Here is a 70,944-nt window from a genome sequence, read left to right on the forward strand (position 1 = left end):
ACATATCACTTTAGATGGTCTAGTATGATCATATACTTTGTCTATATATATTTCGTCCGGTCATATACACCTTAAATCTAGAGATACATAGATGAGAGTAACTACACGCGCGTGTAAAAGAAACGCGTCATATATATATATATATATATATATATAATGATGTCAGAGCATTAGATATACACCCTTCATATCAAATTATAAGGCATTCTAAGAATTTTGGAGAGTCAGCATTTAAGTTTGACCAAAATTACAGAAAGATATGAGATCAAGTGGATATGTTATGAAAATATAATCAATGAAGAACCTAATGATACTTAGTTGGTATCATAAATATTAATATTTTATTATATAAATTTGGTCAAACTTGAGATGCTTTGACTATTCAATATTCTTGGAATGACTTATAGTTGGGATGGAGGGAGTACATTATATCACGCTGAAGTTGGTTGTTTTTGTCCTTCAGTCATGGTTGCCTATGGAGATGGAGATCACTAATTTTGCTGCAACATCTTTGCTTTTGATGCATTTCTGATTTTAACACTGAACATGCTATTCCCTTCAGTCATGGTTGCCTATGGAGATGAAGATCACTAATTTTGCTGCAACATCTTTGCTTTTGATGCATTTCTGATTTTAACACTGAACATGCTATTCCCGAGTCAGCTAGACGATCTGGACGGAACAGAGGACAGTGCGAGCCTGATCGGCGTGGCCCATCTTTCGGTCCGAATAATACAAACTGGGCTGCTCTTATGTAAATCGGCCTAGAAAAAAAGAGCCCAACAGGCAACAGCAGCGGTAGGAAGCAAGTCAAGCCGGCGACGACCCATCGCCTCCTTCGCCGTCCGGTCTTCCCCTTTCCGCGCCGCCGGTTCGTGCCAAACCCTACTCCCTCCACAATGCAGTGGCGCCTAAGCTGAAATCAGTGAATCGTGCGCCGCGGCGAAGAGAGAACTCAACAGGATTTGTGGGGAAGGAGGGGAGCAGGGTCAGAGACCGATAGAGATCATCAGGTTTGACGTGTCCTCCATGGCTGGCGGCGGCGAGCCGTCGCGGTCTGCCTCCACCATAGTCGCCAACACCGCGAGTGGGTACCACATCCTCAGGATCGATGGATACTCCCGCACCTTGGCGACTCCCACAGGAGAGTACATCGCGTCCCTCCCGTTCACCGTGGGCGGCCTTCGCTGGCACATTCGCTACTACCCCAACGGTAACAAGTCAGAGGACAAAGATGGCATCTCGCTTTTTCTTTATCTCCACGACAGCGTCGCCAAGCCAGTGAAAGCGCAGTTCGGCTTCCGTTTCGTCGGCGACGTGGCGGAGCAGCCGTTGACACTGGGAGGAATGCATATCTACGATAACCAGAGTGCTTGGGGACGCCCCCAGTTCATCAAAAGGGAAGTTTTTGAAGCGTCGAAGCATCTGCTTGATGATTCTTTTGCCATTCGGTGCGATGTGGTCGTCACCACGGAATTCCGGACGGAGGAGGCGCCGGAAGCCACCACTCCGGCCGATAGTATCTCCGTGCCCCCATCTGACCTGCACCAGCATCTTGGCGGCCTCCTGTTGAACGAAAAGGGCGCTGATGTGGTGTTCGACGTCGCCGGTGAGATGTTCGCTGCACACCGGTGCGTGCTCGCAGCCCGTTCGCCTGTCTTCAGTGCAGAGCTCTTTGGTGCGATGAAAGAGAGCAACACCGGAGGTGGTGTGGTGCACATAGAGGACATGGAACCTCGGGTGTTCAAGGCTCTGCTCTACTTCGTTTACACAGACTTATTCCCAATGGCAAAGAAAAACAAAAAGCCAAAGACAACGATAAAGACAAAGAAGATGAAACAGATGGAAGAGGGAGACGTAGGCGACGACGAGGAAGACGTTTTGTCTCAGCACCTACTGGTTGCTGCGGACAAATACAACTTGGAGAGGCTGAAATTGTTATGTGAAAAGAAGCTGTGTGACTATATCAATGCAGACAATGTGGCAACCATCCTGGCGCTAGCCGAGCAACACCACTGCCATGGACTCAAGAAGGTGTGCTTCCATTTTCTCAGCTCTCCTGCAAATTTGAGGGCAGCCGTGGCCAGTGACGGCTTTAAGCATCTGAGCAAAAGCTGCCCCTCTGTTATGCATGAGTTGGTTGCCATGCTCGCAACTTAGTTCCATGATGCCTGGTTTCCTTCTTAGCAACTGCAGTTGATGATTTTTTTGGGTCGACTTCTGTTGTCAAGCGACAAGCGGCTATGAAAAATGCTAGTTGATGTTTCCCATTTTCAGTAGATGTGAATCCCATCTCCTAAGTGCCAAGGAGATCCTAAACTAGTTTAATCTGTTAGTGCTTTTGTTAGTTGACTGCGTTTGTGCAACTCTACCAATTTGCAACGGATGATTTTGTTATCTGCTAGCTTTGAATCTCCATTAAGTTATGCTATCTAGAACTTGTTTACTTCTCTGCTCATAATCCAGATGCTTATGTACATTGTAATCAGAGCATCATACAGTATCACGTTGAAGTTGGTTTTGCTGCGACATCTTTCTTTTTTTTTTCTTTTTTTTTAGGAAAACAGGAGGGGTGTGCCCTACTGGAATTAAATTAAAAGCTGCAAAGCGCAGACCAAAGTCCAGTTACAAAGAAGAGGTAGAGCAGAGCATTGCAGTTCAGCAAGCAAAGAAAGGAAGAAAGAAAAGCAACTACAAGCCGGATCCAGGTTAAGATTTGCTATCCATTGATTAATCCTAGGAGAGTAGCTTTTCTTGGCTCTCAGAAGCTGAAACTGGAGCTCTTGACTGAAATGGTCTTTGGACTGCTGAATAGTTGGATTAACCTGGCGAAAGATGAAGTCATTTCTTGCCTTCCAAATTGTCCAGCTCATCAAAATATTATTTCCATGAAGAAGGGGACTTGGAGCTGATACTTGAAACTCTGGAGGCTTTGGAAAGTATCCAGATTCGGATCAACCTGAATGCTCAGCCAAGCCCAGCATTGCACAGCAAAAGGGCAGGTGAGGAACAGGTGTGTCAAGGACTCTTCTATGTTACCTTGGCACAAGATGCAATTATCCTGCAGTGTCATGTTCTTTCACTTCAGTAACTCTCTAGTGCTTAACCTATCCTTGACCAGTAACCACAAGAACACTTTGGCAAGAACTCCTCCAAATCCATTTATAAACTGGGTGCAAAGCTTCATGCCCACTCAATTGTTTGTAGGCCTTGCTCACTGAAAATTGACTTGAATTCTAGATGTATGTACATTTATATCTGGTAAATCATTCAGAGCAACTCTTTCCAGTTCACCCTGAAGCTGCAACAGCTGCGAATGAGCTTGATGAGATAAAGGTAAATGAAACAAGCCATGAGGGGGGGGGGGGGGGGGGGGTTTGTTCTCTGCAAAGGTAATATGTTTCTTCTTTGCAAATGAACAAAGTCCTGGCATTTTATTGACCAGGAGCTCCCCTCCCCAAATATCTTCCCAAAGGAAACAAGATTTCCCAGCAATATCTTCGCTTTTGATGTACTCTCTCTGTCCATAAATAAATGCATGTCTTGCTTCCCAAGAAGTCAAACTGTTTTAAGTTTGACTAGAAATATATCAAATAGTATCAATATTTGTATATGCAAATAAAGCCTTGTTTAGTGCACCTCAAAATCCAAAAACTTTCCACATCACATCGAATCGAGCGGCACATGCATGGAGCATTAAATATAAATTAGAAAATAACTAATTGCATAATTTGCCTGTAATTTACAAGACGAATCTTTTGAGCCTAGTTAGTCTATGATTGGACAATAATTTTCAAATACAAACGAAAGTGCTATAGTAGCCAAACCAAAAATTTTTCACCAACTAAACAAGGCCTTAATATATAATAAAAATATATTTCATGCTTAATCTAATGATACATATTTCATATGATAAATATTAATATATTTTTGTATATATTTGGTCAAACTTAAAAAGGTTTGATTTCTTGGAAAACGAGACATGCATTTTATTTATGGACGGAGGGAGTATTTCTGATTGTAACACTGAACATGCTTGCTGCAGTAAAATTGAAATATACATTCAATCGAAACAGAGTCCAATCATATGCACCATCGATCTTGTTTAAAAGATATTTTTATGTGGAGAATGATAATCCCAATCAATCTCAAATCAGATTTCCATATCAAACGATGTGATCTCTGAAGACCTGAGTATCTTTTTTTTTTACCTATAGATATTATCATATTGGTCAAGATTGTCTACTCTGTCTTACCATAACTCTTGTAGTAAATTTAGGAAGATTTTAAGAGTTGAAGGTCATTCAGCGGTAACGTGCTCACATGACACCTCTTTTTGTTTCTGATTTGATCTTACCCTTCTACCTAAACATAGGCTTTGATTCTATTCTAGCTAGTTTTACTGGAAAAGTCTAGAGCTCGTCTGGAGCTGGTACTACAACCAAAATGCCTGTGTACAAGCGCTTGCCTCCACTATTTCACGATCACAGCACTAATCGACGCAGACTGCACTAGATGGCTGCGCAAGCTCTGTTCCTCCACCTGCAGGTTTTTATCAAACAATGAGACTTGGTAGGAGTCCCTGTGCTACCATAATAAACCCAAGGCAATTTGGCCAATGAAAAGAAATACCAATGCTATTACCTGCAGAGCAGAGACCTGGCTAAGCAGCTCAACACACTCCTGCAACAGAACTTGCTCTTCTCTCGCCACACGCACCAGCTTCGAGATCAGTAACGCTGTTTCCTGAGCCTAATAAGAGAAAGATAAAACTCCACCAATCAGAGAACAATCCATACAAGTCAGCACAAGTGAGATTATGAACTTGTTTTTTTTTCATATATTTAGTCTGTTATTACCATTGGACTGAATGATCTCGTCATTGCCTTGGCTTTCGACGTGAGCTCGAGAGCTTGGTGCAGAATGGTCGCCAATGGCGCCGCTAGGGATACCTGCGTCGAATTGCATGTTTCATGTTTTTGTCTGATGATGAAATTATTTTCGGAGGAATACACTTGAGGCAAATGTTCACCAGCAAGTACATATGTATTGAAGAAAAGAAATTCATTGCTGAAATGCATCCAAATACCTTGGCACCATTGGTGAGAGGAAGCCTGCAGACGGCTGCCCGTGTGCAGCTCACTGTTGAGGCCAGGGCAGAGTCATGTCCGTTTTGCAGCTGCCCCCACCTCTCCAAATCTTTCATCTGCAGGTTTATCCACCATCTCATCATCACCAGAAATAAAAATACCAAGGCAAGGAAGTCTTTTTAAATTCTACACAAAATTGCAAACTTAAAAATTTTAAGTAACTGAACCTGAAAAGAGAGCACGCTGTTTAGTTTAATCTTCTGCTTCTCTTTCTCAAGCTGCACTCGCTTCCTGGCCACCTTCCCTCTCATCTCCGACACCCTTGCCCATGTACCCATCAAGTCCAGCTCGGCGCTGGCCATCTTCCTCTTGCGGACGGCGTCCGCCTTAGCGTTGGCGAAGCGCCACTGCAGGAGCCGGCAATGCGCCATCCTCATGTGGTGGCCGGCCTCCCCGCCGCCTGCGCTGCTGCGCGACGGCACCACCGGCGAGGACAGCAAGGTGGCCGTGACAGCGGCGATGGACGCGTCCTCGGCCGCGTGCTTCCGCCGGTGGAAGATGTGGCCCCACCCGAGGCTGATCAGGCTCTTCTTGCCTTTGCTCTCCGGCACCGTGGGCAGCGTCGTCGTCGTCGTCGTCGCCTTGACCGGCGAGCCGCTGCGCCGCCCGGGCGAGAGCGCCCACTGCGTGTTGCTGGACCCGAGCAGGCGCACGGAGCCCGTGCGCGGGAGCAGCGGAGAGTGCGGCTTGGTGGAGACCTTCCTCGGCGTGGCGGTGGCGGAGCCCCTGGACGCGTCGCTGCACTCCGAGCCGGAGCTGGCGACGTCGGCGGCGGCGTCCAGGGACGCGAGCCTGCGGAGGTCCGACGGCGCCACGCGGCCCGGCGTGAGCGTCACGCCCGCGGGCCTCGTGGACGGGAGGAAGCGCATGGAGCGGCCGAACGCGTGGCTGACGGCGCCGCCCTTCCCTGACGTCTTCCCGATCTTCCGGGCCTCGGCGTCCGCGTCGGCGAAGCGCGGGAGCTCGGTGCAGCTGCGCTGCCGGGAGAGAGCCCGTGGCGCGTCATCTCTGACGAGGTGGTCTGCGAGTGTGGCCACGGACGACGACGGCGGCGGCGGCGCGGGGGACAAGGGAGACGGCGCAGGCGGGGCCTTGCTCTTGCCGCTCTTGTTGCCGGTGGAGGAGGAAGGCCAGAGCGCGCGAGCGATCGAGACGGCGACGGGGGAGGGGGATGTTGTCGTGGTGGGTTCCGATCGGGAGACTGAGCGCCGGCCGGCGCTCTGGCGGACTGGCGAGAGTGCGGAGGCGGGGAGGGGCAACGACCGGCCCGCCAGCTCCGTGCCGGAGGCGGACGTCCACCGCTTCGAGGACGACATGGCCGGGCCAGCTAGAGCTCGGCACGCCAGGTATGCTTTATTGGATAAGCTCAAACGCCATATATGATGGATGCTCTTTCACGTTGGACGTAGGCATCGGCACTTTGGCCGGCCGGCCGGCCGGCCGGCCGCTAGCGGTCGAGAGGGAGAGCGAGGGCGGCCGGCGGCGTCCGAGGCGAACGAGTCAGCTGCGTTTTCCGCCGTGGGCCGTGCAGGACAGCGGACGACGCCGTCGCCGCGTGATGAGAGACAAATGGAAGAGCTCCGGCGACGTAATATAATTAGAATTGTAATTATAATCTGGGTTAAGGTCTGGATGGAAGATGGCGTATGCGGCGGCGGCCGCGTTTACAAATGCAAGGCGCTATCCAGGAACACGAAGAAGAAGTGGCATCCTTGATGGCTCGACGAGACGACGACGCTTGGAGCTCAGTAGGCGGACGCGGAGACGTCGACACCAGAATCGGGGGCAACGAAGTGAACAGGAGATCTGACGACGACTGACGGAAAGGGAAACAAATCATATTTCATTCGACATGCTCTGATATATGATATCTGTAATCTGTAATTTGATATACGTATACGTGTGTATCTTAATTTGCTTCAGCACAAATATATAGAAACTACATCTCCATCTTGATCATCAAAATTAGAGATATTGCATATTGTAGGAACACATGGCAAATAAGTAGTATTATTATTATAAGCTTTTTTAATGCACAATATATTAATATTTCAAACTGTCAGTATATTATACATGTGCTACTTTGTGTATTGTAATAGATAGATGCATCAAACTTAATTGTTACGACATGACGGCCGCCGTCGAGGCGCCGAGCCCAGAGGAGCACAGCAGTAGCACTGAGACACTGTGTATATGTATAGATTAATTGCAACTTGTTTGACCTACCCAGTAGAAACTAAACAAGATTTTGTGGACGAATATGTACTCTTTCTTGTCTTATTCGTTAATTTATAACCTTATCAAATAATAAAGCAATCTGTTTTTTTTTTTGTATATTCAGCCATCCCACCCAATGAAATGTTAGGGTTCTTTTAAATGAAAATCGTCGTTATAGATTTTGTCCTCCCCACAGCTTTTCCTTTAGTTCTTGTTCGTTTCTTATCAAAATCAAAGGGATTTAATTCCCCCTCAATAAGCACCGCCACCAATGGCATAATATTGGGTTGTGGTTGCTTCCTTGCTTCTCTTGTTTAATTTCTTCTTTTTCGGCTATCACCAAGAGGATCATGGAGGGTTCGCCATCACTTCTATTATTTGTAACTATATATGCTAATTGGTTCGTAAGTATACGTACTAATTGGCTATATATCGCCATGCAAGATCACTAACGAAGCCTCGAGCAATGTTATTCTTTTTTTGAAGAATCTGGAGGGGTTTTACCCCCTACAATATAATAATTATTATTATTAAAGAAAAACAAGAGTTCTGGAACAAGGAGAAGAGGAAGAAGTACAAGTACATGAATCAAGAAACAAAAAAAGAAAGGAAAAAAATTGCTCTAGGCAGCTAGCAGTTCTAGGTGATGAAACCATGAGTCAAACTGAGGTTGTTGATCTTGCTTTATTCTGAACCGAATAAGCTTGAGTTCCTTGAAAAAGGTTCTGATGTATTCGTCCCTGCAAGTTCCATTTCCTCTGAAAATCAGCTCATTTCGTGCAGTCCATATTGCCCAACATAATTATTGTCTCCATGAAGAACTAGGAGTTTATCTGATGTTTTACTGCCAGGATTATGTCTAGAAATCTACTCATTAGCGGGATGTCCACCCCAATTATGTCCCAACACATTCTGACATAGTCGCAATTTAGAAATAAGTGTTGCGAGTTTTCTTCCACTAAAAAACTACATAAAGCACAGTGATAGGAGTTGAGGTCCATTTTCTTTCTTCTCAAGATGTTTTTGGTGTTGAGTCTGTCCTTGAGCAGCAACCAAAAGAATACTCTATGCTTGGGCTGTGCTTTGCATTTCTAGAGCCATTTGTATACCGGGTGTGTATTAGAATGCCCTATCAATGATCTGTAAACTGCTCTGGTGGAATATGTGGTAGAGAGTCCATTTCCTGCCCACTTGTCCGGCTCTTCATTGACTTCTCTAGCTTGCAATAGGTGTTGAATGTGCTGAAACTGCCCAAATGCTTGTTTCTGAAAGGGGGAGATGTACAAGCTGAGTTATATCAGACATATTGAGTACCTTAAGGGCAGAGATCTGCAAGTTCCTTGCAAAGGAACAGAGTTCAGGGCAACTCTGTTCCAAGGGAGTGCCATTCCAAGAGTCCAACCAGAAGAGGACGGTGGATCCGTTATTCATTTGCGGCTTTGCTATCTGTTTGAACTCGGGGAGTAATTTTAGTACATCTCTCCACCAGAAGGAGCCTTTTCTGTTGTGCTTTGGCAGCCTGTCATTTGAATAGTGCTTTTCCTAGATCAAGTTAACCCAGGGTAAATCATGTCTGTTGAAAAATTTATACAAATATTTCATGACCAGCGCTTTATTTTGCTTCGCTAGATCAACGACTCCCATGCCTCCTTGGTCTTTGGGTGTACTTACCATTCCCCAAGCTGCTTTTGGGCTGCCTTTCTCATTGATTGAGGATCCTCTCCAAAGACAGTGTTTTCTATACATGTCAATTTGTTTGATGATTGACTTCGGTAACATGATGGAGCCCATAAAGAAAGTTGGCAAGGCAGAGAAAACCGCATTGACCAGCTGTAGTCTACCGGCCTAGTTTAAGAAAGGTGATACATAGGTTAACCTTTTTTCACACTTATTCACCATTGGCATAAAGTCTTGTGCTCTTGGTCTGGTAATGCTCAGGGGCAGCCCAAGGTAAGTAAAGGGCAGGTTTCCAATCGAGCATCCAAAAGTCCTAGCTAAGATTTGTATTTTTTCCTCTGAGATGTTGATTGGAGTCATCATTGACTTATTGAAGTTGATCTTTAAACCAGTTGAGAGGGAAAAAGTGTTGAGGATGGATTTGAGGAAGAAAAGTTTCTTAGCATCACCTTCTGCCACAATAAGAGTGTCATCTGCATACTGAATTACTGGAAAATCATCTGAGCTCCCAGTCGGGATTGGGAGCTTGAGTAGGCCCATGGCCTTTCCTTTGTTGATCATGGATTGAAGAAGATCTGCTGCCATTACAAAAAGCAAGGGAGAGAGTGGGTCACCCTGTCTAACCCCTCGTCTGCAATGGAAAGTTTTGCCAGGACTACCATTCAGCAGGACAGCAAAGGTGCCAGAATAAAAAATGTCTTGCATCCATTTGAGCCATCTGTCACTGAAACCTTTGGCCTTCATCAAGGTGATCATCACATGATGTTCTATTTTATCAAAAGCTTTCTCAAAGTCGAGCCTGAGGATAACAATTTCTTTCTTTGAATGCTGACAAAGGTGGATGTATTCATAAGCCCATTCCACGTAGTCCTGTATTGTTCTCTTTTTGATGAAACCATATTGTTTTTTATGAACTAGAGAAGTGATTAGAGGTTGAAGTCTGTTGGCAAGGAGTTTTGTAAGCAGCTTCACTGACAAGTTCAAAAGTGAGATTGGTTTGAAGTCCTTGACCTTTCTTGCACCATCGATCTTTGGGATTAGAGTTTTGTAAGAAGAGTTGATGCTTCTAAGATAGACCGGGTGGTTGTAGAAGTCATTACAGAGGTCATAGAAGTCACACTTGATTGTTGGCCAACTCTTCTTTAAGAACTCATTATTAAAACCATCGGGCCTGGGGGATTTGTTGTTGGGTAGACTTCTGACAATGGCGTCTATTTCTTCATGCAGAAAGGGAAGATCAAGACTTTGCAGCTGAATGCTTGGTTGGATAAACTGAGCAGGATCAAGCTGGAAACCCAAGAATTCCAAAGTGCCAAGCCTATCTTTGAAGTCCTCCCAGACATTTTTTTCTTTTTCTCCATGCTCATTAGCTATTGACCCATCACTAGCTTCTAAAACGTTATCAAGTTTTTCCTGTATTTGATTGTGGCATTGTTGTGAAAGAACTTTGTGCCTACGTCTCCCATTTGTACCCATTTGATGCTTCCTCTCTGTTTCCAGTAGATTCTTTGTTGTTCAAGCAAAGAAACCAGATGCTCTCTCAAAGAGTCCCTAAAATTCCATTCCTCTAGGCTTAGATCTCTAAAATCTTCGAGTGCTTCCAAAAACTGTATGACGATCTTGGTGTTTGAAATGGTTGTGTGTAGGCCCATTCTAGAAGCTTGCCCATCCCTCAGTTTTTTCCTCAGAATTTTGAACTTAGCTGTGATGATTTTTGCCCTGTCTGTATGATATACCGGAGCTGACCAGGCTGAGTTGAGGATGGTATTAATGTGTTCACTAATCATCCAAAAGTTTTCAAACCTAAAGATTCTGGCTTTAGGTATTTTAGTTGAAATATTGATCACTAGAGGAGTGTGGTCAGAGGGGGTCATGTCTAGAGCTTTGACTGAGGTGTTTGGGTAAGTTAGAGTCCAGCTTGCTGAGGAGAAAACCCAATCCAGCTTCTCTAGAAGGGGTGAAGGCTGCATATTGGACCAGGTGAATTTCCTCCCTTGAAGAGGAATTTCCTGTACACCTAGATGACTTATGGCAGCATTGAACATCAATATTTCTGAAACATCTCCCCTGGTTTGTTCCTGTCCTCCAAATTTCTAAGGAGATTGAAGTCACCCATAACTATCCAATCTTCTGATGCAGGAACTTGAAAACTTCTAAACCAGTGAACGAAGTGTGCCTTCCCTTTCGATGTGCATGGCCTATAAACACAAGTAAGCAACCAAGTAGCATTATCGAAGAGGGAGCAGAAATGGATAGAAATACCAAATTCGTTGGAGAATAATATGTTTTCTAAGAACATGCCACTTTTCCAGGCAACAAGGATTCCCCCTGAAGCTCCCACCGAGGGCAGAAATTCGAAAGCATCAAAGTCGTTTGGGCATATGTTTTTGAGGAATTGTCGATCAAAGTCTTCTTTTTTTTGTTTCCTGTAAACAAACAATATCACAATTTGCAGAGGCAATCTTGTTTTTCACAGCTCCCCATTTCCAGCTCGAGTTGATTCCTCTAACATTCCAACATAGTACCTGCTAAACTCTGGTAGAAGATTGATTCATTGCAAACTTAAAATGAGATTGTGGCTTGGCTGACCAGCCCCAGGCTGTCACCAGAATTATTACAGACAAAGGTCTCATAATAGAGTAGGTTAAAAGTCCGATTAGAGTGATCCTAGACAATGACGAAGTTTTTGGCCGTGCATATGGCGATACAACTAGTTGCCAATCTAGCACTAGAACAACTATTACAGCGACCCAAAATAAGTCAAAAGGTGGTACTATCCACCCTAGAGCTCTTCCTTCTCTTGTGGTATTCATTCTAACTCATTGTTGTTCCTGTCTGCCTCCTCCCTTGCTACAGAAGCCTGCTCCTCTCCCTCAACTTCCTCAGCTCCCTAGGATGAAGCTTCGGCTTCCTCCTGCATGATGCGAGCTCTGGCCACCGGGTGCTTCCTTTTCTTTCTCGCTTGTAACATAGAGCTTTCTAGATTAGGCTCATCCATGCCACATAAGTTTATTGCTATTTTTTGATAGCCGATCCTTTTAAAGTGGGGGGTTTCACTTTGCATGCATAACAGTTTTTTGCCTTACACCCTTCAGGTCTGAATCCATGACTAGAGTTTTGGATTCTAGGACTTCTTCTTACCTCTGTTTCAACATGTGCCACAGCCCTTTTGATGTTTCTTTTCTTTGGAGGGACCTCCTTGGATGGACCCTGCTCTCCTTCCTGCCTTCTTTCCAAAGATTCTGCCATGCAAGAATGAGAGTAAGATTGGTTTGGGCAGTTAGGAGGTATAGAGAGCTAAATTGTTTCAAAGTTGGGATTCTCGAGAGAGCAGGCAATTCCTATCATTAGCAAGGATTTAATCCAATCAAAGCTGTCTGGGTTGATTAGCTGAGCTATGAAGAAATTCGCCCAACTTAGGGGTATGGAGACAGTGGTATGACTTATGTTACCTGATGAGAAGAATTTGGTGTGCAGCCTTGTGGTTTCATCATTCAAGGTCTGGAACCAGGCAGAGGCACTATCTTCCATTCTCATCAGAGACAACCCAATCTGATTTGTCTGGGTGTGTAGAAAGTTGTCACCTACCATGGCTTGCATGAGCTTATTTTCCTCTAGGAATAGACCACCCAAAGTCTGGTTAATTGGGCGCCCATTGACCTGATTGTTGTCAGTACTCTTAGGGTCAAGCACCCTTTTACTAACAGATTGGGCCCCTAGCTCCTGTAGGTTGAGGTTCTCTTGTTGGGCCCTGATCTCTTCTTCAAATGCAGTAGGCCTTAGGCTACTGGTATTCACTGCATTCCTTTGGGTGGAGGCCCAGGTATCCAATTCTTGCTGGGCTGGCAGCTCACCAGTTTGAATTTCGTGGGCAATATTTGCAGTCCCTATGGCAGACTCCAAGATCTGTTCCTAATCAATTCCTGGACCTAGAGCATTGCTAGTGTTCTTCTCTGAAGAGCTGTCATCAGTAGACATGAGCTGGTTTGGTGAGAATTCCTCAACTAAGAAATTCTCGGGTGAGATCTGCTGGGTGTGAGAGTTGTGAGTTTGCTCCCCCGGTAATTCATTCAGATTAAACTGCTGATTCAGACCAAGTTGCTGTGCCTGAGGTGCCTCAATCGCAATAGCCAAGTCAGTATTGTTTGGTTCTGGCAGTGGCGCTGAGTTCATATGAAAAACCTCACCGTGTTCCTGAAGCAGGTATCTAGTCTGCTCCCCAAAACCCTGTGGGTCATGCTCCACCGGGTTGATGATTACGGGAACGAGGTCAATGTTAACTGGTGGTTGATTCAGGTCTAGGGTCTCCATGTTCCCAGGGTTCTGCTCAACCAGCTCCTGCTCTCCCTGCTGTCCTTCCTACTGTCCCTGTACAATACCGTCAGCCTCCAGGTCCGCTACTTCCACATTCCCTTGTGGCTTTGGTTGTTCCATTACCATATTCAGATTAGCAAGAATATTGTCATCCTAGACAGGTTCTGGCCAGGCATCCCAGCCCTCATAGTCATTTCCTAAAACTTGATTTGCATTCCCAAATAAGGCTGGCTGCCCCAGGCCAATGAAGTCAAAAGGCATTGGGTGTTCAAGAACATTGCCTTCGGGGATTGGGTCCTGCAGGGGAGGTACGTCATTGGGCTGCTTGTTTCTTAGAAGCTCACACTAGATTGTGAAGCTTTCCCCTCCAATGGTATCCGGGTCCTCATATATCACAAACCAAGGGATTTAATCCAGATCCTTAACCCTGGCCCTGACTAATAAAGCTGCGTCGATTCATGCACCAACTGAGAGAAGAGAACCCGAGCGAAATCTGCAACTGACTGCTGAATGTGTCTCTCAGACAGATAGTCCTGGGGAAATCTAGAAGTAACAACCAACACTCTTGGTTGAAAACAGCACTTCGCCAGTTCCTACCGCGATCATACTTGGTGGAAGATACAAGAACATTGTCATACTCATGGGGACTGTCCTGCAACAGTGCATCGCGAGCATGCGCATCCCTGAGCCTAACCATAGCCTGTCCTAAACTCGTCGGCTGAATGTCGGTGAAAGGGATTCCAACTTCCTCATTAAGAAAGTCCCTAATGACCCCTCTAACAGCAGGAAAGATCTTGGGATTACCCGGAAGTGGCGCGATGGTGACGATTGCCAGGTTTTCATTCCTCGCAAGCGGCTTGACAGGAGCCACCGCTCTTGACATGAGCCTTCTCACAGGCACCTCTTGCACCTCCAAGTAGTCGGGGATGAATGGAGCAGGGTCTGCCCGCTAGAACGCCATGGATGGTGCGTCAGGAGTGGAGTTAAGGTCAAACGAGGCTTGAGCTTGGTGGCAGAGAGGGCGATTGGGGCTTTCCTGAGAGCTATTGGGGTTTTCTTGCGGCAAAGCACCAGAGGCACTGTTGTTCGGGGAAGGCGAAGAGGTCGAGGGCAGTAATGACCAAGCCGAAGGGTCTGGAGCGGCGGCACAGTCTCCCTCCCCTGGTCGACCGCGTTCCCCAGCCCATTGAGTGTTAATGGGCCGAAGCATAATCTCTGGGCCAACTCCTCCCTGGGTCCGGCGCCTACTCGCCTAAACGGCCGATTAAACGGTCATTAAACGGTAAACAGTGGCAAACTGTTTTGTTTAGGGGGTAAACGGGGAATTAAACGGTTGACCGTTTAAACGGTCAAAAAATGGAGAAAACGGTCTAAACGGCCTACACGGAACGGTTGTAAACGGTATTAAACGTGCTAAACGGCTGTTTAAACGACCGTTTAGGCAAACACCAGGTAAATGTAGTTGAATTTTATATCAACAATTTGTATACTTAAATTTATTATATTTATAAATATATAAAATTGATTTATTAGATGCATAAATATGTATATTTAATTCTTCTAACATGCATAAACATATATACATAATAAAATAAATGGTTTTTAGTTGCATAAATATGTATAAATGATAGAATGATTGATTTTACATTAAAAAATATGCACATTTTTGTAATATTGTGTAAAACTGTTTAGACCGTTTTAATCCGTTTAAACACCGTCTAAACAGTTTAAACGCTAAACGAAGGGTGACCGACTGTTTACCGTTTAACGTTTAGGATAACATTGGCGCCTAGGGCTATTGACCTGGGGAGCAGGGGCGCTAGATTTAACGCGAAACCGTTGGGTCGGGGGCTGCTGGGCGACAGTGGCTCCTATCCTTTGCCATTGGCCTTGAGTAATAGAATCATTGCCTATGGGCCTTCGAAGATTTTGTTGTCCCCTGGGCGATTCAAATCCAACACCAGCATAGGCCGCGACAACATGGCCAGAAAAGGCACACTCGACACTGGATTGGTTGGCGGCAGCTATTTCGCCAATGCAGAAGAGAGAGGCAACGGGAGCAGAACCGAGACCTGCGTGTGTCATCAGGGTGCAGCAGCCGAGACCGGGCAGGGGGCCTTGGGAAGACACAAGCCTGGCCTTGCCTAGGAATGGAAGGTTGCCAAGGGAATAGTGTTGGCACCGGAGAGGATCGCCGGCCCCACGGAAGGAGAAGGCAAAGAGACAGTGGCGCCAGATCGCACGGCTTGAGGAGCGGCCAAAGAGGATGATCTCATCGGCAAGTGACCCGGCCGGAGACCCAGATGCACCGCCGGCAAAGAAGAACGAGCATTGCCAATGGGAACGGCATTGGCACCATAAAGAACGTTAAGAGAGGCGGCCAAAGCGGATGAACCCGCCCGTCGATGGCCCGACCAGGGAGCAGAAGCGAGCACAGGGGAAGACTGCTTCTTAGACCAGGAGGGAATTCCCTTGGGCAGCTGCAAAGGTGCCGATCTAACCATGTCGGTGAAAGAACAACGAGGTGGCCTCGGAGAAGACCAAGAGTCTTCCTCTTCTTGGATGAAAAGCTTGAGTTCATGCCGCCAGTTTGGACCACCATTGCCCCATAGATGAAAGAAAACCTTGAACGCATCACAAGAGAAGAAGCGAAGAGAGGCAATGAAGCATCCCACCTGCTTGGAGGAGACAACAAAGCGAAAGACACGATCGGCAAGGGGTTCGACGAAGAAATGCAAGGCCGAACCCCCCAGGGCAGCCTGGAGAAGAGAGCCTACAGACTCAGAAGAGAGGCGAAGCTTGCAGCGGCCGAAGGCCACCACTAGGAAGAAGGAGTATTTGTCAAGGGCGTAATGAGTAACAGAAGCCGCAAAACGTTGCCGAATGCGCTCCTGCATGGCAACGCCATGGGAGAACGAGATTCCATGCAACTCCATCAACGACGAAAAAAGAGGGGGGGGGGGGGGGGGGCGAGGTGGAGGCCAGGCAACTTACCCGGGAAGGAATCGGCAATGACCGCCTCAACTACCGACGATCAGCATGCCTGGTGCCGACAACATCGTCGGCACCAGAGCCGAAGGGAGGTCTGGCGCCAGAGAGCCACCTGCTTCGCCGTCGTCTTTGGAGCGTGGAGGCTGGTAGCCGGTAGTGCCTCCGCTTCAGCGCCAGGACAGGGGACCCAGCGTCTCGGCGAGCCCGAGCGGCGCCAGCGACTCCCGCACGCAGTCGATGGGGAAGTTGAGGATGACGGCGGCGCCGCGAAGGCGGCCTAGTCGTAGGCAAGCGCGGCGGCCTCGGCGGTGTCTACTATGTGGCCATTTTAGGTATCTTCACAAGAAATGAGCAATGATATTGTGCTTTAATTAAACTGGTTTGACACAAGAGAAGCAACGGAGCATGCAATTTTTTGAATGAGTAAAGTATTCGGGAAAATAATTTGAACTTCGTGATCTTGCTTCAGCTTGATAAATATTTATCCAATGATTTTTTTTTTGATTTTGGAAAGCTTGATCCATTTCTGTTGAATGAATGCTAACAAATTTGCAATGGCTTTCAGGAATCCAAAGCTAAGATTGATAGGTCGCCATCAAACAAAGAGGTTTTGTACATGCTAGCTTATTGTCGTGATCGCAGAATATGCTGATAGGCTGCAGCCATGCTCCCACTAGAGCAACTTAATCACCAAGAAGTTGGGTTACTGCACGAAAATTCTTAGCTTTTTTCTTGTTCTCCTTAGCATATTGACTAACCTTTATTGGTCATTCCACATCACTAAGACATTCAGAGCACTATGGGTTTTTACCGAGTGTCAAGGTTTGACACTAGGCAAACTTAATTTGTATTTTCAATTTTGAGTTCCAAACTTTTTCTGTAGTTCTCCTACGATACTTGGTGCTCTATGTTCAAACTTGGCATATTTCTTGATCATTTTGCTATAATTTTTTTTTTGCAAAAAGATCAAGAAATGTGTGAAATTTGAACATGTGTAGACTCTTATAGTGTAGGAAAGCAGAAAAGAAGTTTGGGGGCAAAAAGAAAAAAAAACACTCGGCAAAGTATGTCTTTGCCTATTGTCACCACCGAGACACTTGATAAAGATTAAATTCTAGATTTTTTTTTTAAAAAAGTACGGCAAAGTATGTCTTTGCCTATTGTCACCACCGAGACACTCGATAAAGACTAAATTCTAGAGTTTTTTTAAAAAAAGTATGATCTTTGCCGAATGCATGTTCCACGGCTCTCGGCAAATAGCGGTTCTTTTTCCTAGATTTTGTATTTTTTCTACATATTTTTTAATAAACTATTTAATCTTTGTCGAGTGCCAGATCATGGACACTCGACAAAGCCTGTTTCTAGGACTTAACCACTCTAGTGCGCGCCAATAAACGCGCGCGCACACAGACGCACACTCCGCCGCTATGCCGCCGTGCCCTGCACCTCCGCCCCACCCCGCTTGAGCGCCCACGTCGGCCCCTTGCCACCTCCACCATCGCGCCCCCACCGCCAGGCCGCGCACCCCAGTCGCCTGGCTGCACGCCCCCACTGCCAAGGCTGCACGAGGAGGAGGAGGTCCCCGGCGACCGCGGCTGTCCTCGGCGCCGCCGTCGTGTCTCCGGCGTTCCTGTCATGTCCCCGGCGTTCTCGCGACCATCGCTGCCCCCTCACCGGTGCGTCCACGCCACTGGCATATATGCCCTTTCCTTCCTTTCCCCTTCTTTTGTTGCTGCTAGTAGTAGTAATAGTAGTGATCCTTTGTGCAGCCTCAATTGACGGGTTCCAATAATCCAATTCATGGCACTCCGAATGAGCAGGTTTTTTCTTTACCGCAGTTAGGAGGATGGAGGCATTGGCCTCCTCAGTGAGTCACACTTGTATGCCCATGTCTTGTTCACTTAATGATGCACTTGGATTTGAGATGAACTTGTTGTGATACACTTGTGTTATTTGAACCTTAGCAGCCGGGGTACGGGAACATGGGCACGTTCCCCGTTCCGGGAACTTCGTCTCGAAACGTGGAACGGGAACATCATGGAACATCGTTCCCAAATGCGGTGGAACACGGATCATATATAGGAGCAATCATAGGAACGTCAGTCCCAAGCGACTATGGAACTTCGTGGTGTGTGTGCATACTGCGCCGTGCCCGTCCGTGAGCGGTCGGTGAAAAATCTAGATGGTGATTGACTCATTGGCCTAGACCTACAATGAGCCTTAAGGTTGGAGTTGGACAGCCTTAAATGAAACAAAAATACAATAGTAAACTATATCACGCTAGGAATCAAATTCATTTGATTCAAAACAATATGTAAAACTACCTGAGTCAACCACTATGTCCCAAACACGTTCCTTTAGAAAGTGGAACGCGTTCCGCAACTTAAAGAAACGAGACGAAGCTATATACCCTCTACGTTCCATAGTTTATGAGAATGTCGTACCGCGTACCACGGTCCCGTACCACGTACCCTATGTTCCGGAAACTTGGTTGCTAAGATTTGAACAACTAAGATGGACTTGTTCTGAGTAATGGATGGAAATATTGTGATATATATGGTGATGGATGTGACAAATATGTGATATATGTTTCGATGGATGTGATATATATGTGACATCTCATGTTTGTCGTGGTGTAATATAAAAATACACAATTTTAGGTCGATTTGCCGAGTGCAACACTCGGCAAATAGGGCTTTGCTGAGTGTCTTGACCATGGTACTCGACAAAGCTAGGAATTTAGACAACATATGGTCACTTTACCGAGTGCTTGTGCCATGACACTCACTAAAACTTGGAACATGGGCACCATATTTCTTAGCTTTGTCGAGTGCCAGGGTCCAAGCACTCGGCAAAGACTTTTTTATTTATTTTTAAATATTTGCCAAGTGCTCTTTTAGACGACATTCAACAAAGATTTTTTAAAAAAGTAATAATATATAAAGCCATCTAAAGTGCAAGTACCGTAACAGTATCTTTAATTTTCTTTGCCGAGTGCTCGACAAATGACACTCGGTAATGGAGCCTTCGCCGATCCTTTTTTACTGAGTGCTATTTACCGAGTGTGGTACTCGACAAAACCTTTGTGTAAGCACTCGACAAAGAGCTCGTCTCCAGTAGTGCACAAGACCCGAATTTCTACATATATCTAATTAAATGTATATGTACTCAGTCGAATGTTCCAGTGTTGTATGTTGGGCAGGCAATCCATGTGGCCACTCAAACTTTTGGCCGGAATATATTTGTCAGTTGATAACTATGGCCTTGTTTAGATTTAATTTTTTTTAATTTTGATATTATAGCACTTTCGTTTTTATTTAATAAATATTGTTTAATTATAGAGTAACTAAGTTTAAAAATTTTGTCTCAGAATTTACAGGTAAAGTGTGCAGTTAATTTTTGTTTTTATTTATATTTAATGCTCTATGCATATATGCCGTAAGATTCGATGTAACGTGAAATCTTAAAAAGTTTTTGGTTTTTGGGTGAACTAAACATGGCCATATATCTAGTATTTGGCAAGATCATTATTCTTTTATTACTTTTATGTTCCCGAGAGATATGAGGATCGATCACCATGCTCCAACAGGTTCTAGAGTTGACTCAGGGCACTCATAATGCAAGACTCTATCACAGAGTCCAAGACACTTAATTACATATTATTTATGGTATTTTTCTGATGTGACAGCATATTTATTGAAGAAAGAGGTAGAAAAAATAAGACTCCTCCAAGTCCACATTGTTCGAGGTAATAAATAACTTTAGACTCTATGATAGAGTCTGCATTGTGAGTGCCCTCACAAAGCAGATGACGTGCTATATATGCTACGTTCCAATGAGAACGCGTAGTATGTCGCGTCGATATGCTGCACAGAATAAAGTTGGAAAGAGGAAGCTAAGGCCGTTGCACGACGCGCATGAGGGCACTCACAATGCAAGACTCTATCACAGAGTCCAAGACACTTAATTACATATTATTTATGGTATTTTGCTGATGTGGCAACATATTTATTGAAGAAAGAAGTAGAAAAAATAAGACTCCAAGTCTTATTTAGACTCCAAGTCCACATTGTTCGAGGTAATAAATAACTTTAGACTCTATGATAGAGTCTGCATTGTGAGTGCCCTGACTACCATTAATCATGTTTCTTTAATGTAAGGTAGTTCATACTAGCTGGAAACTAATACGTATGTGTTGTCTCCAGATTATCGCCCGAAGAAGGAAGGGGTGCAAAATTTTGGAGAAGATTGAGACGATGTTTTACCAGAGCAGCATGGAATATTATTATATAGAGTAAAGTCCACCGCCGGTCCCTTAACTTGTACCGTCGTGTCATCCCGGTCTCTAAACTTACAAATCGATCGTTTAGGTCTTCGAACTTGTTCGTCTGTGTCATCTCGGTCCTTAAACTTGTTCAGTTGTGTTATTCCGGTCCCTAAACTTAGAAATCACCCATTTAGGTCCTTAAATTTGTTCAGCTGTGTCATCCCAGCCCCTAAACTTGGTTTTGAATCTCATCTGGGTCAAAACAAAGTAATTTAAAAACTCTATATCAAAAAATAATTCATAACTTTTTCATATAAACTCGAATAAAGACAAACTTTATACCAAAGTTGTAGTCCTCAGCACAATCTACAACTTTGTAGTTGAAAAGTTTTTTATTTGATGTTGTTTAGTGTTATAAAATTTAATTTTAAATTTTAAATTTCAAAATCTATAAACTTATAAAAAATATTTTAGGACCCTAAATGATTTTAATTTTAAAACTTTTCAACTGCAAAGTTGTAGATCACGTCGATGCCTACAATTTTGATATAAAGTTTATCTTTATTCGAGTTCATATGAAAAAGTTATGAGTTATTTTTCAATATAAAGTTTTTAGATTCGTCCTGTTTTGATTTAGATGAGACTTAAAAACAAGTTTAGGGACCGGGATGACACAATTGAACAAGTTTGAGGATCTATATGAGAGATTTTTAAGTTTAGGGACCAGAATGATACAATCGAACAAGTTTAGGTACCTAAACAGTCATTTTGCGAGTTTAAGGACCGGAATGACACACCCAAACAAGTTTAGGGACCGCTGATGGACTTTACTCTATTATATATATCTTTGGTTGCTATAAGCAATATCGTTTCTTCTTTTATTTATTTATCCTACAAATTCAAGGCATGAAGTTCGTTCTTAAGTTTACTTGAATATATATATTTACATTGCCTCTTGCTAAGTTTGGCCGGTATATTAAAAAAATCACTCACAGATGGCACTGCAGCAGGCGCGCGCCTGGAGTGTACGTCCGGATCAAATTATAAACCTTACAACAGTCATGCATCCTTTTTCTATATATATATATATATATGGAAATTCCTTTGTACACGTACATGTAGTTACTCTCATCTTCAATAAACTACATTGTGTATGTATTCATACTTGTTTATCAGTTTGAGTATGTTTATATACTCATATTAAAAGACTCTAGATCTTACCACGCGAAAAAATTTCAAAAAAAAATTATATTTTAAATATATTACTAAAATGCCACTACTATATTATATACAATAAGTATAACCATATACTCTATGTATATATGCATACTTAACAGACATATCACTCTAGATGGTTTAGTATGATCATATACTTTGTCTATATACATTTCGTCCGGTTATATACACCTTAAATCTAGAGATACATAGACGAGAGTAACTACACGCGTGTAAAGAAACACGTCCAGCCATGCATACTTTACGGGTAACATGCTTGAGCGTAGAAAGGGTAGATATATACAAAACTATGAAGTCAACCAGTCGCGCCCGCAGGCAAGATATTCTGGATTTGCTACCACCGTCCTGCCTCTCTTATATATTCACAAAGCGCTTTCTCCGTTGCCTGAAATTCTGAACCAGCTGCGAAATGGGTCGTCTCTCTTCTTGTAAGAGCACCGCCAGCCTTCTTCTCTGCGTCGCCGTTAGTTTCTTGGCCGAGCTCGTCCTCGTCCATGGCGGGCTGGTTCCGGCGCTGTACGTGCTGGGCGACTCGCAGGCAGACGTCGGGAACAACAACCACCTGCAGCTGTCGCCGCTCAGGGCAAACTTCCCGCGCAACGGCATCGACTACCCGGGGCAGCAGGCCACCGGCAGGTTCAGCAATGGCCACAACTTCGTCGACTTTCTTGGTATGTTCTTATTGATTCGTGGCCATTTGACTCCAAGCTTAGATTTTGGTACTTCTTGATGGCATTAGTCATTAGCAGGAGGATATACTAATGAGATCTGATCATTTGTGCACGAATTCGACCGTGTTCTTGAGGAGTTGAGTGTGTATCAGTTGAGCTGCTGAAACTGATGCGCTGCATAATTTGTACCAATTTCAGCTGGCAGCCTTGGGCTAGCCAGCCCTCCTGCCTACCACTCCATCCGCGACACTGCAGGCAGCAACTCCACATATCTGGACGGCATCAACTTTGCTTCCGGTGGTGCAGGAGTTTGTGACCTCACAAACAAGGTTATTCACAACGGAAACTGTGCTGTTTTGCCTCTACTCTACCTCTATCGACTACCATTACCATCTGGTCACAGACTGACAAAGATGAGCATGCCTTCATGCTGAATTCTGGATCTGCAGGGCCAGTGCTTCAGCTTCGATCACCAAATCGAGTGCGACTACTCGAGCGTCCATTCAGAACTGGTGCGGCAGCTCGGGCAGCCTCAGGCCACGGACCATCTGTCCAAATCCATCTTCGTCGTGGCTATCGGCGGCAACGACATAATCTTCCGCGCCCTGCCCCGGCCCGCCGTCGATTTGACGGCGGAAGTACTGGCAGTAATCTCCCTCCCTCCCCAGGAGTTCATCGACTCGCTGGCGCAGACCTTGAGACGCCAGCTGCAGGTGTGTACTGTAGCACTGTAGTGAAGCTGCTGAGGCTCGATCTGACGACTGACGACTGACGACTGCCTGAACAAAACTGCATGCGGATGGATCGATTTTCAGAGGCTCTACGACCTCGGGATGCGCAGGCTCTTCTTCGTCGGCGCGGCTCCCATCGGGTGCGTGCCGCTGATGCGGGAGCTGAGCCTGAGCCGCCGCCTCACCACCGCCGGCGGATGCCACGACGGCGCCAACGACATGTCCGCCCGGTACAACGCGGCGGTGAGGTCCCTCCTCGGCGACATGAGCACGCAGCACCAGGATTTGCAGTACGCCTTCTTCGACACCTACACCACGTTGATGCAGCACATCAAGGAACCAGAAGCAAACGGTACGTACGTACGGGGTGGACAAAATTAATTAGCAGATGCATGCTGCTGCTTGATGGTCAGCTGATGAGCGGAATATATATATATATACTCCTTGCATGACAATTGACAGGCTATGCCGAGGTGAAAGCAGCGTGCTGCGGTCTCGGGGATAACAATGCCATGTATCGGTGCGGGCGGGTGAGCACGGTGTGCCCCAACAGGACCAACCACATGTTCTGGGACCTCGTCCACCCGACGGAGACCACGTCGCGGAGGCTCACCGGCATTGCCTTCGACGGTTCCTCGCCATTGGTTTCGCCCATAAATGTGAGGACGCTTGTAAGCCAGGAGCGTTGACGTTACGTTGTGATAGACAGTACCAGTTTGGGCCAATACTATATATATATATATATATATATATATATATATATATATATGTCCAACGGGTCATGTCGGCACGGCCCGACATCGTGCCATGCCGTACCGTAGTTCGTCGTGCTGTTGCGGGTCGTCATGCCTCTATGGGCTTCATACCTGGCCTTCAGCCTAAGGCACAGCTGGTGGCCTCGTTTTCGTGCCGTGCTGGTACACGACATATTTTCATCAATTTTTTCACCAAATGCTGAAACATTTCATTTTTTTCACCAATTGTTCATCATTTTCACTAATATAACAATTAATAACACATATATACAAGTCACAACTACACTAAAAGTTTATTTTCACCGGGCCGACCGGTGAAACGGGTCGTGCCCGTGGCGTGCCGCGTGCTTGAGTGGCGGCCTAGGAACGGCATGGTCCCTTGGACAGGGACGACCCGGGCCTAGTGGCCACCGGGCCAGGCTTTGCTCGAGCCGAGCCAAATCGTCGGGCCATGGGCCGGGCGACTAGGCCGCGGGCTACAGGGCCATGCATAGCCTATACTATACGTTGTATATGCGACTTAGGGGCGGAGCTATGATTTTGGTATAGGGGGGACCGACGATAAGTTGTGACAAACTACAACAGTAATGACAAGAACAAAAGAACAAGAAAAAACATAAACATTAATGTAGATCATATAAATATTATTAAAGATCACACAAAGAACACACACATAGTCTAATAATTCAATATATTTTTAATTATTTAATAAGAGTGTAGTGGAGTTTTGTTGAGGTTAGGGGTGTCAGGTGTGTGGCCCTCCTCTCCCTAGGGACACAATGATCCAACTTAACATCCAAGCATCTGATGGCTACATGTTCTTCATGACTTTGCTTCGTCTCGACACAAGCTTCACAATGACGCCACGTGGCTACTCCCATTCTTGTCGGAACTCCAATCAAGTTTTGAGGTCCAAACCCAAAAACCGTCTAGCCAGTGGTTTCAGTCCTAAACCACCAAACCGCTTGGAAAAGCGTATGTGCGCCTCTCCTTCACGATTTCAACACCTGTCACTATCGGTCTCGACCACCTGATCACCGAGTCCTCAAGCACCTTGGCTTGACTTGGTCAATCGTTGTCTTAACTTCATCAACACGATCTACACCTCCTCATGAACTCTTGTTTTGTTGATATTCCCACCATGGTTAGTCTTGTAGCCATCTTGCTCCTTCTCGATCTAAGCCTTATATTTGTCCTTCGACGCTCCCAGTCCATCGACACAACCCTTCTCTACTTGACCTTCACCGTGCCTGTCGACCGTCTTTGTGCTCCATACTTGCACATCAACATGTCTTTGTGCTCCACACCTGCACACCAACACTATCAAAAGACATGTTGCACATGTACTCACACAATGATTAATCTCCAAACTCAATCAAAACCTTGATCATCTCTGTCAATCAGTCATCACAAACTCAATACACAAGGGCACACATTAACCTTGTGTTCACACACACACACACACACACACACACACACACACACACACACACACACACACACACACACACACACACACACACACACACACACACACACACACACACATATATATATATATATATATATATATATATACAATATGAATTTTTTTTGAGGGGAAACAGGAGGGGGGCTTGAACCCCTACTGTGCTTTTATTTCCAAAACAAAAACAAAGTGTTCCAAAGTACAAAGATCAAGATACAAAGAAAGAAACAAAGAAAATGGAAAGAACTACACATAAGCTTCTAGCCATGAAACTAAAACAGGTTGTACATCTTCTTTTGGCTGTAGGATAACTAGAGCAAACTCTGCTTTGATGATGGTTTTGCATCTGTGCACCGAAGCTGGCAATCCTCTGAAGATGACATCATTTCTTACTGACCAAATAGACCAGCACATGGTGATCAGGGTTTCTAGAAAAAAGGTACATGAAGTTGAACCTTGAAAGCTTCGAAAACCTGAAGGATTTCCACGGTACACTAGTACACAGAACTACTACACAGGCGGTTCCCAACCCCTTTCCACAGACGGATTGGAAAACTACCTGCGCAGGGTGCCTATGGAAATAATTATTTTCACAGGCAGGTAATATGGAACCGCCTGTAGAAATTCATTTCTACAGGCGTTTCAATTACGTCACCCGCCTGTAGAAATGTATTTTCTATAGACGGTTGTCATTACAAAACCGCCTGTGTTAAAATTTTTAAATCTCCCGCCAATTTTCAAATTTTCCCTAACAACTAAATCAAATTGACAAGGTAGAAAAACACCGTTGATGGAATCAGCTAAATATATATCTTGATTTCATTAAAATAAATTTGAGAAGGAAACATGGAAATGGTGAGAGGAGAGGCATCATCTCACCATCTTAAGCAACCTCATACATGAAAAATGCATATTGCATAATTAAATCAAATTTACATAAAAAATAACATCCTAAACAATATAATTTAAAAAAACTAAAAAAGAAAATCTATCTTTCTCTCTTCCCAAGCATGAAAACACCATTCATGTAAACCACTACATATATATTTCTTGGATTCACTAATTAGAGGAAGAAACATGGAAATGGGGAGATGAGAGACATCATCTAACCATCTTAAGCAGCCTCATTTGAGCAAATATAGTGCATACCTAGCTAGTCTACTCTCTCCCTCTCATGGTGAAACCCTAGATCAAAAAAGTAGCTCAGTTGAGCAAGAGGGCACAAAAAGAGGCATTAGAGGCATGAACTAACCTTTCTTAGCCCCATCCTTCCAAGAAATGAAGATCAAAACCTCCCCCTTGTATTTTGGAAAATCTAGACCTCCAAGATGGCCTCCAACCGAAGGTGGCTGCTAGCAACACTTCTGCCCGAGGAGGAAGAAGGGAGGCTAGGGGGTATTTATAGAAAGAATTGCACAGGCGGTTTCTAATCATCGCCATACAATTTTACAACAGAGACGCACGATAATCAAAACCGCCTGTGGAAAGTTTTTACCACCGCTGGCTTAGAGCATCTGTGTACTAGTGGTAATTGGAACGGCCAGCTGCAGAGTATTCCAACATGCAGTTGCAAAAGGGCAGCCAAAAAGGAGATGGAAAAGGGTCTCCTCTACGTCAAAAGCACAATGAACACAACTGTGATCATCAAGATGCATGGTCTTACGCCTCGGTAACTCTCTGGTGCTCAACCTAAAAAGAATTTTCTTTTGTTCTGACAAGAGGTCTTCCATAACCAGCTGTATATTGGTGAACATGTGCAGTACCAATTAGACTTTTGTATGCTTTCTGTGAAGATAAATTAGCTGAACCCCACAAATAAATCCACTGATCAAGTTGCTAACTGAGGTGCAGGTTCTGAATGATATTTTGTAATTAAATAAATTGACCAGGCTTCAGTGGACAAAGGTAAATGAAAATGGGCGGTAAGTGGCATCGTAAACTTCATATCATGAACTGAAATAATGGTGCTATTGGAAAAGGAAGCTAACTCTAGAAAAGATTGTTGAAGAACATGATTATTCCAAAGATCCAACCAAAACAAACAGGACTTTTCATCTAAAACATTGACCAAAACCAACCCTTTAAACTCATTTATTAATTTCAAAATGTCTTTCCACAAGAAGGAACTCTTAAGGTTAGTAGATGATCTAGGGAGCTCCCCATGAGCATAATGTCTAACCCAAACAAGTTTCACCCAAGGAATGTCACACTTATTATAAAACTTATGCAAATGTTTCAGCAAAAGACATTGATTCTGCGTCTGGAGATTCAAAACACCTAAGCCCCCTTCTTTTTTGGAATAGAAATCATATGCCAAGCTGCCTTTGGTGGCTTCTTATTATTAATATCAAAGCCTCTCCACAAGCAATACTTCCTGTATTTGTCTATTTGCTTTATAATTGCCTTAGGCAGAAGAAATTAGGTACTCATGGCAAAAGTGGGCAAAGCATTGAAAACTGCATTTGTAAGTTCTAATCTGCCACCTTGACTTATTATCCACACCAAGTATTAATAATCTCTTGTTTATATTTGGTTAAAGTTGAGGACATTTGGGCAACGTATCATATGCAACCCATTTTCGTGTGCAACCTATGCAAACACAAATTAAGGCCACAGGATCTAGATCTAACGTCTGAGGTTTTTTCACTTAAACCCCTCCACCTGTGGGTTTAAAATCTAACCTGTGTGTATCCAGATGGAAGGGTTTACGTGAAAAAACCTTAGACGTTAGATCTAGATCATATGGCCTTAATTGGTAGTTGCATAGGTTGCACACAAAGCTAGGTTGTACGCTGGGTTGCACAGGATACGTTTCCGGACATTTGACTTCAGGATACTTGAGAACGGCAGTTAATATAACGGTACGTAACAATCTTTTAATAATGGATGCAGTACATGACGCCATGTGTAGGTTCTTCATTTGTCAAATGTCAATGGTACGGATCGGATCAGTTTTGATCAGGATTTGGCAGTCAACTGACGCACATGCGGACGTCCGGTCGCGGCAGTTCGTGCAGAATGTTGCTCTCTCTCTCTCTCTCGTGCTGTATGGCCTTGTTTAGTTCAAAAAAATTTACAAAATTTTTTTAGATTTCTCGTCACATTAAATCTTTAGACACATGCATATAGTATTAAATATAAACAAAAATAAAAACTAATTGTACAGTTTGGTCGAAATTGACGAGACGAATTTTTAAGCCTAGTTAGTCCATAATTGGACAATATTTGTCAAATACAAACAAAAATGCTACAGTGTCAATTTTCTAAAAATTTTTAGAACTAAACAAGGCCTATATATAACAATAACAATACATATGCGTCGGATTATCTCAACAAGCTGTGGCACACAATGAAAGCAGCTTGCTCCATTACCTGAAAAACACGGAGTCGTAGTAGTTCTGGATGAAAATGGGTCGTCCTTCTAAGAGCACCACCGCGATCGGTCTTCTTCTCTGGCTAGCTTTGGTGTTGTTGGTTCAGGGACAGCAGGGTGGCCCGTCCCCGGCGCTGTACATGTTCGGCGACTCGCAGCTGGACGTCGGGAACAACAACTACGTGTTGACGTCGCAGCTGTTGTTCAAGGCGAACCACCCGCGCTACGGCGTCGACTACCCAGGGGGAGTGGCCACCGGCAGGTTCAGCAACGGCCGCAACCTAGCCGACTTCATCGGTACTTCAACACTCATGCTACTTGTTTTGTTATATATTGCACTAGATCCTGCATGCCTCTTGTTAACTCTATTTTGTGCACCCACCAATGCCTGCAGCTGCAAGTCTGGGTGTCGCCACCAGCCCTCCGGCGTATCGTTCCATCTCCAACGACACAGGAAACTCCTCCATATTTCTCAAAGGTGTCAACTTTGCTTACGGGGGTGCAGGAGTCTCAGACCTTCGAGACGAGGGTAGGCGGTTAGCTTGTACATTTGGAAGATAGAGGCGAAAGTTCAGATTTTGTGAGAAATACCACCAATTGGTTTTTTCCTCTCTCCCTCATAGAATCACCGTTCATACGACTTCATTCTATTCGGGCGCAACGGCTTGAGGGAACAGATCGAGCGCGACTACTCCAGCGTCCACGCACAACTGGTGCGGCAGCTCGGGCAGACCGAGGCCTCCGCCCACCTCGCCAATTCCATCTTCGTCATCGCCGTCGGCGGCACCGACATAGTGGAACGCTTCTTGTTAGACCCTGCCTACAGGGAGCGGATCCGCTCCGATCAAGAATACCAGCAGTACGTCGCCAGATCGCTGGCCGCCGCCTTCAACGCCCATCTGGTTGTGCGTGCCCTAAACTTACACTCAGAGCCTGTTTGGCAAGATTTCTCATGAGAAGCTTCTCTAAAGGACTCTTATACTTTTACTAAAAAAACAGCTTCTCTTTAGAAAAACGTTTGGCAGAGCTCCAAGCTAGAGCTGGAGCCGGAGAGGAGCCCTGCCAAATGAACCCAGTAGCTAGCTTCTACCGTTTCTCCTTCCAATTGGTCTTATCAGACAGAACACTGAATTAAACAAGCAAAAAAAAAATTGCATCATGCAGAGTCTGTACCAGATGGGGATGCGCAAGGTGTTCGTCGTGGGTACGGGGCCACTCGGGTGCTACCCGGCGGTGCGGCTGCCGCAGAGCAGCGACACCACGCCGTGCCGCGACGAGGTGAACTCTCTGTCGGCTCAGTACAACGCCGCGGTGGTCGACCGTCTGCGGCGCGCCGCGGCCGGGAGCTCGGAGCTGCGCTACTCCTTCTTCGACCAGTACGCCGTGCTGCAGCGGTACCTGCAGGAGCCAGAAGCAAATGGTAAGAAAGGCCGCCGGAAATTGATGATGGATCAACCGATGATCCACACACAAATTCCACACATGCCATCAACTTCAACTACGTACGAACTGAATGATATTCGCCGTTACTATAGCTTGTTGATCGCGACGAACTACTACTAATTTGGGACAGGCTATGGTGATGTGAAAGAGGCGTGCTGTGAGGTGACGGATGCGGCGCCAGTATGCAACTCCATGAGCTCACTGTGTCCCAACAGGACGGACCACATGTTCTGGGACGGCGTCCATCTCACGGAGATCACCACGCAGAAGCTCATGGCAATCGCCTTCGACGGCTCCGCGCCGGTTGTTTCGCCAGTGAATTTGAAGGAGCTCAGCGCCCCATAGGTGAAATACTGTAATAAGAAGGGTGTGCCCGTATCGGTTTAACTTAGGTTGAAAAATGAAAATCATCGTGAATAATGCATGTGACGCAGCTCTGTGACTACTGGTAGGTCAAAAGTCTACCAGTCTGCTGTCGAATAATGGATATGAAACCGACATAATTATAGTGGTTACTCCTCGCACAAAATTAATAATCATGATGGTTATTAATCAGCATGATGGTTATTATCAAAAATACATGGCGATCTTTCTTCCAAACAAAAGAGTATAGGATGGTGATTTTTTTTTGGAAAGATCCGAATTCGTTATTAGCATATATTAGTAAGCAGAGATTGTACAAGCACAAGCTGCGCGCACTAACGATCACCTTACCAGCTTACCTACACCATACTATACAGTTTGGAATGAATAATTTCGCTAGAGAAAGGGGAAATGAGTAGGGTCGTTGTTTTCTTTTGTTGTCGTCTTTTGTTGTCGTCGTAGTCGTTTTGACCCTTCGGGTTGTTGTTAAACAAATACTCCCTCCGTCCTTTTTTAATTGTCGCTTGCGCTTTCCGAAAAACAACTGCCGGCAATTATATATTAAAAAGTATTAATATTTATAATACGTAATTAGTATTATTAGAAAGATCTTTGAATCTAGTTTTCAAACAAATTTATTTGGAGATACAAATGTTGCACGTATTTTCTATAAATCGAGTCAAACTTGTGGCACGCACACCAATAACGATAATTAAAAAGGGACGGAGAGAGTACGTGGAAAACTATTGGTAAAGTGGAGCCTATGTATGTATCTGTAAAAAGGATATTCACTGATGACTAATTGTTGTCAACAATGCCACCCCTGTCAAATTACTTGCTCGGCCCTGGTTGCCAACTTGCGAGACCGACGGTTGGAGACTATGCCGGAGCTCGCGAGGGCCCATCGGCGTCCTGGGTTGTAGTTGGGCCTTTCATCGTGGGTGGCGAGCACCAGCTGGCTATGAGCTCCTTCGATGAGAGAGAGATCCTTCAAATCTCTCTGAATCGAAGCATAAATCACCACTAGTAAATAGATTTTGGGACACAAGCTAGTTTTATTAAAAAAGGTGGTCATCATATCATCTATATATATATATATATATATATATATATATATATATATATATATATATATACACACACGGTAGCGCTATTGTACATCCTAAGTGTAGAATATTATTCTACACCATAAGCCAAATTTGAGCAGAAAAAATACTGAGCAGTACTGGAGAGTGTTCAGTATCATCCAACACTACACTTAGGACCACGAAATACTGAACAATACTGAAATACGGATACTGAACGAAACTGAAATCTGTTCAGTATAGTAGTTTGGTGTAGAATAGTATTCTACACCTAGGGTGTAGAATAGCACTTGTATATATATATATATACATATAAGTGCTATTCTACATCAAACTATTATACTAAATAAAATTCAGTATTGTTCAGTACTTGCGTTTCAATATTTTTCAGTATTTCAGGGTCCTAGGTGTAGTCATGAATGATACTGAACGTTTTAGTATTGCTCAGTATTTTTTCTTCTCAGTTTTGACTTGCGGTGTAGAATAATTTATACCTAGAGTGTAGAATAGCGCTACCGTATATAGATAACCAAAAATATCCGTCTTTCAAAATCAATTTACAGAGCTTATAAAATTTACTCGCTTCTCAAAATCTATTTATCGAGACGGACCTCTTACGAGATCCATCTACGAAAATAAGGCTATTTTCAGTGCAAAACATCGCTGTCGACTAGGTGGCACGAAGCCGCTTGCTGATCCCCCTCCCCGCTTTAGGCCTTGTTTGGATGTAGTCGGATTCACATCAATCCACATGTGTTGAGGTGGATTGGAGTGGAACTTGTACTAAATTCCACCTCAATCCACACTAACACACATGGATTGAAGTGAATACGACAACATCCAAGCAAGGCCTTAACTATTTTGGCGCAGTTGGCCTAGGATCCATATGTATGTCGTTTTTCTTTTTTTTTTCTATTTCTTGTTATCTTTTCTTTTTTCTTTCCTAGTCTTTCTTTTTTCCTTTTTATTTTTCTCTTTTATTTTTTTTGTTATGCTCTATTATTTTTGTCATCTTATATTATTTTTTATTTTTATTTTTATTTTTATCATCTTTTATTCATTTTTATTTTTCTTTTATTTTCTTTTATTTATTTTTCCTTTCCTTTCTTTTTTTTCTTTTTTTGGTGGTATATTTTTTATATTATTATTATTATTATTATTATTATTATTATTATTATTATTACTATTATTATTATTATTATTATTATTATTATTATTATTATTATTATTATTATTATTATTATTATTGCTGCTGCTTCCTTTTATATTTTTATATTTTCCTTTTTTTTCTTCTGTTTATAATTTTATGTTTCACGTTTTTATTTACAGACACATGTGATGTTTATGTAGTATAAGTGTAATATAATATTCTATCATGTATTTTTTTATGTCCGCAAGTAGAAATGTGATGTTTTATGATGTATTTTGTGATGTTCAATAAGCATACAATGATGTTCTAGTATATATTTTGTGATGTTCGGTAGCATTTTTTCCTTTTCTATTTGACTCTAATTAATTACTTCACCAATTTAATTATTTTATTTTACATTTTAATGATATTTGTGATCGATGTTCCCATAAGTATGTGTGGATTGATAGTCCACCGCAAAATATCTTTGCTTTCAATCAAGTGTTGTGTGTGGATTAATAGTCCACCGTAAAATATCTTTGTTTTCTACCAACTGTTATGTGTGGATTAATAGTCCACCGCAAAATACATTTGTTATCTACTAATTGTTATGACCCATTGCTTCATACCAATTAATAGTACATGTCCTCTCCTTTACACAAAAATCCGGAAAATAAATTAATTAACAGCGACTTACTACTTGGTATGAACTCAGTTAATTGCATCAATTTCACCCACCGTATAACACAGAGAGAATATCGCAAATAATGTAAAGAATCATGTCAAATAAAGAGCAATGGAGACAATCGAGCAGAGGGTGCCGTGCGGACAAAAACCCATGGTGATCAATCTTCGGCTGATAAAAAGGTACCCCATTCCAAATTACAAATTATAAGTCGTTTGACTTTTTTTTACTTTAAATTTGACCACTTATCTTAATAAAAATTTATGCAAATATAGTTTAATTTAAATCATTCTTGTAGAACTTTTATTAATAAACCAAGCCACAGCAAAAGAAGTGATATTTTATATAAATTTTTGAATAAGACGAATGGTCAAACTTGGTGTAAAAAAGTCAAACATCTTATAATTTAGAATTGATTGAGTACTTATTACCTTATCTATAATGAAGCGGAACAAGGCTGAGGGAGTCCTCACACAACCAAAATTTTCAACTTCTCCTAGTAATGTGGGCTTCTCCTAGTGTTTTAGCATTCAAAATTTAATACAAACTTTCCCTAGTCACTACTAGAGAACAGACCTTTCGTCGATGTGCCAAATGACCTTTAGTCCCAGCATTTTTGGCGCCCGGGACAAAAGAGATCTTTAGTCTCGGTTGATAAAGCTAACCGGGACTAACGGTCCCTCCCCAGCGGCTCCGGTGTCAGGCGCTGTCGGGGAGGGACCTTTAGTCCCGGTGTGTTACCAACCGGGACTAAAGATCACCCTTTAGCCCCGGTTTATGCCACTAACCGGGACTAAACCTTTTGTCCCGGTCTTTGGCACCAACCGGGGCTAAAGGTTGGTGTTTATTCCCGGTTGGCAACACCAACCGGGACTAAATCCTCCCCGCTATAAATTGAATCTCCCTCCTCCCTTCTTCCTCTTCCTGCCCGAGCCCGAGCTCCTTTGTTCTTGCTTGTTCTTCCATTGTTCTTCCTTGTTATTGCTCTCATCTCCCGCGATCGATCCATTTCAACGCTTCTACGCCGTCGTCGATTTGTTTGAAAGGTTGCTAGCTTCATCTTCCTATGTTTCTCACCGCCATATGTAATTTCATATTGGACATATGTCTATTTTAATTATTTCATGTTGCCATCTCTCCAATCATCATCTTCTCATGTTTGAATTTTTTTGAACGATGCTAAGTGTGTGTCTGCTAAAAACTAGTATACATAAATCATTACTACTATGTATACACGAATCATGTTAAGTTCTATTATAGATATTATAGGATATTTTTTACTTTAATATGTTCATGTTCTTATTTTAAAATATTAATAATATAATTTTTGTTGTAATTGTTAAATAAATTGTTTTTCACTTTAAAAATTTTTGAAATTAATTTTCTTTACTGATAAAATTATAGCTTCTAATAGAAAAATTACAATTCCATGATAATGCAGATAATGGCACGCCATTGGATGTACAATGCTGATCGCTGCTCCAACGAGTTCATTGAGGGCGTGCGAGAATTCCGCAGAGTGGCGGAGCAAAATAAGCGGGATGGTTTTATGTGCTGCCCATGTGCCGTTTGTAAGAATTTGAAGGAATTTTCAAACTCAAGAGAAATTCACTTGCACTTGTTCACGAATGGTTTCATGCCAAACTATATTTGTTGGACCAAACACGGAGAGTCCGGGGTTATGATGGAAGAAGGTGAAAAAGAGCAAGCGTACCCTGACGATGTTTTTGCTCAATACTACGACTTCGCAGTAGAGGACGAAGGTGAAGAAGACGGGGATGCAGGAAACAGTATCGTTGATGATGACGATGCTCTTGGTGATGTCATTCGTGACGTACAGAGAGATTGCGAAAGTGCAAAGGAGAAGGCTAAATTTGACCAAATGCTAGAGGATCACAAGAAGCTACTCTACCTGTCGGCCGAAGAGGGACAGAAAAAGCTAGGAACGACACTGGAGTTGTTACAGTGGAAGGCAGAGAATGGTATTTCTGACAAGGCATTTGGAAAATTACTGAAGATCCAAAAAAAGATGCTTCCGAAGCCTAATGAGTTACCCACCAGTACATACGAAGCAAAAAAGATCGTCTGCCCTTTGGGATTACAAATCGAGAAGATACATGCATGCCCTAATGACTGCATCCTGTATCGTGGCGGGAACGAGAAATTAGATGAATGCCCTGTTTGCCATGCGTCACGGTACAAGATCTTGCGAGATGACCCTGGCGATGTTGAGGATGAAGAACGTCCGAGAAAGAGAATCCCTGCCAAGGTTATGTGGTATGCTCCAATAATTCCACGCCTAAAACGTTTGTTCAGAAATAAGGAGCATGCAAAGTTGTTGCGATGGCACAAAGAAGACCGTAAGGTGGACAACATGTTGAGACACCCTGCAGTTGGTTCTCAGTGGAGAGGAATCGATAGAGAATTCTCGGACTTTGCAGAGGACGCAAGAAACCTAAGGTTCGCATTGAGTACAGATGGATTTAATCCTTTTGGGGACCAGAGCTCTAGTCATAGCACTTGTCCTGTTACTCTATGTATCTACAACCTTCCTCCGTGGTTATGTATGAAGCGGAAGTTCATTATGATGACGGTGCTCATCCAAGGTCTGAAACAACCTGGCAACGACATCGATGTTTACCTGAGGCCATTGGTTGAGGAACTCCAGTTTCTATGGAGCAAACTAGGTGTGCGTATGTGGGATGAGTACAAACAGGAAGCATTCGACCTACGAGCATTGTTGTTCGTGACAATCAATGATTGGCCAGCTCTAAGCAATCTTTCAGGACAGACAAACAAGGGATATAATGCTTGCACCCATTGCTTTGGTGACCTTCAAGCTATCTATTTGAAAAAATGCCAAAAGGTCGTGTACCTTGGCCATCGTTGATTTCTTGCTAAGAACCACCAGTTGAGAAAGAAAGGCAAACATTTTAAAGGTACGGCAGAACACCGGTCCAAGCCAGGCAACCGAGATAGGGCAGAGGTATTTGAGATGGTCAAAGATTTGAAAGTAGTGTTTGGAAAGGGAGAAGGCAGCGAACCTGTTCCGAAAGACGCTTCAGGGCGTGCCCCAATGTGGAAGAAAAACTCAATACTTTGGGAGCTACCATATTGGAAACACCTTGAGGTCCGCCACTCCATCGACGTGATGCACCTGACGAAGAATCTTTGTGTCAATCTCCTAGGGTTTATGGGTGTGTTTGGAAAGCCTAAGGATAACCCTTGAGGCTCGAGAGGACTTAAAGCGCATGAAAGAACGAGACAACCTGCATCCAGAGCAGACAGATGATGGACACCAGTATTTAAGACCTGCTAGCTACACTCTTAGCAATGAGGAGAAGGAAATCATGTTTGAGTGCCTAAGCAGCATCAAGGTCCCATCTGGGTTCTCCTCCAACATAAAGTGTATAATAAATGTGCCAGAGAAAAAATTTGTCAACTTAAAATCACACGACTGCCACGTGATTATGACACAACTGCTTCCGGTTGCCTTAAGAGGAATTCTACCTCCATATGTACGTCTGGCCACCGTGAAGTTGTGTGCATTCCTCAATGCAATTTCTCAGAAGGCAATCAATCCTCTTAATCTAGCTACTCTACAGAACGATGTGGTTCAATGTCTTGTCAGCTTTGAGTTGGTGTTTCCTCCATCTTTCTTTGATATCATGACACATCTCCTAGTTCATCTGGTCAAACAGATTCATATTTTGGGTCCTGTCTTCCTACACAACATGTTTCCCTTAGAGAGATTTATGGGTGTACTGAAAAAATATGTTCACCAGCGGGGTCGGCCAGAAGGAAGCATCATCAAGGGATACGGGACAGAGGAGGTCATTGAGTTCTGTGTGGACTTTATTCCTGATCTTGACCCGATTGGTCTTCCTGAATCAAGGTATGAGGGGAGACTCAGTGGAAAGGGTACACTAGGAAAGAAAACATATATCAGCCAGGGTGATGATTTATTCAATAAAGCGCACTACACAGTCCTTTGAAACTCCATTGTGGTGGAACCCTATATTGAGGAACACATGGATTTTGTACGATCCGAGAATCCTGGAAAGAATGAGACTTGGGTTACACGTCATCACATGGAAACATTCGGTGACTGGTTGCGAAAAAAATGCCAGGGTGATAAAGATATTGGAGATGAACTTTATTTGTTGGCTAGGCAACCAGCGTGGCACGTCCTCACGTACAAAGGGTACGAGATAAATGGAAATACATTTTACACCATATCACAAGATAAAAAGAGTACCAACCAAAACAGTGGTGTCCGTGTGGATGCCACGGACACGAATGGGGACAGGCACACATATTATGGTCGTATAGAGGAGATTTGGGAACTAGACTATGCACATAATTTTAAGTCCCTTTATTCCGATGCCAATGGGTGAAGATGAAAGGAGGGGTATTAGTCGATAAGGAGTACGTAATGACAACAATGGACCTCAACAATATTGGATATACAAACGATCCATTCGTCCTTGGTACTAAGGTGAATCAGGTGTTCTATGTGAAAGACATGTCTACAAAACCTAAGAGAGGGAAACAAGATGAGAAAAACACCAACGAGCCAAAGCGACACATCGTTCTTACAGGGAAAAGAAACATCGTGGGAATTGAAGACAAGTCAGACGTGTCAGAGGATTATGAAAAGGATGAACGGATCCCACCCTTCTGTGTGGCCAAAGACCCAAGCATCATGCTCGCTGCAGAGGACACTCCATGGTTACAGAATGATCATAACCAAGGGCATTATGTTAAGAAAAAGTTTACCACTGTGCTAGCTTGATAATGGTAGTGATTTGTACTTGAAATCTTGTGTAATATAATTGTAACATTATGTGTAATATAATTGTAACATCTTGATGTGGATTTTGAACTATTGGTATTCATGAGTTTGGTCAAACTTGGTCAAGTGATCCATCTGAGTACTTCAAATGGAAAACTTTTGAATACCAAGTTGTTAGGTCTCATCAAGACCTACACTTCATATATGGATCATATTTTCGTCCGGATAAATTTGATCGAGTCCGAGGCACATGTTTTCAAATTCGAAGACGGGCTTTGGTCAAACTTGGTCAAACGACGGAGAAAATGACTTGGAATGAAAATCTTTTGAATACCAAGTTGTTAGAACTCATCAATATCCAAACTTTTTATATAGACCATTTTTGCGTTTGGGAAAGTTTATGTAAACAATACTCACCAAATCTTGAATCTTACACAAACTTAATGAAACTATACGTGGAAAGTGTGGATTTTGAACTACACTTTGCCAGCACTTTGTCATATGAAAAAATTAGCGTTTCGCAATGAATTCTTTCACATTTCAAAATTGAGTGGTCTAAACTTTTTCAAATGAAAATGTGACCATTAGAGAAAATGTAGGTCTTGATGAGTGGAACAAACTTTGTATTTATGAGTTTTCCATTTGAGGCCATCCAGGGTTCAAAAATCCATCTTACAACTTTTGAAAATTTAAATTTTAAATTTATACAATCAATGTCGCGCATTTGTATAATTATTATTAAAGAAACAAAAGTTTAACATCCAAATGACCCAAAAACAAAGTATCTGTCTGAAGCCAACAATTTTTTAAAATTTAATTGGCCATTATATTTTTGCATTAACACAATATTCATTATGAATAATATTTATTTTGAATAATATGAAATATTTAAAAAGCAATTGTGTTAAGAATTTTTATACTGAAGAGTAGAGCAGAATAAAATTAATGTGTATTTTTTAACAATTTTATCAGATTTATTTAATTTATAATGCATTTAGCAATGTAAAGGAAAAATAAAAAAGAGACTAAATTTGATGAAACACCTTTAGTCCCGGGCCGTGCCTCAGACCGGGACTAAATGGTCTTTAGCCCCGCTTCCAGGCTGGAACCGGGACTAAAGGTCTACCTTTAGTCCCGGTTCGAGCCTGGAACCGGGGCTAAAGACCCTTTAGTCCCGGTCCGAGGCACGGCCCGAGACTAAAGGTGCCCTGCCCTATAAAGGGCAGAGCCCTTCTTCCTCCTTCTCCACCACACCCTAACTGCCGCCGCTCTGTCTTCGATCTTCTCGCAGAGCACCGCCGTGTCTCCTCGTCTTCGCCCCGCCGTACGTCGCGCCGCCATCGTCCTCCGGCCCCGCGCTCCTCCTCCTCCTCCTCTGTCGTCCTCCAACGCGGCCGCCTCCTCCTCCCCCGCCCCAGCGCGACGTCCCCGCGCGCCGCCTAGACGCCACACACGCGCCGCCTAGACGCCATGCGCGTGCCGCTGTTTAATTTCCCGGCCGCCGCGCCGGCCTCGCACGCGGCCAGTACCGCCCGACGTGCGGCCCGTCCCGTTTGCCCGGACGACGCGGCTGGCGCCAGCCTGCAAACGGCGCGTGCGCGGCCGGCCCCGTTGTCGGCGGCCACCCACATGCCCGGCCTTTCCTGGCCTTGTTTAGTTCCAAAATTTTTTGGAAAATCGACACGGTAGCATTTTCGTTGGTATTTGACAAATATTGTCTAATCATGGACTAACTAGGCTCAAAAGATTCGTCTCGTCAATTCCGACCAAACTCTGTAATTAGTTTTTATTTTCGTCTATATTTAATACTTCATGCATGCGTCTAAAGATTCGATTTGACGGTGAATCTGAAAAATTTTACAAAATTTTTTGGAAACTAAACAAGGCCCTAGAAAAAGAAAAAAAATGAAAAAACATATAAAAAAACAGAGAAAGAAAAAATTCATAATGTATATGTATATTAGGCCCTGTTTAGTTCCTCACCCAAAAATAAGACAGAGAAAGAACCCTAGTACTCGCCGTTGTAACCTTTGCACCGCTGTTGTCGTCGTCATCGTGGAGCACTGCCGCGGAACACACACACATACACACACATGTACACACACTTGATCATCCAGGGCCAATGCGCGCGTGCGCGCGCGCACACACACACACACTCCGGATCGATGTCTCTCTGTCGTCTATCTCTCTCTCTCACACACATACATATGTAAATGTGATATAATATTTGTTCCCTCTTTCTTCCTTCTTCCAGATCGAAGTCTCTCTGCCGTCGTCACCGAAGTTCCCGTCGAGTCTCCGCACCGACAGCCTTCTCTCCGCCGTTTCACCGCCTTCAAACTACGGGTATGTCGACATGGATCTATTAGTGGTACAGTTAGTAGTATAAATTAGTGGTACAATTATGATATATTTAATTATTAGCAAATGATATACACTAAACCCTAAACCTAAGCCCTAAGCCCTAAACCCTAAACCCTAAACCCTAAATCCTAAGCCCTAAACACATATACTCTCTCTCTCTCTCACTTATTTGTGACCGGTTCAGATCATCCCACTTTTGTTAGCAAATGATGTAAACCCTAAACCGTAAACCCTAAACCTTGAAACCTAAGCCGTAAACCCTATATATTTGATGTTCTATAACATATTTTAGCAATGTTCACATAGTATACATATAGTGTTCTGTGATGTATTTAGTGATGTTCACACAATATATATGCGATGTGATGTTCTATAATTTATTTAGTGATGTTCTATGGTGTATTTAGTAATGTTCACTTACTATTAGTGGTACAATTAGTGCTATAATTAGTGGTACAATTAGTGGTATAAGTTAGTGGTACAATTATGATATATTTAATTGTTAGCAAATGATATACTCTAAACCCTAAACCTAAGCCCTAAGCCCTAAGCCCTAAACCCTAAACCCTAAACTCTAGTTTTATATATTGTTTCCTTGTCAGGTATACACAGTAGTGCTAGTAGTCATGTGTCACATATTTCTACAGAAATGGCCGATCCGAGAGAACATGAAGAAGAAATGATGAACCTGATCTGCGGTCCCACTGAAGAAGTTTATCACGATGATCGCGAAGGCGATGAGAACCCTTAGGGCATCGATGACTGCTCTCAGTGTTTGGTCGACCCGAATGAGCAAGACAATGCTGGCCAGCAGGTCTGTAATATGGCAGCAGATATAATTCGAAATAATATCTTGTATTAAATTGTCTTGTTTCTTTCTACATAGCCCTCTGGCTCGACGACAACCACGAAGACTAGCCGAAGAGTACGAGGCCCAAAGAAGCCTATTTAGGGCCGGTTAGTAATCTCAAAATTCGAGCAAGCAACAGGCAAGCCACTTGGACCCCATTCAAGGGCCTTCGTGAACCACTTAGGGTACCTTGTCCGGGATAGGATCCCGATCAGTGTCCGTGAATGGAAGGAGAACAAGAAACACCCAGAAATCAGTTATGTCTCTAGACGTGACAAGGAGCTACTCTGGGGTGATGTCTTGCAACATTTCACATTGGAGACAAACGATGAACAGTTAAAGGAAAGAGTCCGAGATTGGTCTATGAAGAAGATGGCACCAATGTTCTAGGGCTATAAGAAGCGTCTATATCAAGACTACATCAAGAAAAACATGACTCTAGATTTCAACTCTCCGAACTATGCGAAACTACGGCCGTTTTGGGACGACTTTGTATGGTTCAAGATGTCCGAAGAGGCTCAGGAACGGGTGAGAAAGAACCAAGAGAATGCCCGACGCAAGACCTACCACCATACGATGGGATCAGGTGGCTACCAAACCGCCGTTCCTAAGTGGGAAAAGGCCGAAAAAGAGTTAATCGACAGGGGGTTGGTGCCCGAATCCCTCGAGTGGCCTGAGCGCGCGAAGCACTGGTTTTTCGCTCACGGAGGCTCACTGGACCTTGAGACCGGAAAGGTCGTGTATGGGGAACGCATCCAAGCTGTTGCGGAAAGATTCCATCAAGCCCGCTCCATCGCTGAAAGTGGAGAATGACAGCCGAATAGAGATAAAGATGAGTTGACATTCGCCCTGGGGAACCCTGAGCGTATACGAATAAATTGGAGAACACATACAATTGAAAACCAAAATCAATAAAGAAATGAAAAGGAAAAAAAAGAAAAACAAAAACAAAAAAACCCTTTAGTCCCGGTTGGTAATACCAACCGGGACTAAAAGGGATGGCCAGGGGTGACGCCACGTCACTGCCTGGCGCCCCCTGTAGTCCCAGTTGGTATTACCAACTGGGACTAAATGTCCCCATTTAGTCCCGAGCCGGCGAGCCGAGACTAAAGGTGGGACTTTTAGTCCCGATCCCTTAGTCCCTGCTCGCCACACTACAAGAGATTGGGTCTTCTATGACAATTTTCACATGACAAAGCACCTTTTAGTCATGAAAGTGATGCGTTTATGACAATTTTTCTTTGGATGACAAGCGTATGTGACAAAGTTATGATTTAGTCATAAACAATAGTCACCATGTGCCTTTCTTACTCTTTATGACAATAGTTAATGACAAAACTGATAAAATGCGATGGTCATAAATTAGAAATCATTTCAAATTTGATGAGATATGATTGTCATGAGTTAAAAATAATTTCAAATATATATTTTGGCACAATAAATGGTGAGATGTGAAGTTGATATATATTTAAAATTATTTTAAAAATTATTTTGGCACAGCCACGCCTAGATGAATTGGGACCCTTGATGAGATATGATTGTCATGAATTAAAAATCATTTCAAATATGTATATTTTGACAAAAAAAATGGTGAGATGTGAAGTTGATATATATTTAAAATTATTTTAAAAAGTATTTTGGCACAGCCACGCCTAGGTGAATTGGGACCCACCTACATATGGTAAATATTAAGGTTTATATTAAAAAACAATTAAATTTAAAAATTTAGCATAAGTTGTGGCTATGGGAATTGAACCCACGCCAAGGAGAAAAATAATATCTCCAACAACTCCTTAAAATTCACTTGATATATCTTGAGTTATAGCAACTTGGTATTTTATTTGGCAAGGAGAAAAAAGATGTGTCTCCAACAAATTGGTATTTTCACTTGGTAAAATTGAGAAAATAGGCCCACCTCTCTCCAAACCGGTACTGGGCCTTGGACTCACGTGAAAATTGGCTGCGCGGCGTCTGATCTCGCGTGCGTGGCCACCGCCGCCGGTCGAGCGCGACGCTACTTCGGCCGGCCATCACCTCCTCCTGGACGTCGGCAAGGCACTCTGGCCGGCCATCACCGCCTCATCGATCGACGTGGTTCACGACTAGTATACTCCGGTTTGGACCCGGTTTGGACCAGCACTTCACCGGTTTATGAAAACTTTCTACTAGCGCACAGAAAACTTTCCACTGCTAAACAAGAAACTTTCCACCGGTATACAAGAAACTTTCTATTAGCGCACAAGAGGGTTTCGGTCTACAGAAAACTTTCTACTAGCGCCCAAGAAACTTTCTATTAGCGCACTGGGAACTTCTCTCGCGCGCGTGGGACATGGCCGTCGAAGCGCGATACGCAGTCCACGCCGCGCGCGGAGATATACGCGTGCGGACTCGGTGTTTACCAAGTTGGGAAATATACCAAGTGAATTTAAAGAGTTGTTGGAGAGGTGTTTTTGTGTTTTTGTCAAAATAATAATAATACCAAGTGGATTTGAGGAGTTGTTGGAGATGCTCAGAATGGATATCCCACCGAGCTAGCCATCTGTTGTTGTCAATATTTTGATTTGTTTCTCTTTTGTTAATTCGTCAACTTGCAGAGACAAGGCACACCCTGATACACACTCTGGAGCGGATGTCGTGCCTCTGTCCGTCCACGGTAGGAGTCCGACGCCGCCGCCCATCGCCCAAACCCGCCTGCTGAATCGGTATGCCACACATATATATATGCAAACCTAACCCTAAAATCACTCCCCATTCCAAAATCGACCGCCGCCGCCACTCCTCTCCTTTCTGTTGCCGCTCCAACGAAAAGGAAGATGCCGCTGGGGAAGAGGATGAGAAGATCAACAATGGAGGTCCCATGTACTTCTTGGCCATTCATCTGTAAGGTTAAGGGGTGTAGGGTTCTGGATATGGCCGGGGGCGGATCTGCATGGTTGCAGGCCGACGGCCGACGGCCTCATGACCATGTCTCCCTTCGGTCTCTGCTGATCTTCTCTGGTTTCTTCAATCTCGTATTTTTCTAATCTGCATTTGTAGCTCAGTAGTAGTAGACTGTAGTCTTGTTCGTCTAGACTACTAATTCTTTTATTCAATTAGGTTGGAAATTAAAATAGAATCAAGGATTAAAATTGCATATTCTTCACAATGGGTAGTTTTTTTTGACTGAACACAATGGGATGTATCATGCTTGTGTAGAGATTAAGTCTCGATTGTAGGAAGGTTCCTGCCTGTGGTGGAGCATGGTCTGAACAGATAGTCAATTTGTATCTAACTCTTGCAAAACAATAGGGCAAAAGATTGGAGATCAAACAAATTAACTTGTAGGCTAGCAGTGCTCCTGCTAGCAGTGCTCCAAAGATCTGGGGTGATTTTGATATGAGCAGGTACTGTTGCTGTTTATTTATGTACAACAATAGGAGCAAAGCCTTGCATGCTTTGCTTTTTTCTCTGAAATGCATTAAGCTATGTTATCAATCCATTTTGTATATCTTTGCTTATGAGATTCAATGCTTCAGATCTATTTTTCAGATAATTAAGATTCAATGCTTTAGATCTAAGACAAAACTAAAGTGAAACTATGTTGATTCAAAAAACAGAATTATATGGCTGAAATTTGAAGTGGGTTTGCTTGCCCAATTGACAACATTTTAAGTAGATGTGATTGTTTCAGAACACTAGAATTTTTATTGGACACCATTGATTTCTTGCTTGACAGTTAAATGATTTTCCCATTTGAAACCTTTTCCTAGACACTAATCGGGATTTCTCGGTTACACTACTCATTGTGTACTGTAGTATTGAAGTTTTATTCTAAAGAATGATACACTGAATGTTAAGCTATATTGCTCTTAATTGAATATGTGTAATAGTATAGAATTAGCATTTCAGAGCTTTAAGTTAGTAGTGTATCAACCTGATTGTTCTCATTTTTGCCTGATTAGCTATATTACTAATGCTACACAATTGTTTCATGTCTAGGAAAAACGTGCGAAGAGCAATCTCATTTTGTTTTATACATTTCGGAAGCAAGAAAAATACAAAGGTATAGAGCAAACTTTGACCTCCTATTTTTTAACAGTACTGGAATCAAATGAACTTATATAAGTTTTTTAACTAAAAGTTCTGATTGCTAGGTATTAGACTTAGAGATGGTGTGTTCATTTCTTAATTTTGACACCATGTTCTTTGCAGGTTGTTGGACTCATTTTAGTGATTTGTGAAGTGTGGTGTGACTGACTGGAGTCCAACACCATGTTTTCATCCTTTTGGCATCATTGGAGTAGTGTGCTATTTCTATTAGTCATATAGTAATCTATCCTATTGTTGCAGTGTCTCGAAATGTGCCCGGAGTGTTGCTACTGCTGTTGGTGAGCTGCTGCTAACTAGAACTTGCCCTCCTGCCATGCTGCTGCTTTTGCTATGACTGGATGACCAAAACCTACGCTGCCATGGTGCTGCTGTTGTTGTAGTGACTGAAATATGGCTACTTCTTTTAATTTGATGGATGTATGTTTGGTATGGCTGGTAATTGATGGATTTAATGGATGGATGTGTGAACCATTGTATGGTTGTTGATTTATTGAACTATTGTATGGTTGTGTGAACCATTAGTTGAAGAAAGTGATCTACTGGCTACTGCTGTTGTGTTGATTTATGATGATTCTTTATATGGGCTTGGGTTGTAATATTGGATGTAAACTGGGTTGTAGTATTGAATGCAAACTGGACTGGAATGTTATTGGGCTTATGTTGAAAAAATAAATAAGTTGTTACTAAGTGGGCTAAAATTGGCTGGCTAGCCCATGGGCTAAATAGGCCTATTTGAAATATAATTGTAAAACCAGCCCATGCTTTAATTGGGCCGAATTTATTTTTATGACAATTATTTTTGTCATACTATTTGTGCCACGTCATATGCCATGTCAGCTCCTTGGACACTTGTCATCATCTCGTCTAACGTATTATGACAAATATAGTGACAAATACTATTGTCATAATCTGATGACAATGCGTGCAATTGTCACTAGTAATGACAAATGGGTCTGTTGGTCACAAAAGGGGGATTGTGACCCACCTTCTACGACTACAACCATATCGTCACTGCAGTGTCATAGAAGGGGTATAGTGACATGAAAAACACTGTATTTGTCATAATTAGTTAGTCATAGAAGGTCTAAGGTCTTGTAGTGCCACCCGAGACTACAAGTGGTTTTCGACCGGGACAAAAGGTCTGTCGTGTACCAGTGAGTAAATGTCTCCTAGTGAGGATTCTCTAGTGCTATCTGCTATGACTAGTGTTAGTGTTTTATTACTAATTAAAAACACTATAACAACTCCACCAAATAGTGTCAACGGCATGTAAATCGCCAGCTTACATGCAATTTGATTGGCTGCAGAAAACGTGGACTACCACGTTAGCGTGTCCGTCATCGCTAACTCACACAGAATCCTAGAAAACTCTATCTTATTTTTTTTAAAACCTAGAAAAACTCTCAACTCTCTCCATTCAACGCACAAAGTTTCATACTCCCTCCGTCTGAAAAAAACATGTTATTCTAGCCACAAAACATGTAATCTTAGAGTTAGGATCACCCTTTTTAATGGGATCCAACAATTAAAAATATCCCACATGTTGAAAAAACAAATCATCCACATAACATTCCAGAAGATAACTATTCTAGAATGATAGAGGAGGGGCAAACATGTAATTCCATACCTACACTAATTTTACCTCAGAAACCGAGATTTTCATCTTTTCTGAGATAGAGGGAGTATATTTTTATTGTTTCTGGGTTAGCGATTTGCTACTCCCCATTGAGGACGCCCTGAAGCTCCCCTGGTGCCGATCGAGTCCGGCGACGAAGCCGATGAGATCTAGCCTACTTTCTTTATCCTCCTCTAAAGCTGTTGCGCCAGTCTTTGATCAGCATACACGAAAACATGCGTAGAGATTAAACAGCTTGTACATACCAAAGACTACACGACTACAAGAGAGGAAGCCGGGGGAAGCCACGGTTGTGCCTGGCTGGCCGGTGCCTACATTCGCCTCCACCTGGTGCAGGCAGGCAGGCATCGTGTGTGTCCATGTGTCGATCGTCCTGTCCGTGGTGGTTCGCGCCGGCGGCTCCTTGTTGCGGCCATGTAGAGGGTGTCCTGCCGGCGCATGGTCGCCAGCACGTCGACGCCGGCCTCATCGCTCTCGAGGTCAAGAAAAAGAAGGAAAGCGCAAGATTGTGGAGGCGAGCGCATGGATTGTAGAAGGATGTGGTTGGAGTGGCAAACCTCCATTTGGGGGCACCCACTCGGATGAGGAAGGCGATCACGTACCGCAGCGACGGAGAAGCCTATTGACGGCGGTGGCTGAGCTTCATCTAATTGTTGGAGAGAATTCCTGTGGCGCGTGATCTAATTTACAAATTATTTAATAATACAAATTAATTAGAAATTGTTATTTAGTTTACTCCTTTGGACATGTATTTCATTTAGAAGAAGCAAAGTTGAAACCAAATACAATAAGCCAGCACAATATTCCAAGGATTACCGTCAAACAAAAAAATCCAGCTAAGCAAAGAGCACAGAAGATAGGAAAACAAAGAAAGCTGACAACCAGGAAGGAAAATATCAGCTTCAAAATCTTATGAGGACAAGCACAATTACGTGATGGACGAGGACTCATGAACCAATCGATTTTTTTATAGTGTGATTTGATATTCCATAATAGTATTTTACCTAATCTTCATCGTTCTTAACGTATGGTGCTAGGAGTCCTATATATCTTGATCATGACATTTAGATCAAACGGTTATTATAGAAGAAGAGTCCTCTAAAAAAACTCGCTCTTTTATAATATGATGATGATGATGATGTGATGTGATGATGATGATGATGATTATGATGATGACGATAATAATGATGATTATGATATAACACAAAGACAAATATTTATTTCTATAGTTAGACCAAGAATAAAATTTAATATGATATAACACAAAGACAATTAATAAATAAATCACGGACAAATGACAAGAGCGGTATGAGCTGGAGTTATGTCATCGCGGCAGCGGCGTGCCACAAACGCTACAGCCATTGATCGAGTAGTACTACTCAGCACGTCACATCGCCTGATGAAGAATGGATTGAGAAAAAACAGGCGACTGATAGATACAGTAGGAATTGTGGGAATCGCCAAAGTCTCCCCTCCTCTATGTATCGTCGGATAACAAGCATCTCTAGCTGACCGACCTGCTCCAATCCATTGCCTGAAATTTGTAATGAAGAAAATGGTTCCTCCTAAGCGCACCGCGATCTGGATTGGCCTTCTTCTCTGCCTATCTTCCCTGTCCGATTCCGTGCAGGGTGGCAGGGTCCCGGGGCTGTACGTGCTCGGCGACTCACAGTTGGACGTCGGTAACAACAACTACTTGCAGACGACGATCAGGGCGAACTTCCCCCACAACGGCGTCGACTACCCGGGGCACCTGCCCACCGGCAGGTTCAGCAACGGCAAGAACTTGGCCGACTTCATCGGTGAGAAAGTTTGTTTTATCGCAATGATTTGCTTAATTTGATGCCAATGTCTAACGTTTTGTTTGTTCTTTTGCTTCCACCTTACCATTGATTGCAGCTGGAAGTCTCAGTGTCGCCACGCCTCCTGCATATCGCTCCATCGGCAACTTCACAGGAAATTCCTCGATATTTCTCAACGGCGTCAACTTTGCATCCGGGGGTGCAGGAGTCTTGAAACTTACAAGCAAGGTTAGCTTTGTTGGATTCGAGCAAAGTTTCTTGCGGACAAAACCTCCCCAATGTTCTTCGTTGAGCTCGGTATATCCACACAATCTTGCAGGGCCTCACCATCAGCTTCGACGAACAAATCAAGCGCGATTACTCCATCGTAAATGCAGGACTGGTGCAGCAGCTCGGCAAGACTCAGGCCTTGGCCCACGCGGAGGGATCGATCTTCGCCATTGGAGTGGGTGGCAACGACATAGCCAATCGCATCTCCTTAGACGACCCCGCTGATGAGCAGAAGCTCCTGACAAGCTCCGACTCCAATCAGCAGTTCATCGACTCATTGGCGCATTCCTTGAAACGCCAACTTCAGGTGTGTGTGTGTGTTAAACACACTTAAACTTTGACAGCTTGTACTGTTTCGTGTGCACAAGAAGTTCTCTAGCTCAATAAATTAAAAACTAGGCGAATTTCAGAGGCTTTACGAGCTGGGAATGCGCAAGTTGTTCTTTGTGGGTACGGGGCCACTTGGGTGCTATCCGTTGCTGCGGCAGGGAAGTGTCACCAAGGAATGCAACGCGGAGGCCAACTCTTTGTCGATGCAGTACAACACCGGGGTTCAGAAACTCCTGCGCGAAATGAGCACGCGGCAACCGGACTTTCGGTACTCCTTCCTGGACCAATACGCTGTGTTGAAGAAGTACATAAATGAACCACAAGCAAATGGTAAGAAGAAGATGCATCATCGATTAACGGGGGTTAATCGATGATGCATTGACTATTTGTAAGATAGTATAATCCAATTCGGTGCTTATGAAAGTAGCCTTTTATTTGGTGATAGGCTTTGCTGAAGTGGAAGCGGCGTGCTGTGCTCTCGGGGACAAGGATGCCATGTTGATATGCACCCCGGAGAGCCAACTCTGCTACAGCAGGACGAACCACATCTTTTGGGACGGCGCACATCTCACGGAGGTCACCACGCAGAAGCTCGTCGCGGTCGCCTTCAACGGGTCTGCGCCGCTGGTTGCTCCAGTAAATTTGAGGCAGCTCAGCGCTCCATAGGTCAAGACTCAAGAGTGTACCCCCCAGCGTGTCATATTCGGTGCTGTGAGAGGCTGAACAGTAACCAACAGTGGGCTCAACAGTAGTTGAAAACAATGAATGCCCCCCCTTATTGACAGTACCACGCCCCTTATATAGGGCCTGGAAACCGACCTAGTGGCATTTACATAAATGCCCCGTGACGGTGGGGGAATATTCCGGCATATTCTCCTATCACAGTTTACTGGCCCTAAGTCATCTGTGTAATTTCACATTACAAACCCCACGCGCGTCCCCTATCTAGGGCTTCAGCTGGTCGGAGGCTTGGATCCTCCGCCCGATCGCGGATCCTTCGACACTTCATATTTCGGAGGTTCCGTAGCTCGGACGCGTCGGGGGTTCCTCGGCTTAGCTGTCCCGGAGGTTCCTTTGCTCGCTCGGTCGCCGATCCTTCGACGTGTCTCCGTCGGAGGTTCCTTGGCTTGGACGCATCAGAGGTCCCTCGCCTCCGCCGCGTTCCTAGCCATCCTCGAACTTGGGAGGGTCGGAGGTTATTCCTTTCTCTGCTTGTGGACCTCTGCCAGCGTCAGTCCCTGCACACACTTAGCATGACGAGACGAGTCATCAATATTAGTCTTTTTGCAGGGTCCTCCGCACGAAATCGTACGGAGGTTCCCTAGGTGAAGGATATCCTCCGACGCTTCAGAGGTCGGAGGTTCCTCAGCCTGAAGGGCATCCTCAGACGCTACCAGGGGGAAGGATGCGGCTATCCCCCAACAACAATCGTGAATAATGCATGTGAGACAACTACGACTGCTAGGTCAAATATCCCAAATCTGTGCCTAATAATAGTACATACAACAAACTTGGTAATAATGGTGACTGGTAAATATATGTCGATTTTCTTTTGAACCCAGGTTCTGTTTGGTTCATTTTAGGGAGTGGTAATGATGTTAATGTGAATGGATCACACTGCTATTGATTACACAGTGCAACAAACTTGGTCTTAAATTCAGAATCGCAATTGAACAATTTAGCATATATATGTTGACCTAACAATGAATCACCACCAAATAATTGTGAGATCTTAGGTGAAAATTTCTCAATGACTCCTCACTTCCTTTGAGCCTCATCTAATGAAGAAAAATAAGAATACAAACATTTTTTTAGATAACAGATATATAAATATCCGGCCTCTACATCCGAGGATGTACACAACCAATTATTACAACGCCTTGAATCAAAAAGAAAAAGAAAAAGCAAGCCACGGTCTTAAACATAAACCAGGATACTAGAGCAAACAATATAAATAATTCCATCCTTTATTACAAATCTCTAAAGCAATCATCTCCAATCTCTCGCTTATCGATGAGAGGATGTCTTTGGCTTGCTCATCACACTGCTGCAGGGCCAGAACCGGAGCCAAAACGCTCCCCTGAAAATAACCGACATAATAGAGTTACTTTTGATTCTGTTAAATATAACATTATTTTGGCATCGCCAGATAGCCCAGCACATGGCAGCCACCCCCATCCAGATCAAGCCTCTAAGCCTCTTATGCTGATTACGAAGCCATGTACCAAACATGTGGCTAAATAGATCTCGGTTGAGTTAAATTAGTAGCATAGAAAATAAACCTCCAAGTCATTTTGGTAAAGGGACAATCGATGAATAAGTGTTGGATTGTCTTATTCATATTACAGCAGATACACTTCTGGCTCCCTTTCTAGTTTTTTCTAGCGAGGTTGTTTTTGTTTAGGACAACTCCCCTTTGTAGAAACCAAAGAAAGATTTTAATCTTCAGAGGAATTTTTATTTTCTAGAGTTTCCTATGAAGAAAAGGTGGTTGTGTATCAATGAGATGGAGATACAAAGAGCGGACAGAAAATAATCCAGATTTGGTTAAGTTCCATCTAAAATAATCTGATCCATCCACCAGTTCAACATTTCAAATTTGTGATACTAGATTTAGTCCTCTAAAAGTTTATTGTCCACGGAGAGCCCTACGAAAAGAGATGTTTAGGGGGCTAGTGACCATCACCTTCAAAATAGTTGCATGACGATCTAGCAACATATTGTATAGAGAAGGATATTTAACTTTTAGAGACTTGTCTCCGACCCATGTATCATCCCAGAACCTTGTCTTGGTCTCATCTCTAATATCAAAGGCACCTTTGGCCAGCACCTCATCTTTGATGCGCATGAGGCCTCTCCAAAAATGCAAATCATTGGGTTTAGCTGTCACTTGAGTAAGAGTTTTCGATCATAGGTATTTATTCGTCAAAAGGGATTGCTACATGCCCTCAGAGTTAAATAGATTTACCAACCATTTTGCCAATAAGCATTTATTTTGTAGTTGTAAATCTAGGATACCTAGATCCCCTTGGTCCTTTGGATGACATAAGATGTCCCATCTGGAAAGTCTATATTTATGTTTGTCTACAGTTCCTTGGCAGAAAAATCTTGATCTGAAATGATCAAGGTTTTTTAGTACTCCTTTAGGAATCTCGAAGAGGGACATCACGAACATGGGTAGACTGCTTAAGACAGAGTTAAGCAGGACTAATCTTCCCCCATAAGACAAGTATTTTGCTTTCCAGCAAGAGAGCTTCTGTTGAAATCGTTCTTCAACCTTTCTTCATTCAGAATTAAGGAGCTGTCTATGGTGCATTGGGATCCCTAGATATCTGAAGGGATATTCCCCTGCATTACACCCAAATAGACTAGTATAGCAAGGCTCCATCTCTCTAGCTGCCCCATAGCAGAAGATTTCACTCTTGTGGAAATTAATTTTAAGCCCAGATAATTGTTCAAAAGCACAAAGCAAAAGCTTCAAATTATTTGCTTGTTCTGGGTCATGGTCTATAAAGATAATAGTGTCGTCTGCATATCGTAAGATTGATAAACCATCATCAATAAGGTGAGTGCAAGGATGTGCAAATGTGCAAAACAAAAATGAAGGAAATGCCGATATGCAAATGGTTATACAAACAAACAATATCACACAGATGCAGTCAAGTTTATGTACATGAACATCTAGGAGCACCCAGTAAAGGACACATTAATGTTACCAGTCCCAAAAGTCAACATGCAACCACATGCATATTCCCTCTGTCCCATAAATATTGTTATTAGGGAGTAAGGCTCTTATACCAAGGAAGGTGGTGAAGTACCTGCATGCCTCTACTATCCATGATTACAATTGATAAAAAAGTAGTAGTATAAGTAGTAGGAGGATTTCTCGTACGCCTTTGCTCGACACTGGCACTGGAGTTTGAACATAGCTTCACCATTTTTTATTCCTAATTGTGGTTCCATTGGAGAGGAGGAGTGAAGGGATAGCTAGGCACGCTAGCCGTTGGGTCAGTGGGCATAGACAACTGCTCGCATGGCACCTATGCCTAGGATCGGTAACATAGCTCAGCGACATTTTTTCTGGGATAACATTGGAATCCATGAATGACTCTTTTAACGGGACAGGGAAGTATGCACCAGTCCATGGGCAAACATTTCCAATCAAATTTACAGTGATGGGATCTAATTAATGAGCACCAGTTCTACACTATCATAATGTACTACCAAGTCAACATATAGCCACATGCATATGCATGCTGTAGAGGAAGGATCCAACTATCATTTCCATCTATTGGTGGTAATTAACTAGAACCAAGGCCGAAATAGTTTAATTGCGGAAATTTTGCAGTAGAACTACTCTATATCTACCTCTAGTAGAATCCTCAAGATCCTAAGCTCTAGCACAATTCTCACCCTCACCTAAATACCATGCTACTGGCTAGAAGAAAGTGGTTTATAGTTTTAGGTTTAGATTAAGAAAAAACCTGATGTAGATATGGTGTGGCTTTCAGTTCAAAACTTCAAATGCTCTAGCTTAGCGGTAGTGTTGGTATTTAAAGTTGTGAAAAGTAGAAGATATGGTGACACAGATAGTGCTATGATCTATGCATGTTGTGGGGGGAGTGGAGCCCATATGGTATTTAGGTCAAGTCCCTCCTAGAAGAGGCTTCATTAGTGCTAGTGTAGTAGCATGCAAAACCCACCCCCACCAAGGGCCATTTGTAAGTATCCATTGGCATATATATATATATATATATATATATAGTGCCGAAGGGCATGAGGGTAAGAGACTAGATCTCTCACCCCTTCATTCATTTGCTTGTCTCAAAATCCTAACGTGTCTCCCCAACCATCATACTCTCCACTCTCCCCTTAACCTGTTTGGAATGCTAGTTCCAACAATGTAGAGGGATCTACAATGGTAACATACAAATTAGCACTAGCAACTAAAAAAATAGCTAGTAAAAGGAACATGACAATAGAAACAAAGGTCATTATAAACAACTTACCAGTAGGCACGCTCAATATGAATTCCCTCCTTAGTCTCTGAAAGTGCAAAAGTATAGTCATCTTATTTGGGACATCCAATGCTTTGACAAGTTCAGTTCCAATGAAACCAAGCCTAGTTAACTCAGTATAAACTTCCTTTTCAAGGGTTTGCATTGGGTCCTTCTATGTTTCCCATCTTAGTTGTTGGTTTCACGTTCCATTTTATCAAAGTGACATGAAACATTCTTTAGATCACCACAAAGTTCACCAACCATATCTAAAAATGGGTCACTTGACATACTACCCTCATTCCTCTTAGAGCAATCTTTATCTCTCTTTCTTTTCTTAGAGGTTGATGAAGTTGAATGAATAGAATTCTCATCAACATGATGTAGCTAGAGGTGGTGTGACCAACTTGAGGTAGCCTATTGAGGGCGTACTCGATGGTTGTTGTTGATGATGTAGCTAAAATGTGGCATGAGCGGCTTGAGGTAGTCCGTCGAGGGTAGACTTCCCACACAATGGCGTCGACTACCCAAGCTACGTGGCCATCGAGAGATTCAACAATAACTATAACTTCATCGACTTCCTTGATACATGCTTCATCTGCATGCTCCCAATGCCCCTGAAAAGCTCATAACAAAAAGCAAACTAATTTCACAATGTGTCCCTTGTACGATTACATTTTCTAGTCTCAGTGTCACCAATCCTCTTGCATATCGCTCCATCTTCAATGCCATGGGAAGCTCCTCCATGTTTCTCAAAGGTGTCAACTTTGCTTCTGACGGTGCATGAGCCTTAGCCCTCACAAATATAGTTGGTTTTAGCTACTTTATTAGCCTGCTTGCAAAAATATAATGAGCGTAAGAGCTCTTTTGTTGTTCTATTTATAGGGTCTCTACATCAGCTTCGATGAAAAAATTGAGTGTGACTACTACAGCGTCTATGCGGCGTTGTCTCGGTAGCTAGGAAAGGCTTAGGCCTCCATCCACTTGGCCAAATCGGTGTTCGCCATTGCCATTGGCGGCAATGACATAATCAATCATGTCTTGTTAGAAGACCTTGCCAACCCGCTGAATTCAACACAGTTCATCCATATGATGGCACAATCGTTGAAATGTCAACTGCAGGTATGATCTCGAAATTGTTGTTTCTTTTTCTTAAAATTAGTTCATGCGACGACCTTTACTCAAGATATATATGAATAACCTTTTTAGAGGATTTGCAATCTGGGGACGTGCAGACTATTCTTCGTCGGTGTGGCACCGCTTAGTTGCATCCCATTGATGCAGGAGTAGAGGAGCCTTGACATCCACAATAGCCAGAGATGCCACATAGAGGCAAACTATCTGTTAGTTGAGTACAACACTGCCATCACCTCCCTCCTACGCGACCTAAGCTTGTGCCACTTAGATTTGCAGTATACTTTCTTCAACACATCCACTGCATTGCTGCTCTACATCTAGGAACTTGAAGCTAGTGTTACAAATGATTGATCGAGATTGATGAATAAAAACATCATGAATTGCAGATGTTGTTTCAAATTTAAACTACCTAATTCATGATGACTTTTTGGTGGGTTATGCTAAAGTGAAAGTAGCCTACTGTGGTAATGACAACACCATGTTCGACTGCACCTCGGAGAGCTCGCTCTGCCCCAACACGAGCAACCACGTCTTCTAGGACTTCATCCATCACACAGAGCGCACTGCACGGAAGCTCACTAGGGTTGCCTTTGGTAGGTCTCTACCATTGGTTTCTCTAGTGAATTTGAGGCAGCTCTGTGCCCCATAGGTTAACTTGAAAGGGTGCTACAAGCTGCACCTTACTCAACCAACATGAGAATATTGGTGACTTATGTCAATTTTAATTACTCTATACTAACTGTCAGAAATGCACATCCAAGTGTGATTGTGTCATTGTCACCATGGGTGAATGAATATAATGTGCTAGAGTTCATAATACCAGTGTCAAAATCTAGTGCCTTTAGTCAACATTTTTTTATCAAAAACTACTGCTGGGCAGATGTAATAGGTTAATTATACACTAAGGCCTTGTTTGGATACCAATGTATCTACTTTAATCCTTGTTCATTGGAGTGGGTTGAGGTAGATACATAGGCATCCAGACAAGCCCTAAGGTGGACACTGATATAAGATGGATCATAATTAACAAATACATGTACTAGGGATATCATCACCTCTTTAGTATTATGACCTCCTACTCTACCGAGTTCCCAACATTCTATGCGTGCAGCATATAGCAATTGGATGTGGAAATTCAGGTCATGGGGCCCACCCTCAGAGGGGACACCTAGGCAGAACTCCTAATAGCGATCCCATAATTCCCCGATTGGGGAACTCGGGCCATTAGTAGTCTGGGTTCCACCAAGATCCATCCGAGTATCATGGGAAACTTGGTCAGTCTTTCCTTCAAAATGTCAAAGGATACGAAATAGTTGACCCAATGCGACATGCAAATCTGTGCATGTGTTGCCCACATGCATGCATCATAGAGGCCATATGCTTGGAAAAGTGGTCACCAAGTACAAAATAGGAGACATAAATATGCTTTAATTAGCTGCCACAATGGGGGCACTAATACCATAAACTGGTGACATACATTTGATGCGGGGAGCCATGCTATTCTGCTCCAAGTATGAGTACAACAGTGACGATGATGCAAAGTGGATAATGGTGATTGAAGGTCCAATTGGATTAGCTAAGATAGGGCACCTCCTCTATTTTTGTTTTTCTGTAACCCTGCCTCCTCACTTTATAGGGGAGACAATGTCTTTTTTCCTCTTTTTAGACTATCTAAATACTCTCCCATAGTCATTAACGCACCAAATTACCTATTTCTAACCCAGTACAAACTCTAGGCCTTTGAGCTCAAGGACACGACAGTGGTACGCAGTGGCAGATGCACAATAGGAACTTCTTCTTCTTCTTCTTTTCTCTCTCTCTCTCTCTCCATTTTTCTTCTTTCCTCCACCTCTTCTTCTCCCTCACAATCCCCATATTTCCATTGATGCACCAACTGTAGGAAGGGCTGCAGCCCCCACCCTCCCTGTAGATCCACCCCTGGTGATATGCACAACTACAAATTTGCTAGTTGACACTACATATATCAACAGTTGGCTAGTGTACCAGGTAGGGACCTATCGTGTGTCTTCATCAACAAGCTTCAAACATCAAGCTCTAGGATAGAGTACAAGGCAATGGAAAATGCTATGACAGAAATCATTTGGATTCAAACCTTGTTTAGTCCACAAGTCGCTTTCCTTTGGTTGATAATGTAGGTGCAAACTTCTTGCTGACTACTAACCTAGTGTTCCATGCACACACTAAACATGTAGAGAGATTGACTATTACTTTGTGCGAGCAAGGGTGACATAGAAGCTACATGATATTCACCTCACATTCACAAGGGATCAAGTACCTGATGGTTTTCGAATACACAACACAAATAGGAGAAGTTCATGATGCAACCTCAACCTAGAGCTCAAGAGTTATGATTGAGATAAAATTAAATACAAGGCCAGTTCTTTAACTTGACCTAGGGTATCATTTAGATCCATGACCTTTTATTTTTAAAACCCCAAAACTTATCTTAGTGTGTCATCTAGATCCCATACTCTCAAAATACCATTTATTGGGTCCCCTACACTTATCCTTGTATACCATCTAGGTCCCTAAACTCATCATATGGCACCATTAGGGTACATATGGTGTCATTAGATATAGACAGGCCTTGACCCACTCCATTCCCTACATTGCATATCATGGTGGATCTCAAGGTCAATTTTTTTACCAATGGGTCTCACAAAGTGGCTAGAGCCAACATATTGGCCTTCAGTGTTCTCTACCATTTTCTCCTCACACCGAGTGGGTAAAAGATGACATGGACATCCCTATGAGAGGTTGCTAGGGTAGAGCACGTGCGAGAACAAGACCCCCCCATGTGGTGACGAAGAAAGATGGGGGGAGGTTCTTGGATGTGAGGTCTTCTTATTGGTGGTCAAATCCATGCTTAATTGTTGATGGGGCAGAAACCTGGGGGAAAAGTTGTGGCTCACCTTCTTTTTCTACCTTGACAGCACCATCTTTGTCTTCGCCACCTCCATTGCTAGGGATATCATGGCCTTCAAGGTGAAGATTGAAGAACGTAGAAGAGATAGGGTGGGATATGGATACGAGATCTTGTGGATGGCAAGGAGAGAGACATTAGGGTAGGAGAGCAAAAAGAGATGAAACACCATAGCAGACATGTAGTCCATGCCCTTGTATGGAATCCACTCATCAAGACTTGAGCGGTGATCTAACATAACTTTCCATTTCAAGGCTCATAGCATGTTTGGCCTGGTTTGGAGCTAAATGACACCCTATGACATGTTTAGGGACCCAAAAGTGATTGAGGCTCCATTATGTTGATATTGGAGGGTATATGGACTCGAATTGGGTTCAATATCAAATCTGCCTTGACATTGAAATGAGCCATAATTCCAATTTTGTTGTTTGGACGACCATCAAAATTGCTTTTGGAATCCTAGGAAGCATTCCAATTCATATTGATGTTTGGATGTACAAAGGTGAAATTGAAATTTGGCCATGTGTCGGTGAAACACTCTAGCCTTTCGTGTATGAACTCTGCCTCCGCTGGAACTCCGCTGTGACTTGATGAAGAGTTGAGGGCACTTACAAAAATGAGGAAAGAGAGAAGGGTCGGTGGCCGTACATCAGACAAAGAAAAGGGGACACCGACCACAAGGAAGAAGAGTCATCACAGCGAGGAAGAGAAGAGAGCGCCGGCCTCAAAGAGGTAGAAAAGGGGGTTGTCAGCTATGAGGAACGAGAGGATAGGGCGCTAACAATGATGAAGAAGAGAAAGGGATCGGTGACAAAAGGGTCAGCGAGGAGCTCCAACGTGATGGCCCTGAGGAAGAAGAGAAGGAGGCGGTAGGGGGCTTTGTCGCGTCGTTGTCGGGGAAGATGAGGAGCAAGAGATATTGTTTGGGAGAGGATGCAAGGTTATGCCACACGCGACTCGGCTGAATACCACGCAAAGTGTACAATCAGTGAAGGGTATGGGCAAGCATTAAGAATACCACATGGTATTCAGCTACCTTTCCAATACCCAATTCCAGTGACATCGAAACAACGATATTGGTGGCCAACAATTCCATCAGGCTCCAATGTCGACATCCAAATGGGGTTATGCTAGAGGGTTTGGGATCTAGATGGCACTTTGAACTAGTCTAAGGACGTTACAAACAGTTTGAGAGAGCTAAATAAAATCCAGGAATACATTTCTATATCATCTGTATATTTTACTCCTTGTTAAGATATAATTTGATATATCAAGTTTTATCTTTTCGTTGATAAAAACTAACTTTTATGGCGACTCTTATATGTACCCTATTACAAGACTCGGTGAAGTGGTGGACGTATCTTTTTTACAATTAACCGTCCATTTCTATATATAATTTGATACAATTAAAGCGGAGGGCGGACGCCGGCACCTTCGTAGAGGGCAAAGGGCGGAGGTCGCCCGCTCTTGTGGTGCGCGGTGGTGGCCACGTCCGACTAGCCTGCAGGGCCGCGCTCGGCTCGCCCACGACGCTCGGCTCGCTGGTGGCTGGCACCCGTGCCGCCGCTCACTCGACGGACGAGTCCGAGAAGGTTCTAAAGGTTTCGAGTGGCCGGCGTCGAGGACCTGCCAACCACGAGGGCAGGAATCGATGCGGGCGTCGGCGCTGGCGAGGTTGGGGGTGTGGAGGCCGGCAGGGATGGGGCTAATGGAGGCCGGCGAGGGCGGCGGCGGGGATGGGTTGTGGATGCCGGCGGCGCTGGAGTGGATAAGCCTGCGTTTGTACATGGGTTGAGTTAGGGTATAGGTCATTTTGGGCCAAAGTTGCAGCGGGAAGGGCCCAAATATCGCGCGCCATTGTAAAATTTCTATAGCCACTGACCATCGGATGTTGTTCCTAATGTATATCAACGGACCATTCAACGCAAAAGTAAAAAAATATAGCAACGGACCCTCCATCGTTGTATTGGGTTTTAGCAACTGACCGTCCATCTCTAACCTTTAGCAACTGCAGTTAGTTGTTGATTAATGACTTTTAGCAACTGCAGTCATTTGCTGATTAAAGGTTGTGGTGTAGTGCGAAGCAGCTTTTGACGACTAACGTCCACAGCTGTTTTGACGACTAGTGTGGAACATTTGGAGCTATAGATTTCCATCTGGCACTAACACGATGGGTCGGCCTGAGCACGACATTAAAAAGCACGGTCCAGGCACGGCACGGCCCGGTGGTAGTGCCGTGTCTGGGCCGCAACTTCGGCCCGCAATGCCGGCACGGGCACGGCACGGTTAATAAGCTAGCAAGACGCTAGCACGATTATTTCCATCGTCTGATGCTTTGAAGATAGATCATGACTATTGAATGTATTCTGAGCCATGTATATAAACATTACACAACCCTTCCAAACTCTAACTCCCTAATCGGCGGCGCAGATGCATCCTTGCTGCGGCCACTCTTTCTCCCGCCTGACTATACGACAGCGGTGGCGCTCGTCTTCTTCTTGAGGCAGGGCGCAGTGAGCTTCTCAACTTCTCCCGAAGCCACGAGCCGGCACGGGTACGATGGGCCACCGTGCCTATCGGCACGGCACGACACGGTTAAGGAGTCATATAGTACCGTGTCTGGACCGAGAGTTTGGCACGAGAACTCTAGACGGCATGACACGATAGGTATATAGTGCCCTATAGTGCTAGAGCTGGACCCCCGGTTTGGCCAAGTATATTTGGAGCTGGACCACGCAAAAGCGCACCTCGCGCGCGATGATCCTGCACGTACGAAATCAGCACACGCAGCAGTGGACCATCTATCTACTGGTACAATGGTGCGCGCGCACTTCTATCCGGCCGGATCGGATTAGTCATGGACTGACTGACGTTTGTGTGGTCCAAACTCCAAAGAATGCGCACTCTTCTAGTCATAGCTCGACCACATCATATCCGTCCTAACATTTCGGAATGTACTGGTAGGTCAACACGGTCCAGAATAATCTATTGCACTATCTCATGTGTGGACGACATCCAACACAGTAGTACACTAGTACGTACACACAAATATGCACACAGCAGGAAGAAGCGTGCTGGCAGTGGCAGGTCATATCGATTATCGAAGCTTCTGCAATGCGACCCCGGGACATTCGAGTGCACAGTATGTGAAAAAACGAATCCCGTTGCTTTCGCTAGCTTGGGCTTGGAAGCCTCGTCAAAGGTGTGTCTTAGCTGTAGTCTGTAGAGCAGCCGGTGCACTGGCCATGCATCGAGAGCCATATAACTGATGAGATTTTAGATGCCCCGTCGCTACCGAACCCAGACACAGACATCTCGTCGTGTCGACCCCGTTAGTCGCGAGCCGCCGCTGATTTCGGGAAGAAAATTGAGTGCGGCCTCCCCGCACCGAGTCCCCGTGGGCACCAGGCTCGTGCTGATGACGCGTGTACATCGGGATTTGGAGAGCCGTCCGCTCGACTCGCATCTCAGCGCTTCGGCTCGCACGTCTTTAGCTCGCAGGGTCAAGTCCACGTAGCGCTCGGCTCGCAAGTTAGTTGCAGATCGCCCGACGCTCGTAGTACATTCTCGGCTCCTGGCTTTAACGCGCTGCTTGTACGTCTAGAAGTCGGATTAATTTTCCAGCAGTCACTAGTACAATCACTTGAGTGCAAATTTACCACTGCTGGATTTCATAACTAATCCCGTGTAATAATGATGAAAATATTCAGATGCAGTCCATGATCTTTCTGATGGTGCAAAGGCTTTTGAGATATGTTTACACATTGTTTTTTTTTTGAAATACATATAGCATGTTGGCTATTTTTAAACTTATATAAGAGGCTATTTTTGCTGAAAATTATCACAGTATGTTGTGATCATAGAGAATAGAATATGCAAAAATTTGAAATTGATAACCAACGTAACTAGCAAATCCATCCAAAAAAAAGTACTACAAAGTGACGTCTTGTTGAACAATATAGTTACATATTCTCATCAAAATTTAACTTCCTAGCGGATAAGGACATTGCAGCATCTTGATGAACACCATGTAAAAGATCCGTATATCCGCCTTGCATGAAAGGAACAGACACAGTAAAAGATTGCCCATACACACAGTTTGTGAAGTTTGGCGTTGTAGCATTATTAGTATCTCCGCCATGGATGAATGGAGCAACCATGGCTGAATCATTTGCAAATTGTATTGTACTATTACCGCCACTGTTGCCAGCATGAAGATCCTGTGTCGTGTATAAGAAATTATTTATAACAATTTATTGTAAGTAAATAAAATATAAAACTAAAACAATAAATGTAAGTCATTTACGATTAATTGGTTTGGATTAACACTTCCGTCTCTATTCTCTGCAGTATTATTTGTAGCATCTCCTGTCAACAAAAATAATTAATATATAAGTTAGACTTTTTCCTGGGAACAAAATCAGCTAGGAAAGGTAGGATCAATACCTTTTGTCTTGGAACTTTTCTTTTTCTTCTTTAATGTATTTTTTTCAACTGCACTTTGGAGTCGCTTATTCTTTGGGCCCTTTATGACATGGGGAACTCTAAATGATATTGTACCGTTCAATGTGTCTGTAGCACATTCAGTTGAAACTAGAGGAACATCATCGGATTTTTCTTGCAACTTGCTTATAGCAATATCTGCTTCCAAGTCCAATTTATCTATACCTTTCTCCAAATCATCAAGAAGTTCTTTTGACAATGAACATTTCAATGTAAGGGATGTAGCCTTTCGTGAGATACGCGCAGCACGCGTTTTCAAACTTTCTTCGCCGGTTTCTTGTTTCTCGATATAAAATCCTCTTTTTGCATATTTGGTCCATCTTCCCAATATATATTGCGGCGGCAATTTGAAAACATCGTTCACACTAAAAACTTTGAAGGCATGCTTGCACAGTATACCTACAAAATAAAGATATAATTTTTCATCGGTGCACATTAGAAACTATATTATAATTCAAAATGTGTGCACATACCTATGGATTCATACTTTCTGCACGAACATGTAATGGATATATTCGCACAGTCAAAAACAGTCGTTGCTCCATGATTAGCTTGCATATGTGTAACCATATATGTGAAGATTGATCCATCAGTTTGCAACAATTTACAAGAGAATGAAAAATATTCTTTAAATTCTTCCTCAAACTCCAAATACATCCTCTTTGTATAGGATTCAGCTGCGGTTTTCAATAGAGGTAAATTTGGGATGCAAGTAACTGGGTTCTTTCGACGTGAATTAAAATCCGCTTCTAACTCATTTTCACGAAGGCTAGCAGAAACCTTCTCGCACTCTATAAGAAGTTCAGTAAGTCCAAGTTTTCTACGAAATCTTTTCTTGAAGACGTTATTCATACCTTCACTTCTTTGAGTTGAATTCATATCGGCAGTAAAAGAGTCACGATATACAGCGGCCCACTTTTTCCTCAAAGCATATAAGTTTGCCATCCATTGGTTGTTCTCAAGGTTATACTTACTCAACAATTCCTGCCACTTCTGGATGAATAGATCTTCTGATCTATCTTCATACACACATCTCTTAAATTCAAGTAAAAATGTGTCAGGATAATTCTGAATTATGGGCCCTAGATGTTTAGCAGCATTAAGATAGATGTGCCACAAACAAAGACGATGACTTGTATTTCTAAATACATAGGCAATTGCTCCTGCCATGGCCGCGTCTTGATCAGTGAAAATTGTGTTGGGCTGGCTCACGACCGATCTCATTGTTGCTATCCATCTGTGCGAATGGAACTTTGTCAGATCCTCCATAAAACTCTTTCATGAACTCATACACCTGGGCTGGCTTCATTCCAGCTTCTCTTATCTGACCAATGAGCTGCCTGTCTGCTTCGGTTACACGACGCTGTGACTTCAACTTGTGCAATTTATTTGGACTAGCAAGATAATGATTGTGATCAAGTACAACCTTTTGTACTTTCCAAATCCCCTCTTTACTAACACTAAACTGAACACGGGCATCACAACCCGTCCTTGTAACGTCCCTGTTTGATGACTCATTTCCTCGAAATCCTTGGTTACTGCAAACTATATACTTTTGACATATAGTTTTATCAACTCGGCGCTTCGTATGACTCTTTCTAATACTAAACCCGACCTTACCAGCATAGGTGTTGTACATCTCATAAGCTTTATCCTCTGAATCAAAAGTCATTCCAACTTGAGGGCGAATCAAAGGTTGTCCAGTTTTATCTACTACCTGTTGTATGTAGAGAGAAAATTTAAAGGTGTTTCGTTCGCAAAAAAAAAGAAAATTTAAAGGTGTTTAATAACCAAAAAATACATAGTATGATTTTCTCCATGCTTATAATAATCAAAGTGACATCTCATACCTCATCTGATTGTTGTGTCGTAGATTCTGGCAACTCCAAAATTGATATAGTCCTGTGCAATGTACACGCGGACTTGATGACAGCAGTGTTGTTCTCCTATATAAAAACACTTGTTTGAGATGTTCCCGCATACAAACCTAGCATAAATAAATTCTATAATGTTATCAGGTGCATAGCGATCCATACGTACCTGTGTTGCATCAATGGCATCAACGACACCATTGATTAGGGCAGAGTTCGTTTCCATGCTGTCTACTAGTGTATTTGATTGGGAACAAATCTCCTCTGAATTATCTTTGAAGGCGTAGTCCGTCGTATGGCTTGCGTGGCTACAAGACATCGCGCAACCGGCGGCAACTCGCACAACCGGCCGCGGTATGTATCGGCGGCGGCGTGACCTATTTCTGCGCTCTTTTCCGTGCGATGGAACTAACTCAGGTAACTATCCAATGATTACGGCGCTGATCGGGTGATGGAAACCAACTTGCGAGCCGAAGACGTGCGAGCCGAAGCGCTGGGATGCGAGTCAAGCGGACGGCTCGCCAAATCCCAGTGTACACGCGTCATCAGCACGAGCCTGGTGCCCACGGGGACTCGGTGCGGGGAGGCCGCACTCAATTTTCTCCCTGATTTCGATCACCGCACCGCACGGCACCATGCATGCACCGCCTCCATATCCCTTTGCGCGTTTTCGGCATGCCCTAGCTAGCTCCCTCAGCCGTGTCAGTCAGCAACAGCGGTGGCACACGTACTGGCGGCACTATTATTTGAAGAAAAATAATCTAGCTGTGTCCATCTATCGACCGGGATCGATCTGCTGGAACGTAACGAGCCTGAAATCAGTGAGAACTGATGAACCAGCTTCATGCTTCCTAATTAATTAATGGATCCTGTCTGGATGTAGGCAGCATGCAGTACTCGTCGTCGTCTCGGTCGATCTGCCGAGGACAAGGACGGTCAGACATATATCCTGCTATGCATTCTTCACAAACCTGTTATATCCTATAAAAACGTAACAAATATTTATATATTTTTAAGTCATAGAACAGTATTTTTTCTTTCGCCAGCATGATGAAAAATCAGCTAGTCGACCATGGCGTATATCACAGATGAAAGGGCCTTTATTACTGGAGTGGTCAACCGGCCCTGATAGATTAGACGCTGAGACGACCTCTCCCACTCTTTTTTTTTTAAGGAAACAGGAGGGGTTTAATCCTCTACTGAAATTTATTAAAAAAAAAAGTTTAATTGCATAAAAGTTACAAGCCTCAGAGAGGAGCAAAAGGAATAAAAAAAATCCCCCTCTTATTAGCTCCAAGTGAACTTTATATCATTTTATTATTATTATATAATAAGCGTCAATAAAGCGTGATCAACAGGTACGTACCTTATGAAATATTTCAGGCACACCTCATGGCTCATGCATGTGCAGCTGTTCCCGGATTTCCTTCTTTATTTATTTATTTTTCCCCCCCGTTGGACACGATGGAACGCCGGCTTGTTGCCCAATAATAATAAACATTTGGATAGAGACGATGTGAATACGTCCTCGCAGTCGCAGGAGAGCTGCGCGCACGGCAAATCATCAAACACAGAGAGATCAAGCAGGACCCATCGGTATCAGTTGCCCCCGTCCCACACGCTCGATTGCCTGCTCCCGCGCGCGCCATGGCCAAGCCGTCTTCTCCACACGCCACACAACTGATACACACGCATGACAACTACGTACGTCCACCGCTGTGCCCTCCCCAATTCTCCCGGTACACACCTAGCTAGCTCACTTGCTAGTCTTGCTTCAGTTCCTGGCCACACAGCTCTCGATCTAGCTAGCTATAAATATGCCTCCCCTCGAGCTCACAATGCACCTTCATCACCGATCGTGTGCTTCAGCTACTAGCCTACTAGCTACATACTGCTAATTAAGCGTTGACGACGTACGTACATATATAGTACGTGCAATGGGTGCTGCTACTGTCACAAAGTCCTCTCCTGCTGTTTGCTCCATGGCTGTTGCCGCCGTTGCCTTCATGGCGGCGGCGGCGGCGGTGGCTTCGCTCATCGCGGTGCCGGCTGCAGCGGCGGCGTCGCCGGTGCCGGCGATCTACGTGTTGGGGGACTCCCTGGCGGACGTCGGGAACAACAACCACCTGGTGACGCTGCTCAAGGCGGACTTCCCGCACAACGGCATCGACTACCCGGGGAAGAAGGCCACCGGACGCTTCAGCAACGGCAAGAACTCCGTCGACTTCCTCGGTGCGTGCTATCTAGCTAGTACATACGCTGCCTGCTATTCCGATACATTTCGTTCTCGATCGGCCGCGATTGACGAATATTCATCTGCATATATATGCAATCGAAATAGAATGAAATTGGTGGATTTCTGATGATCCATCAGCTTCTTTCTTTCGCACTCCCACCACACGACATTGATTAGTATTGTTTGGAACTTACTTAATTTGTATCATATCAGTCCCAGGCCAGTGGTAGGCTCATCACTCATAAGGTGTGATCAGCTCGATCGATCACACTGTTACTGCATCTACGACATTTCTATACTATTTATTCTTTTTAATACTGAGAGGTACTGCATTCACTATTCTATTTGAAGCTACTACTACGTCACAAGATTAATAAGTCAGCCTAAACTAAACCGTTAAACCTCGTCAAACAACATGCGCCCAATATATGTCAGCACAGTACATTATGTTATTGTGTGAAAAAGATAAAATATCTAACATACTTTATCTAAGCATAACTACATATATATGAATGCGGTAGGCAATGGCAGCACGCTATTCATACTCTGTTCTAGTTGCCGGGGCGAGAAATATCTTCTGTGATATGTCAATTGTCATGAGCATTCTAATGATTCTATTAGGTATAATATCACATTATCGTACTGTGTGCTTTGTAATTTAGTGCGCGCATATTCTTTTTCTCTCTTGTTTTCAAAAGTATTATTACTTTTGTTAATTTGTTTTAATTTTTCGCGTTGATTATATTGACCCAAATAAAGAGTCAAAGAGAGAGTTCGCATCCACAAAAAGAATATTTGTCTTCACTGGAACTTGACTACGGAGGATTTAATAGTGGGCTATATAAAGATGGAGGAGAATTTCATAGGACTGTCTCGACGTGACAAGCAGTCAAGCACGAACTAGTACTTAGTGCCCAGAATACATTCGCTTTTCTAAATACATATAGATTTTTTTGTGAACATCTAAATACATAGATTTTGATATACACTTAATTACATATTAATTATATCTAGATACATAATAAAAGTAATATATATATATAAGTCAAAAGGTCTTATAATTATAATTTGGCTCATAGGGGTAACATGTAGTCTAAATTGAGATAAATAAGGGCACTCACAATGCAGACTCTATCATAGAGTCTAAAATTATTTATTACCTCGAACAATGTGGACTTAGAGTCTAAATAAGACTTGGAGTCTTATTTTTTTCTACCTCTTTGTTTAATAAATATGCTGCCACATCAGCAAAATACCATAAATAATATGTAATTAATTATCTTGGACTTTGTGATAGAGTCTTGCATTGTGAGTGCCCTAAGGGCACTCCCAATGCAGAAACTATCGTAGTTTCTACAGACATTAATTAGGATGCCACCTAAGCATTTTGCTGATGCGGCAATGTAGTTATTGAAGAGAGAGAACAAAAATTATAGAAACTGGGTCTAAATTAGAAATCATGTCACGAGATCGAAGACATGAAGTGATATGATTGGTTGAGAATGGAGAAAGAATGAATGTGATTGGAAAAAAAATTATTGTATAGAAACTATCATTAGGGCCATAGTTTCTATACACAGTGGCTATAGAAATTAATAAGTATAGAAACAACATGTAAACATAAACATAATCACTTTTGCATAATACTAAACGTCTAAATCTGGATAAATAATTAATGCAAACATCATTTTTCTTGCAAGACATTTTTTATGGAACTGGAGGGGGCTGGTGCTTTCCCCATCTGAAACAAGTCGCTTAGCGAGCGCAATAGTAATATATGTGTGATATCTCTGGGACCAAGAAAAATCTTCATATTCTTCTAGTTTCCTTTATTTTTTATTTGGCTTGACATGATTTTCTTTAACTTCTGAAACAAAGCTATACAGAAAAATTGTCTCTTGGTCACCAGTCATCAGTCAGATAATGAGCCCAATTTGGCATCATTCTGCATTTCACTTTCGCAGCTCAAATAAAATCAGAAAAGAATAGACCAGCGTGTGGCTGCGTTAACGAAATTCTTGCTAAGAGATGACCTGTCCGAGTTTGATGTCGACAACTGAATTTCCGACTAGAATTGATTGGTATTGTTTTTTTTCCTTATCCAGTTGCTGAACTGAGCTGTCCTAGTTTCATGCATTGACTGATCTTTATTAGAAAGCTAAAGTGTTTCGTATCTTGGGGAAAAAAGTTCTAAATTATTGTTGACTATATGCACATAAGTTAACTAAGTTTGCACATATTCCTTTTCTTTTTCCTCACGTTCCAATATGGTTTGTGAAATTTTGATCCCAAACAGTCTTTCAAAAGCATATTATATTGGTGTTAATTAGGTCATGTGTGCTGCATATCCATGGCTGATCGATCGGAGGTTTGCACGGTGTCTGTAATAATCAGCATAGTAAAACATGTCATATTTGACATCCTTGCAGCTGAAAACCTGGGGCTGGCGACCTCGCCGCCGTACCTGGCCTTGTCGTCGAGCAGCAACCCCAACTACGCCAACGGCGTCAACTTCGCTTCCGGTGGCGCAGGAGTCTCCAACGCCACAAACAAGGTTCGCCAGTCTCTAATCATCATTGCCATTTGTGAAAAAGAAAAGAAAAGATGTCGGACATGCATGAATCATACGATGTTGTGCTGCATGCACAGGACCAATGCATCAGCTTCGACCAGCAGATCGACTACTTGGCGTCGGTGCACGCGTCGCTGGTGCAGAGCCTGGGGCAGGCGCAGGCCACGGCTCACCTGGCCAAGTCCCTCTTCGCCATCACCATCGGCAGCAACGACATCATCCACTACGCCAAAGCCAACTCCGCCGCCAAGCTGACCGCCACCGCCGGCGCCGCCGACCCGTCGCAGCAGTTCGTGGACGAGCTGATCCAGACGCTCACGGGGCAGCTGCAGCGGCTCTACGGCCTGGGCGCGCGCAAGGTGCTGTTCCTGGGCACGGGGCCCGTGGGGTGCACCCCGTCGCTGCGGGAGCTCAGCCCCGCCAAGGACTGCAGCGCCCTGGCCAACGGCATCTCCGTGCGCTACAACGCCGCCGCGGCGACCCTCCTCGGCGGCATGGCCGCGCGCTACGCCGACATGCACTACGCGCTCTTCGACTCCTCCGCCGCGCTGCTCCGGTACATCGACCAGCCGGCGGCGTACGGGTTCACCGAGGCCAAGGCGGCGTGCTGCGGGCTCGGCGACATGAACGCCAAGATCGGGTGCACTCCGCTGAGCTTCTACTGCGACAACAGGACCAGCCACGTCTTCTGGGACTTCTACCACCCCACGGAGACCACCGCCAGGAAGCTCACCAGCACGGCGTTCGACGGGTCGGCGCCGCTCATCTTCCCCATGAACATAAGGCAGCTCAGCGCCATATAGATATATATATAGGCGGCCATACCTAGAATCAGAGTAGTCCTTGTATATGTTGTGCATCATATATACCGTGGCCTTGGACGTCATAGAAAAAGAACTCAAAGGATATAGCAAACCTCATAGAGGCTTGCATTGGCAATATGCATGTATTATCTCCAAAGAATGTAATTCTAGATTCAAAGTATATACCAAT

General features: G+C 43.6%; 6 protein-coding genes across 7 annotated transcripts in view; 5 read left to right on the top strand and 1 right to left on the bottom strand.

Annotated features, from left to right (window-relative positions):
* On the top strand, positions 816-2,442 carry LOC8065462 (BTB/POZ and MATH domain-containing protein 1). Its single transcript, XM_002464256.2, has one exon. It carries the CDS (start codon positions 1,030-1,032, stop codon positions 2,158-2,160), a length of 1,131 nt encoding a protein of 376 aa, XP_002464301.2. The 5' UTR covers positions 816-1,029; the 3' UTR covers positions 2,161-2,442.
* On the bottom strand, positions 3,974-6,554 carry LOC8065625 (QWRF motif-containing protein 7). Its single transcript, XM_021451707.1, has 5 exons — positions 5,318-6,554; positions 5,090-5,206; positions 4,860-4,952; positions 4,645-4,752; positions 3,974-4,542 (listed from the first exon to the last, which is right to left on the bottom strand). The coding sequence occupies exons 1-5, from the start codon at positions 6,464-6,466 to the stop codon at positions 4,474-4,476; spliced, it is 1,536 nt and encodes a 511-aa protein (XP_021307382.1). The 5' UTR covers positions 6,467-6,554; the 3' UTR covers positions 3,974-4,473.
* On the top strand, positions 22,226-23,973 carry LOC8063016 (GDSL esterase/lipase At5g55050). Its single transcript, XM_002464257.2, has 5 exons — positions 22,226-22,523; positions 22,722-22,852; positions 22,973-23,236; positions 23,339-23,606; positions 23,717-23,973. The coding sequence occupies exons 1-5, from the start codon at positions 22,262-22,264 to the stop codon at positions 23,941-23,943; spliced, it is 1,152 nt and encodes a 383-aa protein (XP_002464302.2). The 5' UTR covers positions 22,226-22,261; the 3' UTR covers positions 23,944-23,973.
* On the top strand, positions 28,814-30,808 carry LOC8065627 (GDSL esterase/lipase At4g28780). 2 transcript variants are annotated; one of them, XM_021451499.1, is made up of 5 exons: positions 28,814-29,147; positions 29,245-29,379; positions 29,474-29,709; positions 30,015-30,270; positions 30,424-30,808. In XM_021451499.1, exons 1-5 carry the CDS (start codon positions 28,880-28,882, stop codon positions 30,636-30,638), a joined length of 1,110 nt encoding a protein of 369 aa, XP_021307174.1. In that variant the 5' UTR covers positions 28,814-28,879; the 3' UTR covers positions 30,639-30,808. The 2 variants fall into 2 exon arrangements, with proteins under 2 accessions (XP_021307174.1, XP_021307173.1); XM_021451498.1 differs by having other exon boundaries at positions 29,245-29,378; positions 29,474-29,755.
* On the top strand, positions 48,662-50,475 carry LOC8065628 (GDSL esterase/lipase At5g55050). The gene is made up of 5 exons (XM_002464260.2): positions 48,662-49,091; positions 49,189-49,319; positions 49,411-49,668; positions 49,772-50,021; positions 50,137-50,475. The coding sequence occupies exons 1-5, from the start codon at positions 48,836-48,838 to the stop codon at positions 50,355-50,357; spliced, it is 1,116 nt and encodes a 371-aa protein (XP_002464305.2). The 5' UTR covers positions 48,662-48,835; the 3' UTR covers positions 50,358-50,475.
* The window catches only part of LOC8063017 (GDSL esterase/lipase At5g55050), a 4,190-nt gene continuing 17 nt past the window's right edge, over positions 66,772-70,944 (top strand). Inside the window, exons 1-3 of the mRNA XM_021459181.1 lie at positions 66,772-67,375; positions 69,809-69,933; positions 70,029-70,944. The exon at positions 70,029-70,944 is cut by the window's right edge and continues 17 nt beyond it. Of these exons, the coding sequence (XP_021314856.1) occupies positions 67,081-67,375; positions 69,809-69,933; positions 70,029-70,754 (1,146 nt within the window). The 5' untranslated portion in view covers positions 66,772-67,080 and the 3' untranslated portion in view covers positions 70,755-70,944. The remainder of the gene's footprint in view (positions 67,376-69,808; positions 69,934-70,028) is intronic.

This window comes from Sorghum bicolor, chromosome 1, assembly GCF_000003195.3.
Source record: "Sorghum bicolor cultivar BTx623 chromosome 1, Sorghum_bicolor_NCBIv3, whole genome shotgun sequence".
Lineage (NCBI taxonomy): Eukaryota > Viridiplantae > Streptophyta > Magnoliopsida > Poales > Poaceae > Sorghum > Sorghum bicolor.

What these genes read in the sequence shown, in the direction of transcription:
- LOC8065462 (XM_002464256.2), top strand. Translation starts at nt 1,030, where the DNA reads ATGGCTGGCGGCGGCGAGCCGTCGCGGTCTGCCTCCACCATAGTCGCC.
- LOC8065625 (XM_021451707.1), bottom strand. Translation starts at nt 6,466, where the DNA reads ATGTCGTCCTCGAAGCGGTGGACGTCCGCCTCCGGCACGGAGCTGGCG. An exon ending in ACAGCGTGCTCTCTTTTCAG is followed by an intron (nt 5,207 to 5,317) that starts GTTCAGTTACTT and finishes ATAAACCTGCAG; the next exon opens with ATGAAAGATTTGGAGAGGTG. An exon ending in CTCTCACCAATGGTGCCAAG is followed by an intron (nt 4,953 to 5,089) that starts GTATTTGGATGC and finishes AATTCGACGCAG; the next exon opens with GTATCCCTAGCGGCGCCATT.
- LOC8063016 (XM_002464257.2), top strand. Translation starts at nt 22,262, where the DNA reads ATGGGTCGTCTCTCTTCTTGTAAGAGCACCGCCAGCCTTCTTCTCTGC. An exon ending in TTTGTGACCTCACAAACAAG is followed by an intron (nt 22,853 to 22,972) that starts GTTATTCACAAC and finishes CTGGATCTGCAG; the next exon opens with GGCCAGTGCTTCAGCTTCGA. An exon ending in CAAGGAACCAGAAGCAAACG is followed by an intron (nt 23,607 to 23,716) that starts GTACGTACGTAC and finishes GACAATTGACAG; the next exon opens with GCTATGCCGAGGTGAAAGCA.
- LOC8065627 (XM_021451498.1), top strand. Translation starts at nt 28,880, where the DNA reads ATGAAAATGGGTCGTCCTTCTAAGAGCACCACCGCGATCGGTCTTCTT. An exon ending in TCTCAGACCTTCGAGACGAG is followed by an intron (nt 29,379 to 29,473) that starts GGTAGGCGGTTA and finishes TCTCCCTCATAG; the next exon opens with AATCACCGTTCATACGACTT. An exon ending in GCAGGAGCCAGAAGCAAATG is followed by an intron (nt 30,271 to 30,423) that starts GTAAGAAAGGCC and finishes AATTTGGGACAG; the next exon opens with GCTATGGTGATGTGAAAGAG.
- LOC8065628 (XM_002464260.2), top strand. Translation starts at nt 48,836, where the DNA reads ATGAAGAAAATGGTTCCTCCTAAGCGCACCGCGATCTGGATTGGCCTT. An exon ending in GAACTTGGCCGACTTCATCG is followed by an intron (nt 49,092 to 49,188) that starts GTGAGAAAGTTT and finishes CATTGATTGCAG; the next exon opens with CTGGAAGTCTCAGTGTCGCC. An exon ending in CCTTGAAACGCCAACTTCAG is followed by an intron (nt 49,669 to 49,771) that starts GTGTGTGTGTGT and finishes GGCGAATTTCAG; the next exon opens with AGGCTTTACGAGCTGGGAAT.